Here is a 60,000-nt window from a genome sequence, read left to right as displayed (position 1 = left end):
GCCAACACCAGGCTATATATATATATATATATATATATATATATATATATATATATATATATATATATATATATATATATATATATATATATATATATATATATATATATATATATTTTTTTTTTTTTTTTTATTAAACATACACACAAATGGCTTCATTGTTGGAGGAGGTCGAGAAGCATGTTAAAAGGAGAATTGTTGATTTGAAAAGAAAAGTTGGAATCAATAATCCAAAAGTAATTTTAAACAATGCAGAGATGAGTGATTATATATTTAAAACAGCTTCAAACACAATATGTTATTGTTCCATTGACAAAGCAAATAACATTTCATTTATATGCAAAACATTCGACATTCAAACACTTTGGAAAGAATTGGGTTTTCAAATTGGACTCTTGAAGACCCACAAAATAAGTAACGATAATAAAATAGACTTGATACAACACTATTTATATATCACTCCAAAGAGAGAAACCTTCGTTCCAGATCAGCACCATAAATTACCATTCATTTACTGGATCCAAAAAATGCACAAAAACCCTTATAAGACGAGGTTCATCATCACAAGTAGAGAATGCAGTTTGAAACCATTATCAGGTAGTATTACAGGGGCGATGAAACCGATTTATAAATGCTTGAAAAACTACCATGAAAAGGTGAGGTTTTATTTTGGTATTAAAAAATTCTGAATTATTCACAATTCCAAACCTTTGATCGACACTATTCACAACATTAATAATAAGGGTAAGGCTAAATGTCTATTAACTTGTGATTTTTCCACATTATACACAAACATTCCACATGACAAGCTGGAATCGCATTGGACAGAGTGGTAGATAGAGCATTTACAGGAGGTAATAAAGTTTACATTCAAGTCTATCAAAAACGAGCAAACTGCTCTATAAAGGAAAATTAATATTCATGTAGTTTAAAATATATATATATATATATATATATATATATATATATATATATATATATATATATATATATATATATATATACATACATACATACATACATACATACATACATACATACACACACTTAAAGAAAGTATTCGATTTCTCCGAAACAACAATTTCTTTACATTTGGCAACAAGATACTCCAACAGACAATGGGGATACCCATGGGTTCAGATCCGACTTCTTTCTTTGCAAATTTGTTACTGTACATGTACGAGTCTGATTGGGTCCAGAACATGTGCAGAAATAAACTAACAACTAACAACTGCATGACAGGATCCCCAAAGCATGATGCTGCCACCACCATGCTCACGGTTGGGATGGTGTTAGATGAGTGATGAGCTGTGCTCAGTTTCCACTAGACATAGTGCTTTGCATTCAGGCCAGAATTCAATTTTTTGTCTCATCAGACCACAGAATCATGCTCTCAATCTTTCACATGCCTTTTTGCAAACTCTAGGTGTGCTATCATTATTATGCCTTTTTCTCAGGAGTGGCTTATACAAGGAAATCTAACAGGTGGAGGCCATTCAGCCCATCATGCCTGCACAACACCATACCAATTTATCTCCACAAGATCCAAGGAAGAAATGCAAAAAAAAAATGTAATTAAAAAAAAAAGTATTGGTATTTTTTATTTTATTTATTTATTTACTTTTCTTCCCCTCAGGGGAGGGGCATGGGCTTGGTATAAAAAACAAAAAACATCAAACAACAACCCTTGACAAAACCCCCACCAACAGCACTCCATACACATGCACACAATCACCCATCAATGCTCAAACTCCTTAAAAGTCCTGTCAACATCCCTATACCCCTCTATCTCCATAACTTCCAGGTACCTATCTAATTCTAATTTAAACTTATCAACTGTTTCTGCTGTCACTACCTTTCCAGGGAGGCCATTCCATGCATTAACTACTCTCTGAGTAAAAGACCCCTGCCTTGCTACCGTCTTAACTCTCCTCTTCTTTACTCTCAGGCTATGGTCCCTGGTCCTATCGCTGTCTACTCTGTTGAATAATTCATGTGCACTTATTCTATCTATACCTTTCATTATCTTAAACATCTCTATCATATCTCCTCGTAACCGCCTCCTTTCTAATGTATAAAGTCTCCTTCAGCCGCTCCTCGTAACTGAGTCTAGATAGGCTCGGAATAAATCTAGTAGCCCTGCGCTGAACCCTCTCTATGGCATCTATGTCTTTAAAGCCTAGATTTGTGAAGTCGCTCACCTGCATTTATTTTTATTTTCATTTACAGATGTTTTCTGACAGGTCTAATTTTTTCCAGTGTATCGGCTTTGATGACCAATGGCACGTGACATATTAGCTTTTGACATCACCCGGAAGGTACTGAACTTTAATATCAGCCAGTCAGTGAGTGAGTCAGTGGTTAGAATGCACCACAACTTCCGCAAGCATGTTCCACAACCACACAGTGAGTCCACTTCAATAAATGCCGAGCCTCCGAATACCACAATTTCAAGATTTATTCGTATGCTTTCATTTATTATTCACTGAAACTTTGTTTTTACAGAATAAATGGAGGGTCAACACATGTATATGTGTGTGTGAGAGAGATATAGAGAGAGATATAGAGAGATAGATATAGAGAGATAGATATAGAGAGATAGATATAGAGAGATAGATATAGAGAGATAGATATAGAGAGAGAGAGAGAGAGAGAGAGAGAGAGAGAGAGAGAGAGAGAGAGAGAGAGAGAGAGAGAGAGAGAGAGAGAGAGAGAGAGAGAGAGAGAGAGAGAGAGAGAGAGAGAGAGAGAGAGAGAGAGAGAGAGAGAGAGAGAGAGAGAGAGAGAGAGAGAGAGAGAGAGAGAGAGAGAGAGAGAGAGAGAGAGAGAGAGAGAGAGAGAGAGAGAGAGAGAGAGAGAGAGAGAGAGAGAGAGAGAGAGAGAGAGAGAGAGAGAGAGAGAGAGAGAGAGAGAGAGAGAGAGAGAGAGAGAGAGAGAGAGAGAGAGAGAGAGAGAGATCAAATTTATGTGAGCAGTCTGACTATGCTATGGGATGCATTACAAAACTATTTAAAAGAAAAAAAATAAAGAGAACAAGTGTGGAGACGGCGATGGTTCACGAGCGGTATTTGATGATGTAGATTGTTTCAGAAGTCAAGGATGATATGAGACAATGTTTGACCAAGTTATAAAAATGATCAACATGATGTGGTACGAGTGACAGGTTATTCGATGCAAAATGTCGAAAACCCGGTTTCGTTCAACAACTTTCAAAATTTGACCTTTGCATAACAGTTAAAGGTCACAAAATGTTGTGGACATTAAAATAAGGAAACAGGATACGTGCTATAGCTTGTTGGAGTTAGTTTGTCGAAGAAGGTCAAAAACCCGGTTTGATTCCCACAACTTTGAAAATTTGACCTTTGTGAACTTTAAAGGTCAAAGGTCAAGGATTATGACATTTGGTGCAAAACTTCCTCTGGAACATTCCAGGAACAATATAACGTCATATAGGCTATATGGCATGTCACACTACTCGGATTATCCATACTTTGATAAAATCAGCGTAAAAACAAACTTGAAGAGGGTGCCACGGGCAAGGTGTTCGATATAGAGCAAAATGGTTTGAAGACTTTAGGTGGGGAATGACCTCAAGATTATGCATAAAAAATATTATCATAACTCTCAAAGTTTGGGCGGTCGTATGATTTTTATGTCAAAATTCGCAATTTTCTAAGTTCGTGACCTTGTGACCTTGGGACGAAAATGAGAAAAAAAACGAGCTCCGTGGGGCTATGCGGGTGCCATTGGGCTAACCAAATACCGAAACCCCTGTCAGATTCGACAAACCCCCGAGGAGAAAATGCAAATTGAAAGCGGCTACCCCCTAAAAACACGTTTTTTGGGCGTGGCTCCGCCCATAATGGGCGCACCACGCCCATTCTCAGGAAAACAACTAGATCATGATATAAACCTCCCACCAAAATTTTATCAGGATCGGATCAAAACCCACGGAGCTATGCTCAGGACAGACAGACAGACAGACAGACAGACAGACACACCAATAACGAATATAGTGGTCACTCATTTTTTCGTCAAAATTTTTTTCGTGAACCAAAAAGACTCAAACACAATCAATAAACAAATTGTTGAATCAATGCCAAATGCTGTACATTTGAGGCAATTCTCAAGGCAAAAGGGGTTCATGCTGATTATTGAAAATTGTATATGTAAACAGATATTTGACTTTTGCTATTATATTAAGTGTTACTATATCCTAAAGAGTTCTTCGAAATCACTAGAAAGTGCTTTTGGTTTCCTTTACAACAATTTATTTCGTTATCACATCCAATATAATAAATCTACTACTGGACTCAGACTTTTGTACCTCACTGTGTGTGTATGTTTATAATATAATAATCTACATGTATATATCAAACAGTACAAACTTTCAGAAAGCAACACAAGAAACTGCTTTGACAATTCTGCTTTCATGTTAAAAATCAGATTCTTAGAAATTTCAATGCAGCAAAGTTTGAACTATACTTATATAAATCAGAAAATGCTGTCTAATACCGTAAAAAAAAAAAAAAACAAGGATGTAGATTCAGTGTGTATACATCCATTGAATTTTCAAGTTCAAAAATTGCTGTGGACTTCCAGAGAAAGCAAACTTGTAAACACATTCTGGTCCACTCAGCAAAGGTGTTTGAATACCACCATGTCAATGTCTAGTATGATGGTACACCCAGCCTCCTGAAAACCTCCGCAAGTATATCTTGCAACATCTGTAACAATAGTAAATAAAATAAATCAATAAAATGTTCTTTAAACAAACAAAACAAAATGTAATCTCAATATAGCATCAACCCTTTGTAAATCTCAGATTAAAACACCAAAACCTTTTGAAGCCTTTCACTTTTTTGGGGTCGTATCATGCCAATCTAAACCTCTAAACCAGAGTTGGTGTCAAAGCCACCCAATGCTCGCCTGTTTATACATTTATCGTTTTTAAAAGACGAGTCTAATAATTAATATTTTTTATAATTCTCTAACAAATTTTTTTTTTGGGCGGGGGGGGGGGGTTGGAAATCACTTAAAACATGTAGAAATGCAAAAAAAAAATTTTTCTCTAACAATTTTTTTGGGTGGGGGGACCAAGTCCAAAATCGAATGGCATGATCCTTGGACCATACCTAACCCCCCCACCAAGTTTCGTTGAAATCCTAATCACTTAAAACATGTAGAAATGCAAAAAAAAGAAATCGAAATTTTGTTGAAAAAAGTTGCAAAAACATTTTTTTTTCCTCTAACAATTTTTTTTTGGGGGGGGGGGTTGGAAATCACTTAAAACATGTAGAGATGCAAAAAAAGATTTCTCTAACAATTTTTTTTTGGAGGGGGGGGAGTCCAAAACCAAGTCCAAAATCTAATGGCATGATCCTTGGACCATACCGAACCCCCCCACCAAGTTTCGTCGAAATCCGTCGAGGAGTTTTTTCCGTAATACAAAAAAATTTAACATTTCCACACGCTCACGCCGTTGCTCTCTGTTCTTCGAACAGGCAAGCTAAAAATAATAATAAATATCAGTGTGTGTGCGTGTGTGTATCTCCTCCATAACTCCAAAACCATGAAACTTAGCGGCCTGAAACTTTGTAGGCATACAAAGGGTACTTCAAAGGAGTGCATGAATGAAAACTGGGTATACGGGTAAATTTAAACACTGCTTTTGTAGATAATTAGTGGGGTGCTCATCATGAAAAAAACTTTGAGTGGTATTCTTTGATGTTTGTTCGTTTGCAAGTCATTATGATACAGTTGGCAGCAGTCTTCCGGGGGGGGGGGGGGGGGGGTAACGGTAGAGCATCAGGTTCACGGGTTTCGGGAGCGGTAGAGCATCACGGGCTTTACAAAGAAGTCGCATTCGGCGTTTGCACAGAGTAAAAGGGATACCCAGTCCTTTGCGGCCTTGAAGCCAGCTGCTTTGCTCTCGCACTGTGAGATGAATGTTCTGGTTGGCATCCTTTTCCAAAAGAAGCCATCTCATCAGCGTTAAAGACCTACTCCGGAAAGTTCCCCCTTCTCCTCGATGAGGCTCGCGAGTTCTGCAGGGAATGCCTTGGCCGCGTCGTGGTCCGCAGCGGCACGCTGCCCTAAGAGTTTGACATTGCGCAAATTATATCATGCCTTGAAGCGGTGGACCCACCCCCTGCTCACTGGGGATGGGCTGGAGGTGCTGCTTGTACCCACCATGTTCATGCAGGTCCACCCCTCGTGCAGACCAGAGAGATGGTCATACAGGAGCTTTGCCTTCTTCCGTACCAGTGGTCTGTTTCGAAGCATACCCTTCTGAGTGTTATCCTCGATCCTTGGGAGCCATTTTCGAAGAACGAACAGAGTGAGAGGCAACACACAAGTCAGAGCAACGGGACAAGAATGATGGCGATTCAGGATGCGGTGAGTAGTCTGCACATTGTTTGTGGGGGACTTTTACGGGTGATGCTGTAGTCGTCGGCAGCTGATAATAGATGTGGTGAGCTATGTCATTGTGTAATTAGCCAGCTGCTAATTACATAAATAGATATGCTGAACGTTTCCATTCTTAAACTCACAGGACATGATGTCTTTCCTATCTGCAGGCAGATTATGCTGAGCGTTTTTAAAATGTAACAGTTCAGATGATGCTGTTTGTAGCGAGCTGGTGATTTACACTAAGATGCGCTGAACGTTTCCATTGTGTAATGTCTATATGTGGCGACCTGGTAATTACTGGAAACATCAATAGATGCTGTTAGTGTTTTCATTCTGTAACTCATGTGGGATGAAGTGTTACACTGGTGAGATGTCCTGCAAAACTATGATTTGCTGCGAAGCTGCAATACAGTACATACAATACCGTATGTTTAAAGTGCACGTGGTAAGATGTCCCGCGAAACTATGTTTATCCTGCGAAGCTACAATACACGTACAGGAAGCAGGTCATGTTCACGGCTCGTGGAAGATATTTTTTTGTGTACGTACAGTATTGTACTGTTCGTACATCCAGCTGCTTTGTGCGTGGCTCATGAAAGATATGTTTTAGAACTGTGTTATGTTCACAGCTCGTGAAAGAAGAAAAAAAAAAACAGTGAAAACCACGAATATGCATGGCAATTTCCCACAAATGTAGGAGCATGTAAAAATTATCAACCACGAATAAGCAGAACCCGTGTATGTTGGAACCGAGAATGTTGCGGTCCAGGTGTATAGCATGATATCCATCCACAATGTTTGGAGTTTCGGACAAAACTTGGTGCATGAGTTGGGTAGGTGACAAGAACAAGCTGATTAGATTTTGGTTGAGAAGGAAGAACGACCAATGAGAAGGAAAAACAAGCTGACTCCATCATTTTACCATTTGTTTCAAGGAAAAATGTAGAATGTATGTGTCCAAGTATTTGTAAGACATCACAATGCTTAAAGCATGACATTTGCATTGTGCACACTTTCATACACAAAGAAAAGCATATAGTTTTGTGATAACCAATCAGCCAATAGAAGAATTCCATACCAGTGTAAGAAAGGCAATCAAGTTCACAAGATGGCTTATTTATTTTTTCCCCTTTTTCTTTGTTTTTTGCAAGGAAACATGGAAAGAGTCCATGTGGCAGAACACAAGGGAGAGTGAAATGCCGAGTGGCAAGAGTCAGTTTGAAAGCAACTGCAGATATTCAAATTATGACACCGACTGCAAGAAGAAAAATAAAAATGCACAGCACGAGTTGGAAACAACGGACTCATATATGTGCAGAGATTTTTGAATGAAAAACAATACAAGGCAGGGGAAAAAGTTTTTGATTAAACGCTCATTATACATTCCTCAAACAGGGGTCTGTCCTTATATATGCTTGCGATAGGACAAATACAAGTATTCCGTGAATACTACTTAATGCAATTAGAAATTTTCTTTGGTTTAATAGGTGTTGCCTTCGACTTGCACATCCACTAAAAATTCTGCTTTGCACCAAATTCAAGTAAACAACCAAATTATTAATTGGCACCAATGGCGGTTCACAAGGTGTTACATTACCAACTCGTTGCATCTTGTATTTAAGCAAAAGGCTACGATGGAGAAACTCGTTCAATAAGTGTATCAAGAGGAGTACAAGCGAAATCTCACCTGTGGTTTACAGTGTTCTTCCAGCCAGCTGAAAACACAAGCAGAAAGCTCCTGGAAGCTCGATACAGAGACCGAAGTGACGAAAGACTGGAAAAGCACATCCATCATGCTTTGGAAAATGCTGAACTGCAGTTCGTCTGACACCTGGTCTTGATCCTCCTGAGGAGCATTCTGGTGGGCCCGAACTATTTGTTCATAATTACTGAAAATGTAAGAATGCAAAGGCAACATACAAAAATGTGTACACACACACACACACACACACACACACACACACACACACACACACACACACACACACACACACACACACACACACACACACACACACACACACACACACACACACACACACACACACACACACACACACACACACACACACACACACACACACACACACAGTTAAATGACCAAAGTAGAGTGCAGTTAAGACATCACAAAGGTGCAAGAAACATAAGATTTTTTAAGAGAAAAGGGTAAGAAGTTCAATATTTAACTCCACAGCATTCTCAGATTGGGATCGTCACTGATAAACATACCAAACTCCAAGCTGCAGTGTAGAGTCACGTAAAGTTAAATATCTGCATCAAAATCCTGACGTATAATTTGAGATGGAATGAAAAGGAATTGGCACACCCCCCCGACCCCCCCACCCCCAAGATATGCTTAAATGGTGTATGACGAGTGATACATGGTGAAGTACTCCAAACTAGAACGGGCACTCGTAGAGAGCATATACCTTCGCCGCCGCTACTGTTTTGTTCTTGGCATGAGTGTGGGGAACAGAACAAGGAGCATTTTGGTGCTGATTTTATACGAATCGGATAAGAATTGACTGCGTTATGATAAAAATACGCACATCTGCAAGGTCGTGACCCCCAACCGCGAGTAAGGGCAATTACATCATTGTGTCAAGTTGCATATCACAAGATTGGGCATTAAATTCGGAACATTTTGGCATTAGTTTCATGCAAATTGGATAAAAATTGACCACGATATGGTAAAAAGACGATTTTGACCTTTGACCCGATTGCTCCCAAAATCTAATCAAATGGTCCTTGGCTAATAACCAATCATCCCACCAAATTTCATGCAATTCCGTTTAATACTTTTTAAGTTATGCGAATAACAAACAAATAAATAATCATTGGCATCTCCCACAAACATATATTTTGGTACTGATTATAATGCCAGGATTTGGGACATTTTCTTTTAAAAACAAGGGTAATGACGTAAGTGTCATGTCGCCCATCACAAGATTGGGCAATGAATTCTGAACATTTTGGCATCGGTTGCATGCCAATTAGATCAAAATTGACCACGCTATGGTAAAAATACGAATTTAACCTTTCCGTGACCTTGACCTTTGACCCGATCGCTCCCAAAATCTAATCAAATGTTCCTTGGATAATAACCCATCATCCCACCAAATTTCAAGCGATTTGGTTTAATACTTTCTGAGTTATGCGAATAACAAACAAACACACACACACACACATATTCACAAATAAATAAATAAATAAATAAATACACAGCGACCAATACATAACCTTTCGCAGAATGCGAAGGTAATGAATGAACAAAGAACAAAGCACTTACTCTTTCATTATCTGCAGAGCCATCACATCCTTACGCAGGATAGAAAGTTCCTCTTCTTGCCTTTTCTTTTCTTTGTGCAAAAACTGAATGTAGTCAATCGCTGAAAGAAAAGTCATGTTAATCTTCATTTTCATCGATTTAAATTAAAGCAAATAAGACGACTCAATAGAAAAAGATTTTGAAAAGATTTACACCAGTGTCTTTAAAACTGAATGATGTTTCCTTCTTAGAATGTAAAAGCTGCTGCAAAGTTCCAAACATTCTCATGTTTCAAGGTGAAGGTAGTCTATTTCAGGGTGTTTGTAAGTGGGAAGGGAAGGAACAGGAAGAAACATTCTTGCTACCAATCATGAGCAGCTGGAATCAAAATACAGTATAAAGTCATTGGAATCTCCCATGATGAAGATTGCCTTCAATATCATTGGAATCTCCTGTGATGAAGATTGCCTTCAATATCATTGGAATCTCCTGTGATGAAGATTGCCTTCAATAACATGGGAATCTCCTGTGATGAAGATTGCCTTCAATAACATGGGAATCTCATGTGATGAAGATTGCCTTCAATATCATGGGAATCTGCTGTGATGAAGATTGCCTTCAATATCATGGGAATCTGCTGTGATGAAGATTGCCTTCAATATCATGGGAATCTGCTGTGATGAAGATTGCCTTCAATATCATGGGAATCTGCTGTGATGAAGATTGCCTTCAATATCATGGGAATCTGCTGTGATGAAGATTGCCTTCAATATCATTGGAATCTCCTGTGATGAATATTGCCTTCAAGATCATTGGAATCTCCTGTGATGAAACAGAATCTATGGGCCTATCACTTCATCATCACAGACAGGTTTGGTGGTCAATGTCTTCTTCTGCCTCCTTTCTGGTCTTGTACAATCTGCTCTTTCAAAGCTTTGTGGCCCCCAGGTATCTCAGGGCACATGCGGTCCACCAGCTTCTCGTGAAACTCCCAAAATCCAAGATCACTGCTGAACTCCACCCATTTGTTCCTCTTTTCCCACCTGTGAAACTAACTTACACATTCTCTTCAATCTCATTCTTCCCTCCAAGTCTTCACGACAGCTGTTCACCACCATCTCAGATCATCCACAATCCAAAACCATGATCTTTTCTACACCTGTTAAACCACCCCTCCCCTAAAAATTTTCTTCTTTATCCACCTTATTCACCCACTGCATGCTCCCCTTCCCCTCATCCTTGTTTGTCCATCTCAATTTATTATATTTTTTCCTTGGCCTATCTGTTTGCATTTCCCCCTTCTCATTCTGCTGTTCCTTTTGTTCTGTTACATCCTGTTATGTTCTGTGTTCTAGCTCTTCCACGAGCCTCAGCTCTGTATACAAACCCGCGAAGGGACGGACGCATGGACAGTCAGCCGGATGGACAATCTGAAAACAAAATGCCTCCGGCCTTCAGCAGCAGAGAAGTAAGAAAGAAAAAGTACGATGAAAAGTGAACCTGAAAATGTCTTACTTTTCTGAAGAATTGTAGCTTTGCTCATTTTCTGAGTGCCAACAGCTGTCTCCTGCTGTTGCAGGCATGTTGGTACAATGACTTGCAAGTCATCATAGCCTTTCTGAAAAATAAAACAACTTGCTAATAGTGTATGCAGGAAGAATAATGTCTACCTTTGGCATGCTTAACAGTTGAGAATGAAGAAATAAATGAAAATTCAGCTCATGTTCTTAAGTTTCCATGGTTGTACGCACAAGCACACATGCCCACACATACAAAATAAAGCCAATTCAGTTCAAATTGACATCAAAACGACCAATGAGAAGGAAGAATGAGCAAAAACATGCCGTGATGCAATAAAAAGACCAAAAGGGATGCAAAAGCAAGCTTGGCATTGAGGAAAGAGGAAGAAAAGATAAAAAGAAGCACGAATAACGCCACAAATACAAAAACTGGAAATTCAAAACACTTCAGCCCCAAAAGGGAATGGGATGATGTCATAAACAGATGGGGTTGCTGTTTTCATGGCATCAATTGGTGGAAAGGGAGTGGGGGTTGAGTGGGGGGCAGGGGGTATTAATTGAATATAAAGCCTAAACCACTACTCGTACTTCTTTAATGACTCCAATAACTTCCCTCTTCTTTGTGGAGTCGGTCATCGGCCGAAGAGGAAGTATAGCCCAAATCAATCCTGATCTGGCTGATCACGCCCAACATTCGACTGGAACTGATTTTTGGGGGGGGCCAGGAATTAGGAATTTGTTCAGGGTCAAGCGATAACTCGCCAACTCTTCGCAAAAGACAAGATGGGATATTTATTGTCCACCAGTTACTGTAGACAGGGCACCAGACTTAACATCCATCTCAACGACGGCACACTGTGATTCAATTGCTTTGCCTACAAAGCCCCACTCAGAGCTTATAATTGGGTCGGGAATGAAAAGCCTCAACCATGCAATCCTATCGATCCAGATCTGGTTCCCCTCATTAAAATATTTGTGTACAATTATTTTTGATTTGGTGCAAGAGTCAATTTCACCTCATTGGACTATTGTGAGAGTGAGATTTCATGAGAATGTGACGTCACAGCACCAGCACAAAAAACACGATGCGGGAGTGTCAGGCGTACGGCTGGATCAATGAGAGAGGAGAGTGCAGCAAAACCTTTTCCAGATCCCAAATGCAGTTACCTGAATTTACTTCACAATATATTGTTGCGGGCCGGGGGTCGGGTGGGAAGACCACGAGGTGGGGGAAGCTATGCCGATTCCCACCAGACTCCCTGGAATTGTAGGCAGTCGCACACGGATAATTCCGCTATGCGGCGGGTCGCTTAACCAACCGTGGACGCCAATAACTCAACCGCGTGACCTTGGGTCCTCTGGTCTATGGGTTAATCGGGTTACCCAATTAATCACGTGATTTAATTACCGGGGAACCACGCCGTCAGTATGCCTTGTCCGAACCGGATCACTCTACCGGATCGGATCACTTTTCCGGAACAGATGCAGCCGAGCGACATTGCCAAGGACGTACCGGCTAAAATGAACGAATCGTTGGGGATAAAATCCCGGCTAGATTAGGATTTGGACCATGCTGAATCAATGGACGAAAAGACAAAAACCAGCAGGGAACATTCCTAATGATAATGATTTATTAACAGTGGGCGAAGAAAGATATGTGGCACAGTAAAGATTTATTGGGGTATGTAACGCAGGGATAGAGGTGTGGTGCGACAATAATACAAGCAACTTACGAAAGCAGACACAGAGCAGACTTGACACGAAATTAATAACAGTAACAACAATAATGATCGACTACAGACTTGCTTAACAGACAGGCGCCAGCATACTCAAACACACACAGAAAAAGAAACCCCAATGAGAAGGGACTTTTGCAACCAGGGAGGGAGGGGAGTTGAGGTGATGCTCTCGGTACCTGGGAGCCCGATGGCACGACGGGCCACCAATACGTTTCGGGGGGGGTGCTCCATGGTGCGGTACCAGACACAGTAGTTGCATTGTCTCTGGCCCCAGCTGCACGTGTGTAGACTGTGCTCGTGAAGAAGGAGCTTGAGTGGAGAAGAGCGGAGTCCAGAGTGCAAGGGTGTAGTTGTGGGCGGGACCAGGGAGGCGGGTGGGGTCGAGGTGTGGGCGGAGACGAGAAGCAGGAGGCAGGAACAGGAACACACCACATGAGAAAACACACACACACACACACACACACACACACACACACACACACACACACACACACACACACACACACACACACACACACACACACACACACACACACACACGACGGAGGAACTTCTCCGTCTTTTATAGGGCCCAAAGCTCAAGGGGAGGGGCCATGCCGAATTCAACATCATCGCCCGAATCAGGTGCTTCGATTGGCCCCGACCCCTCACGTGGCCCACCAGCTTGGGCCGGAAACCGCCTCACTTCGTTTCTGGCAAGGCCACCCCAGACAGTGAACACACCTCGCTCCGACCCCATGACATGACACGAATCACCCACACTGAAATTGGCACGCGAATCACAAGCAAATCTTCATCGGGTCTGGACCACTTGTCCTTGGGTGAACCGACGATGGACCCGCGGTCTTCCGGAGAATCTCCCGGACCAACCACGTATCCTCCAACGGAGCCGCTTGCGGATCCCGGGAGTGTTCGCTCTGAGATCTCGGGTCATCGTGGACCACACGTCGTGTCAGGTGAAGGACGGTACGCTGTGGTAAACGAGACGAGGGAGGCAAGCAGGGCAGAGGGTACCGTGGATCGTCGCGCTGTGGTAAACGAGACGAGGGGGCAAGCAGGGCAGTTCCCCTCATTAAGCAGGGCACCGCACGCCGTGGATTGTCGTGCAACACGCTGTGGTAGACGAGATGAGGGGCAAGCAAGTGTTTCGTGCAGCTTGGGCATCGTACTGTGAAAAACACCATTTGTGCAGCCTCTCAAGAGGTATTTGTTCGCATGCCTTTCCAATGCAATCGGCTATTCTCCCCAGCTTATTGGAAGCTCAAATTCACAGTCCAGCACCTAGCACATGTCACTCCCCACACATGCCGGGTTTCGGGGTCGCCCGGGAACGAGACTCCGGATACAGCGGATCCTTCAAAAGCGTACGTGACTCGCCACATATGTCGGGTTTCGGGCTCGCCCGGGAACGAGACTCCGGATACAGCGGATCCTTCACGGCGGCACGGCAGTTTTCCCACCTTACTGCAAAATCACACGTGACCGATTTATCCCAGGAAAGAAAATGAAAATGATTTAGCAACCCTAACTATTAAAAAAAACGCAACGCACTCCCTGTTGTCCCACTAAACAAAAGGAAGGGGACTACCTACACGTATAATAATAGCATAACCGTCTTGGGACACCTATCTGTTGCATGCATGCGGTTCCGAGAACCGCAACAATATTAACTAGTCATACGTTGACAATTTTTTCTTTCGGAAGTTTGCGAAGACCACTTCGAGCCTTGGCATTTTCAAAAGGAGCAACAAACACAGGCCAATCTTTTGGGATACGACGTGAAAAAGAAATTATTGGAAGAAGATGCATATCCAACCGTTTTTCGACATAAAGCTACGAATAAAGACTGGAACAATACCTGTTCTGAAAAGTGTCAGGTGTCGACTTGCCAGACCACTTCCACATCAATAAATTAATGAAAGAGCAACTAAAACATCCAGGTTCACCATATTTTCGACCCCAGGAACTAGAGTTGCACAAGAACAATCGTTTTCGTTCAATTTAACACATGGTAAATCCCATTGCTGGCGACATGTGCATTCCCATGCAACAGGCATTTCTTCACAACGTCCGCATTTGCACCAATATAAGCCTTCCCTGCCCACGTTCTTTCCACAATGTCACTATCACTGTCACTTTGTTCTTCCGAAGTAGATGCAGTTTGAAAATTGCTACCTCCAAAGGTAGATGAAGGTTGTTTTCACTCGTGTTTGTCTGTTCCCTGTGAGCAGAATATCTCAAAAAAGTTAAGGACAGATTTGGCTGAAATTTGGTGGGCATGTTTGGTGTGTGACTAGGACAAATTGATTAGATTTTGGTGAAGATCCGGATCTAGATCCTTTAATTTTTTTAACGGATTCTTCACCATTGAGAAATGGGGCCAAAAATGATATATAGCACAACATCTCAAAAAGTTGTCAACGGATTCGTACAAAACTTGGTGGGCAGGTTGGGTGTGTGACAGTACTGAATCGATTCAATTTTGGTGAACATCTGGATCCAGATCTGAAAATTTATTTTTTTTAATTAAAAAGTAATTCTTCACCATTGAGAGATTGGACCAAAGTATGCAACATGATATTTCAAAAAGTTTTGGACGGGTTATGACAAATAGACTTTGGTGGATGAGTTGAGGAGGTGACAAGAACAAGCGGATTACATTTTGATGAACGTCGGGATGCAGATCCAGCCTATCATTGGGATACATAACGTAAAGTGTTCAGCCTGATGGAGGTATGCACTTTCCCAAGTGTCGTTCTAGTTTAGCTATGCTTCACTGTATTCCGGTTTGAAAGAATATGGTTATATTCCGAATCCATTGTTATGGCGAGACGTGTTCCAATGTGGCTGCTCAGGAAGTCGACTGGTGCTGTGACGTCGCTTCCACAAGAATTTTCACAAGCACTTCCACCGATGTGTGGCATTATGCAGTATCTCTCAGAAACACAACTTTTTGTCAAAATTTGTTTCATTTGGCCAATTGCCAAAAATCTTTTCTGCACGTCGGGATAAAATATATTTCAATTTCCAATCGAGTCAGTATTTAAATGCCGAGTTTGATTGTGCTTTAAGCATTCATGGTATCTAGTGTATCATAAACGATGTGAAATATTTTGTCGGTTTTACTACAATTTTTCAACTTACTATTTTCATGGATTGATGTATGATGGTGTATTAACAAAATTTTGTGCACAAAATGAGCAGTTTGCATTGAGGTAGGAAGGTCGACAAATCAAGCAATTTTGAGGCGAAATAAGTATAAAGCAAAAATGAAAACTGCCAATTGATGAAAATCTAACAATGGAGGCAGTACGATCCACCAGCATGAGTTTAGACAATTTTCTGCTCACTTTCACTTCCAGAATGTACAATTGATTGGATACATTTCTGGATCAATTTACAGTATAATTACAGAGCCATCAGACAGAAAAACAGAAAATGAGAATGGTGAGGGGAGGGTCGAGTAGGAGGTTCAAAAAATACATGTTTATCAAACAGGGTATTGTGCCACACCTTGATGGAGTCACGTCTCTTCTGCTCAGCCTGTGTGTGTGCCTGCCGCCGTCGATCCTTGCAAGACATTTCTTGCCGATAATCACTGTCTTCATCGTCTTTAGCACGTTCACAGAGATGCAAAAGGTAGATATGCAAGTCATTCAAACAAGAAAATAACTACATTTTCACATGTGATGCCTTGTCAAACACACAATCATTCCCACTTTAAAGTTTATCATTGCACAAGAGATATTATGTGCACAACATAATCTTTAGGATAAAAGCCATAGAAGCACTCAAATGGTTGCTTTAAAAGTATTGGCTGCTCTGAGAGCACCTTTATTCTGGACATTTCCATCTGTCTGTCTGTCCACGAAACTTTGGTCAAGCCTTGGGGCTAAGCCACTCAACCGATTCCAATGAAATTTGGTAGGTAGGACTAATATTTCTGGGAATCTTGTGCTTTCGAATATGGGACCCCGGGCCCTAGCAACGGCCCTTTAAAGTGGTCAAATAATCGAAAAAAAAAATCAAAAATAAATAAATCGAAAATCGAAGCTTAGAGTTCTGTGCGCAATCTATCTAGCTCCCTTCATGCCAATTTGCAGCCCCAACAAAAAATATTTGTAGGAGATAGGTTTTGGGCGAGTACGTCGAACATTTCAGAAACGGTTAATTGTGAATATCTCCAAGAGAAAGAGTCTGATTTTGATGAAACTTGGGTGAAATGTGTACAATGTGGCTGGCATGTACACAAAAATGAATGGTTGCTATGCACAACTCCGTTGCTTAGCAACAGCTAAAATACTTTATCGTACATCGTACACTTATTGTGGGCTGTACAAAAAAAAAATCAATACCTCCGAGGTACCTGTTTTTTTGTACCCAAGGAGAATGTGCCCAAGGAGAATGTCTCACAGCATCATATAAAAAAATAAAATCTTTAGCGAATAGATAAATGGAATTACCAGGGCTGCCATTTGTTAGAGTCTCTTTGGAAACATGCCTGAAATTTCACAAGGCGGGTTTCTGGGCGCAAACTAAGAGGGCTGTGATAATCATATTTATTGTGCTAAATTGATTGATAGCATGTACATTGTACATGAATATCGGCTAGTCGCGTCGGCCAGCTTTCCATCAAGAGCGAGCAGCCATGTCTCCGACCGGCTTGTTCTTTTTCTTATTCTGTATGTAGTGCAAGGGTCATCACTTGCTGGGAGTGCAGCTGTGCTCCAGATACACCTGCACAGTGCCCCCTGTAGGTTAAAGCAGGAAGTTGTAATTTGTTTAGAGTGCCAGCGATAGCTCACATACTCTGTGCAAAGGACACTGTGGGATCTCTAACATCAACCAGCAACTGCTGGGCAGTTGCAACGCCCAGTTTAACGTCCATCCGATGGACGGCACACACATTGATGAATGGCCCAGCCTGCTTCTTTCATTTGCAACACCGATTCATCGACTGAGGGCGTGCCTGTGCCATTGATGCAGAGCTCTCTGTAGATTAGAGCAGGAATTTGTAATTTCTTCAGGGTGCCAGCAATAGCTCGCCTTCTTTTCACGAAAGATACCATAGGATATTTGGCACCCACCAACTAATGCCGGCCACACACATCGATGAATCACCCTACCCGTGAAACACTGGCATGACAGTTTATAGCTGCTTCGGGTTTCAAACCCAGGCTAGAAAGCTTAGAGGCAGGTATGCATATTGTGACGTCCACGGGACTTGAACAGTCCCGCCAACGTAGAATGAGCCGAAACGATGGAGGCGGTTTATTTATTTATAACCCAAACATGGCGGTTCTAATCGCTCTACCGCAAACGGGACGAGGAAGGTGGCAAGAGTCACTTTTCACCGAGTTGATGATGTTTATTTGTTTTTATTATTAACCAGAAATAACAAGACTCGGCAAGAAGGGGGATCCAGGGCGATTCGACGGGATGGTGTGGGGAAAACACAGACAATTCCAATGAATATACAGATCTCAAACCCTCTAAGGCGCCAAGTACACACACACACACACACACACACACACACACACACACACACACACACACACACACACACACACACACACACACACACACACACACACACACACACACACACACACACACACACACACACACACACACACACACACACACACACAACGTAGCTACTTCTGGTGGTCAGGCTGGACCGTGGTGTGGACGCAACTGTCCCTGGATCAGCGTCGGACGAGCTGGCCTTGCTCTCGTCAGGGGGGGGGGCAGGAGAAACCGTGGTGCTGTCGACCTCCTGGTCCTGGCCCAAGTCCGCTCACAGCCGCCAGGGAACCAGGTCTGGCGCCAAATTGCGAGCAGGAGAGGGAGGCAGGTCCGCCCGCCGTTCGACCCCGTACTCCGAGTCAGCAGAACCCCAGAGCCAATCAAGGTGAGGCACGAGGCTCAGCAAGGCTCCAAGACAGGATGAAGAACACGATCGAATCAGCACAACAACAAGTATGAGTCCCGCGCAACAGCCTCCACACCAAAAAAACACGATCTTTTTGTCCCGATCTTCTTCCTCTTCCTTTTCGACCCCGAACAGAACCTTTTTATCCTCCTGTCCTCGTCACTTCCAATCGAGCCGTTTTACTGGCCCACCGCCGTCGCCTTCCGCCAATCGTGATCACGGGGCGGAGCCATCCGCAGCCCTGTCCTGTGACGTCACAGCCAGCCTCCAGGGACTACGAAAAGGGGTTTACGCAGACACACTTACCCTATCCCGTGTCCCTATCTAATTACGTGACAATTATCATTTCCCCCTTGAAGAAATGAACATTTACTAGACAACTTATCACCACTGGATTGCTACTTATTACATCGAGATCCTGGTAAACTCAAACAGCATGGCATACCTAATTAAACATCCCTTTGAATGCATAGCCCCCCTCAAACGTAGCACTGCCCCCTCCTCTGGTACCGCAGCTCCTGCAAGGTACATCACAGGCGCTACCGTACCAGCCTTAACACTTACTGACTCACACCTAATTAACCTAACGAAATAAAGTAGGGGGGGCAATGGGCAGCGAGTCGCAGCTAACTTACCTATCCTGCTTAATGTACTACCCCCTTATGGCCTTATCCTCGCCTAAACAATCATTCGTTTTTATTTTATTTTATTTTATTTTTATCACATGATAGCACTGAGCGAAGTTGCACTCCATCTTCTGGATCATCGCTCTTGCCCAGCACTCTTCCAGTGATCTGGGGAGGGGAAACAAAAGGTTCCACAAAAACACAACACTAATACTTTACATTCCGACTCTAAGCCTTAACGAAACTATTCACAGGATATTTACACTTGACCGCCTCCCCCAGTGGATGCTAATAGACCCAGCGTTACCTGGGGAGCCAATTTTCAAATTTTGCTTGCCCCAAAATTATGCGGACATCATGCCCTTGCTGCACCTGTCAAGTTGTGCGGGATCGAGTGGGACTCACACATCTTCACAACACTCACACCATGGTCATCATCACATTTCTAGGTCATGGTCCTCATTTTAATCATGCAGGCTGAATCCTGTCGTGGCCGTGGGGTGGGTTACCACAAGATGATGGGGGCATCTCAGGTGCAACCATGCCCACAGGTAAGCTTTAGTCCAACCCGGACGTTTCTCCGCCCCGCTCCCTTTGATTCCCTCCTCCCTGGTAGCCATCAGCTCTAATCCCGTACAACACTCTGGAAGGGGTCTCACTGGCTCCTCTGGCCTTCCTGGGTCGCCAAGGTCCTACCCGCCTTGGTCGCCCAACCAGACCCTCTCCCAGTTGCCTCCAGACACTGTCACCATTAGCCACCAGGTGATGAATCTCCTTGAAGGGGGTCACAATTCACGCTCACCGTGAGCTTCAGCAATCCCTGTGGACAAGCACATCATCCCCACCCACAAAACCCACATGATTCCCCCACCCCATCGGCCTTACATGTGACACCTGCATTTCTAACACTTCGCCGACCATGACCTTCCCTGTTACCACACCATGCAGAGATGCCAACTTTTGGAAATCAGAATTAGGGAGGATTTGCAACCGACACCAAATAATGTGCGCTAAGCGCACATCTCGAGCGCGGAGCGCTCGACCCTTGCGGCGGGGTCCAGGGCCCGCCTTAGGGCCCTGGAAGCTCTGGGGTTCTAGACGCTCTCTAGTGCCCTCTGAGCCCTATTTTGGAGCATTTAACATGTTAAGAATTCCCACTTTTTGAACAAAAAAAGGGGAAAATTGTGCACTTTTTAATGTTACATGTATGTTAATATTAGTAAGTTAGGGGACAATCAAAGATTAACAAAAAGCACAAAAGAAGCAATATTTTTCTTACCTTACTGGCTGGTACTACTGCTGCTTGCTTTTTCCATGGCAGCTTTGCTGAGTGACAGCTGTGTGGCTCTTTTAGCCCTTCTGATTATGTCTTTGCTGTATTCTCTCTGGTAGCAAGGGGTGCTATGAGCTAGTTTTTCAATTAAGAGAGCTTCCAGGGTTTTGACACTCAAATTGGGACGAAATTCAGTATGATTCTTCCGTACAAGACTGAGTGCCCGCTCACATGATGCGTTCGAATGAGGAATGACCAAGATTCCCTTCATCACTTTGCTCAAATTAGGATACTTCTTGGCACCAGTGCAGGGATCTGTGAGCTGTGAAATCCGATGCCACTGCTCATCCACTCTCACTGTCTCAGTAGCAATTGTAGCTATGGAGGCGTCTGCCTGGTAGTGAGCGAATTCACTCTCAAGACTGTCTATGTCACTATCACCGCCACTGAACAGACAGGGGAATTTCTTGATGAAAAACTCCACACAGTCAAACCCCACTTCTTGGTGTAGCTTAACATCCAGCACCTGAGCATGCTTGGCTAATTCATCATCTAGCGGCCAGGTTTTGAAGATGTAATTGCAGGCTTTCACATAATATGAGCGAACTGCACTGAAGAAACCTTGGATGTCTGACTCACTCAGAGTGAAGGTGGATTTCTTGAGACTCCTTTGTTCCCTTATATACAGTTTGGCATCGTTCCCAATCATGAGGTCCTCATCATTCTTCTGATGATTTCTGTCAGAGAAGGGTACATTTACCAGAGCAACCGATGACACCGATGGTTTCAAAAACCGTACGAAGATATCTTTCAGAAGACCATTCAATTCTCCGTGCAGGAGATGAATACAGGGTTCGTCTCTTTGGAGCAGAAGATTCCCCTTCTCAAAAAGCTTGTTAGCATATCGAAGGAAGAAACAATAGAGTTTTGTTTGTGGAGACAAGAACATCCTGTTGACACGTTTTTCTCTAGATTCCTGCACAGTGTTTGAGGAAGATGCGCTTTTAGTTGTAGAACTCGTAGTACACTTTGCCGCAGGGCGATCACACTTGCGTTTACTGCCAGCAGAAGAGGTCAGACTCGTAGTACCAGATCCAATTTTACGTTTGAGGAGAGAGCTTGAGGTAGGTGCAGCCAAGGAAGAAGACCTCTGATTCGAAGGTTTTGCTGAGCTTCTATCAAGTGATTTGGCAAAAGCAGAACTTAACTTGGGTCCTTCTTTGCCTGTAGATGGGACTATCACAGTCTTTCTAGACTCTGAAGGGATCTGCTTTGTAGATGAACGTGATGAAGGGCCGGTGATGCTACCTGCTCTCAGCATTGGTTTTGGTGCTGTCCCTGCTGTCTTCTTCGCAGCAGATACTGCAGTGGTAGTGGTGAATGCTGCTCCACTAGTGCTTGATCCTGCAGTGCCAGTACTGGCAGTAGATACAGTGCCGTCCTTCTTGCTCGTTGTTAGAGTCTTGGCTACAGTTGGTTGCATTTTTCTTCGTACTTCTTCTTTGAAGAAGAGGCGAAGTGGCTCCCACTGTTCAATCAGCCTGTCTAGGCACTGACCAAGGGACAGCCACCTTGTTGAGACATGCTTCAGAATCTTGTGTGTCGGGGCATCACAGAGTTCTTGCAGTGCTTTCACTCCTTTGACGCGTTTACTACTTTTGTCCAAGTAGTAGTAAATATCGATGAGAAAGTCATCTAATTCAATGGGTAAGGCCTGAGCCACCTTCTTGGCCGTATTGTGCATCATATGGCAAGGGCATCCCATGATGTAGCACTCTGGATTTTGTTTGTGGATATAAGCAGCGACTCCTTTGTGCTTGCCCACCATGACAGAGGCATTATCAGCACAAAAGGAAACACAATTTCCCCACGGAATTTTCCTGTCACTGAACTCATGATCAAGCAGTTTGAAAATGTTTTCTCCAGTGGAATCTTGTTTGCACGCAGGCAAACTTAGCAAACCTTGCTTCACAATCCCAGCACTGTTGTCATAGTACGAAATCAGGACAGGATATAGCTGGGCCTCACCACTGTCATTGCTACCGTCTGTAGCTAGGCTAAATGGAGCTAGTCTAGCAATATCGGCAATAGATGAAGCAGTAACATTTGACAACTCACCAATTATTGCTGAAGTTTTTGTTCTTGCACATCCATACTTTGAAGCAACTTTTGAATCTGGAAACATCTTTTGAAATAGAGGTCCAGCATGATCTGAGACTGATATGGGCAAGTTATGTTCCACAATAAATCCACTAAAGAGAAGTTCCGCTCGGGTAACATCCTCTTCCTCGCTTGTCCCTCGTTTGGTGAAATAATTCAGAAGTGTACCGGTACTCGTGCTCGAAGATCTCTCCTTTGCAATGTCTGTGTGCCGTTTGCTTCCAACGTGATTCCGAATATCATCGCGACCTCCGTGCTCAACTGAAATATCAACGCTGCATACTGTACAATACGCATGATGAATTCCTCTTTCAGACTTTCGAATACACGGGTATTGGAGACTGTATTCGGTCTTGTACTTCTGAGACCATTTCTTGGTCTTCGTAAGCTTCTTTTCTGCCATTTCGTAATCAACATCGAGGGCTTGAAGCATCGGTAACTTCGAAGTCGATGTTCCACAGCTGCAGCGCAACTCGTAGAACTCTAGCGGCTGTTAAACACCGCACGGTGGTCGCGACCGCCGGGCTGGTACGGGGCCCAGCTGCATGCAGTGAGCGTATCGCATGCATATACACTGTGCATACATACCGCATGCACTGTATTGCACACATACCGCATGCACTAAATCTCAGTGCATGATCGCATAAGCGAGATCCAGACCCAATGTTTCGCTGCTCCTCATTCGAATTTGCAATTTTTTACGTACAATTTGGTAGCAGCGAACGTTATGGAGTTACCACATGCTATACGTAGCAGACGATGCTTTTCATTCAATTCTCATACTAGTACATTCTGATTAGTGAACAGTGCAAAAATATCAAAATTTCGGGAGGATAAGGATAGTGATCGTAAGGGCGGGAGTTTGGGTGAATTTTCGGAAGCCTCCCGATGAAATCGGGAGGGTTGGCATCTGTGCACCATGTCCAATAAAAAAATCAATGTGTGCACCATACATTTCACTTCTTAACTTAAAACAACTCACACAGCACTTCTCACCCGATCCACGCACCAGCCATTGGACAGCCACTTGTGCCCGCTTTGTTACCAATTACCCACTGTCCCGATTGTCACTCTAAAACCCAGCAGAACTTACAAACCCATGCCAATTTTCCCACAATTCATATTTTTCCACCAAAGGAGGGCACTTCGCCACAATCTCAGCAGCCGAGCATGGCTGTATATTTATAACCCAAACATGGCGGTTCTAATCGCTCTACCGCAAACGGGACGAGGAAGGTGGCACGAGTCGCTTTTCACTGAGTTGATAACGTTTATTGCTCTAACCAGAAATAACAAGACTCGGCAAGAAGAGGGATCCGGGGCGATTCGACGGGATGGTGTAGGATCGGGCGTGGGGAAAACACAGACAATTCCAATGAATATACAGATCTCAAACCCTCTAAGGCGCCAAGTACACACACACACACACACACACACACACACACACACACACACACACACACACACACACACACACACACACACACACACACACACACACACACACACACACACACACACACACACACACACACACACACACACACACACACACACACACACACACACACAGTAGCTACTTCTGGTGGTCAGGCTGGACCGTGGTGTAGACGCAACTGTCCCTGGATCAGCGTCGGACGAGCTGGCCTTGCTCTCGTCAGGGGGGGGGGCAGGAGAAACCGTGGTGCTGTCGACCTCCTGGTCCTGGCCCAAGTCCGCTCACAGCCGCCAGGGAACCAGTTCTGGCGCCAAATTACGAGCAGGAGAGGGAGGCAGGTCCGCCCGCCGTTCGACCCCGTACTCCGAGTCAGCAGAACCCCAGAGCCAACCAAGGTGAGGCACGAGGCTCAGCAAGGCTCCAAGACACGATGAAGAACACGATCGAATCAGCACAACAAGTACGCTTCCCGCGCAACAGCCTCCACACCAAAAAACACGATCTTTTTGTCCTGATCTTCTTCCTCTTCCTTTTCGACCCCGAACAGAACCTTTTTATCCTCCTGTCCTCGTCACTTCCAATCGAGCCGTTTTACTGGCCCACCGCCGTCGCCTTCCGCCAATCGTGATCACGGGGCGGAGCCATCCGCAGCCCTTTCCTGTGACGTCACGGCCAGCCTCCAGGGACTACGAAAAGGGGTTTACGCAGACACACTTACCCTATTCCGTGTCCCTATCTAATTACGTGACAATTATCATTTCCCCCTTGAAGAAATGAACATTTACTAGACAACTTATCACCACTGGATTGCTACTTATTACATCGAGATCCTGGGTAACTCGAACAGCATGGCATACCTAATTAAACATCCTAATTACCCTTTGAATGCATACCCCCCCCCCCTCAAACGTAACAATATCTATAGGCCATCCTGCCAGCCCTTCAGCTCACCTGCACTTCTCCAAATTAACTCTTTGTCAGGCAATCCGTCTAATCTGTTCAAATATCCTTTGTGTACTTGTATCCTCTGTTCTCTTAGTATAGTCACATGTCTGTACTTGTTAAGGGGCCAGTTTGTTCTTTGCCCAATTGTCTCCTCATTGATTGCCATTTTCCTTCCGCACAATATAAAATTATTATTTCATCCCAACTTCCACATGAATAAGCCATGGCTTTTTCTTTCATGTAATGATTAATTTTGTGTAACTGAATGGAGTAGAGGTTATATATTTAACGATCGAGCGTTTGTGCAATGATTAAAACCATGAAGAGTGAAGGTTACCCGTATTGGGCACAGATGATGGACTGTTTGAGCCTGTGTTTGAGGCAATGCTGTTTGCCCTTGAGGGTGCACCATGCTTCCCTTGTACTTCAACACCAACTGTCCAAATGAAACAAACAAACAAAAAAATTAAGCACTTTGAAGCCAATTTAGAAAAAAAGCAAGAAAAACATCTATACTGAATTACAAAGCATAGATAACACTTCAACCCAAATCCTACCAACATATTTTATGATTGAATCTTACAAACTACAACTCTTTTCAGATCTTTTCAGACTCCAACTCTAAACCATTCAATTTCACCAAATCTGTAAAAGTTTCACATCAACGACTAAACATGGTGTTTTATTGATAAAGACAACAAAGATAAAAGATAAATATAAAATGTAAAATTAACCTCCCAACTGGGGACTTTTATTACCCGAACCCAGAAGCACTAAATTTCATTCAATCTGCTAAAGCTTCACATCAATGAGGAAAACATATTTTGATTGGATGATGTTTTCGTAATAAAATAAACAAACATAGGCATAAAATAAGTTTTAAAAAAATTAGAGGACTTGCTCGATACAAATATCATGTGAAGTAATCATACATACAAACTATAAGAGCACTCGGTGGAGCGCATACCTCCACCATGTAATGCCTGATCCAGCAGAACATACCGGGCCCAATAATTTTTTGAAATATCATGTTGTACTGTATGGCAGGGTATGCCAAAAGGTAGATCATGAGCGACTGGTAGTTCACTGGCTGTCAATGAGTAGCTCACATTAAAACGTGGAAAAAAAGCCGCATTCACATGGTCAAAAAAAAGAATTGACGCATGGTGTTCATAAAGACAGTAACACAATAATAAAGTTAATTTAGCTGCAACACTTACCAAAACAATGAGTCCAAGTTTCCATATGGGCAGTGGGACTATTTGAGCAGAACTGACTGGGCTAAACAACATCAACAACGAGAGAGAGAGAGAGAGAGAGAGAGAGAGAGAGAGAGAGAGAGAGAGAGAGAGAGAGAGAGAGAGAGAGAGAGAGAGAGAGAGAGAGAGAGAGAGAGAGAGAGAGAGAGAGAGAGAGAGAGAGAGAGAGAGAGAGAGAGAGAGAGAGAGAGAGAGAGAGAGAGAGAGAGAGAGAGAGAGAGAGAGAGAGAGAGAGAGAGAGAGAGAGAGAGAGAGAGAGAGAGAGAGAGAGAGAGAGAGAGAGAGAGAGAGATACAGAGAGAGAGAGAGAGAGAGAGAGAGAGAGAGAGAGAGAGAGAGAGAGATGTGTGGTTGCGGAGTGAGTGAACTGGCAGTGTTCATTCCAATGCTGTTTGAAGACTTCGTTATTGAAGAGGAATTCTTGATATTGTTGCCAATGAAATCCACAACCAGTGCAGTTGATATCTACAACAAGGTCAATAATTATTTTGCAGAAAGGAATGTGCCTTTGGAGAAGTTCGTCGCAATAACTAAACTGATGGTGTGCCAGTAATGATTGGGCATCATGTCGGTTGCATCGCATCGTGTAAAGCAGACGATGATTTCCCTCGTTTCTTGAGCTACCACTGTACATTTATTAACAGGGAATTTGTGCCAAAGTAATGGGGTTTGATCATGTTATGTCTCCCGTTGTTAGAAGTATTAATGCCATTCATGCAAGGGCTACTTCTGGTAAAACGACCAAAATCACGAATCACTGCTCACCTTCACTCTTTCATTCCTCTTTTTTCCTGCCTTTGGAATAAACTCCCTCACTCTGTTGAATCCCATTCTTCCCTCCAGGCCTTCAAAACAGCTGTTCACCACCACCTATCTTCCCCATCCAAAACCTCGATCTTTTCTACCCCCGTTAATCCACCCCAAACCCACCTTCTTCAAATTCCCTGCTTTCCTTCCTGAAAGTCCTTGTAATGTCCACCTTGTTTACCCCGTGTTCTCCGTCCCATCCCGAAACGTTCCACCGATCTCCTAATGTCTCTGTTCCCCACTTTTTTGTCCTTCCCTCTCCCGCCCATCTTATCTCATGCCCCCCTTGCTGTGCAATTTGTGTTCGCTCTCATACGAGCCTCGACAATGAATACAAAAAAATAAAAATTTTAAAAAGGGGCAAAACAGCACCGAAGTTTCAAGTCCTTTCTGAATGAATTATCATCTGAGTATGGCGACCTATTGCTGCACTCTGAAATCCGGTGGCTTAACAGAGGAAAAATACTGCGTCTATTTCTTTCACTCTTACCATAAATTAAAGTTTTCATGGAGTCAAAAACGGAGATAGCACCAAATTATCAAACATTGCGTGGCTGCTTGATTTGGCATTTCTAACAAATACGACAGAAAAATTGAACACCCTGAACTGTGGATTGCAAGGGAAACAACACAATTGCTGACATAATTAGTCCAATGAAAGCTTTCAAGTCAAAAGTTAACCTTCAGATACAACAAGTCTAGAAAAGGAAAATGCAACATTTTCCTTCTATGCTCCAAATGCTTGCAGGAAATGAGGTTGCTGTCGGAATCGTGGACATTGACAAGTACAGCGATTTCCTGACCAGGCTTGGCCAAGAGTTCAACGACAGATTTAATGATTTTGAGGAGACTGAGTCCTATGTGATGATGTTCACTTCGAGCCCCTTGATGGAAGTTGATGTGAGTGACATTTCTGAACAAATTAGTGTGCTGTTGACCTTGATTGTGTCCCTTTTGAAATGGAGATTATCAACCTTCAAAATGACACTCAGTTGAAATCAAGGCAATCTGCCACAAATTTCTGGAGTCTCGTGGATACTGAAAAGTACAGTAACATCCGCAAAGTAGCAATGAAAGTAGCTTCCCTATTTGGCATGACCTATCTTTGCGATCTGCCTTTTCTGACATGAACTGAATCAAATCGAAATTTCGAACCCGTCTGACAGACGAGCATCTGAAGGACTCCATCACAGTTGACCTGTCAGGATACACAACAGATTTCGCAGTGTGTCCTGGTGGACAACATGCAGTCAAGTTTCATACTCAAGTAAATAATAATAATAATAATTGGAGCCATACTCTGTACAGAGAGTGTCGGTGCTGCCGAAGCAGTTTCATGGGCTATTGGGCACAATCCTGGACGGGTCGCCACTCTGACGCAGGATACTCGAATGGCTCAATTATCCCAGCAAGCTGGTACTCAATTTGCCGACCTCAGAAGGATAACAGGCTGAGTCAACCCCCTGGTGTATTAATTCAGCGGCCAACGGGGCTTGAACTCAAGACCCTAGGATCCCAAGCCGCCACCCTAACCGCTAAGCCAACACCAGGCTTACTCAAGTAAAGGTAAAGATCAATTTTCCTTCACTTTAAATATGTATTTGTGTAAATGAACTGTAATAACTAAATTTGTACCCTTATAAAGTTATGTTTTAGGAGCTCTTGAAATATTTAATCAATGAAAAGTAGCTCGTATTGAAAAGAAGGTTGGTGACCCCTGGTGTATATAGTTTTTGGCCCCATCTCTCAATGGTAAAGAATCACTTGAAATAAAAGAAATAATAATTCTCGTATCTGGACCCGGATTTGGATGTTCACCAATATCTCATCAGTTCGTCCTAGTCATACACCTGACCTGTCCACCAAGTTTCGTCCGAACCCGGCCCCAACTTTTTGAGGTATCCTGCGTGCAAACAGACAAACAAGCAAACAAAAAGGGGTGAAAACAACCTCCATCCACCTACGGTGACAGAGGTAAAAAAAATAAAAAATAAACCAATGTCACCCACAGGGTGACCTGTATCTTGCCAAAAGGTCACCACGTGTGACTTCTTTAAGGTCACACTGAGGTGAACAGAGCTGCTATCCACCAGGAGCGACTCCTTGAGGAATATCTGCCTACGAGAGATTCCGATGAGAATCGTTCTACAGAGCAACCATGAAAAATATGCGATTGCCTCATAACGTCACCACATGATGTCATAACGTCTCAAGCTTGACATATCTAGAAAGCACTCATCGAGGTGTTCAATTTAAGGTACTACACGATATGGTTCCTAAAACTTGAAAATTTGACCTTGGGGGTCAAATATGTTTGACCTTAGGTGCTAACCATGAAGGTCAAGACCAATCGCCACCAAAAATTAATCAGCTGAGCGCCAGACCACGAACTATATTCCCATGAAGTTTGAAGACAATCCGATCAAAATTACTCAAAAAATAAGGGTTTCATCGACTCCCCTGATTTGCGAGTGACCTTGACCTTTGACCTTGACCTTCAAAATTTTATGCGCTGAAAGGGACCTCTATAGGCCTCTGATATGCGAAGTTACAAAAATTTCCAATGATAACTGTGTGCTCTGCAGAGTGATTTATACGTGATTACAGACAAAAAAAAAAAACATATGAAGGTCAAGGCCAATCGCCACCAAAAATTAATCAGCTGAGCGCCAGACCATGAACTATATTCCCATGAAGTTTGGAGACGATCCGATCAAAATTACTCAAAAAATAAGGGTTTCGTCGACTCCCCTGATTTGCAACAAAGTGACCTTGACCTTTGACCTTGACATTCAAAATTTTATGCGCTGAAAGCGACCTCTATAGGCCTCTGATATGCGAAGTTACAAAAATTCCAATGATAACTGTGCTCTGCAGAATTTTTTTCTACGTGATTACAGACAAAAAAAAAAAAAAAAAAAAACAAGCTGACGAACATATCTTGCAAAAACTTCGTTTTGGCAAGATAATGAACCAAAACAGCAAAGTGGAATCTTACAACATCATATATAGATTTATTATCGGTACATATAGGTAAACAAGCTAATAAAACATTAAATACATTGTCAAACCAATAGATGAATAATATCAAAATGTAGGCCCGGGGTCCAAAAAGACCCCTGTTGGTCAGATTATGGTTAAACAAGTAAATGTTAAGACAAAGTTATTAATGTCATCAACAACACTCAAAAAAATCATGGCTTGGTCAAAGACTACGAAACTGAGGAAGTGTATCCATATCCATTAGTGTATCGGCTTTCTATAACTGCCATGTGGGCAGTTTGGAGGGAACAAAGGCTTCCAGACAAATGACCAAAACGAGAGGAGGGGGAAGAGGGTGTGGTGAAGAAGAAGAAGAAGAAGAAGAAGATGAATGGTACTGACAGGTATCGATTCCACTGTCACTGAAACTCGGGTCAGAGTTGTTGTTGCTTGGTCTGTGTAGCGCTGCCTGTCCAAAAAGAAAATCACACTCAAGTTACAAACGTCGATAACACATGAACAAGCATAAAATACACGCGCCATTCTTTAAAAATATATATTTAAAAAAAACCATACCCGCCACTGATCGTCCACCGACCCCAAATACCCCTCCGCCATGTTTGTTGAACCTGGCGTACCACAACATGCAATCCGATGGCTGCTTCCTTCAGGTGTATTTATCATTGTTTGACAGCATCTTTTTTTTCTTTTCTTCAGACATACATTGAGACTTTACTTCTAAACTTTATAAACTATGACGATAACCGAATGACGACTTTAATAATAGGTATTAATATGTGAATTAAATGTTAAAAAATATATATATATATTGCATCTTTGCAGTTCAACGTCCGGAATCCTCACCGATACACCGCCCCAAATGCTATTCAGCCAATTAACAGCAAGAAAATATAAAAATTGAATATTAAGGATTCATTTAAATTAAATGAGGAAAGAGTACTAGCAGGAGACAATACGGTAAGATGAAAGCGCGTTTATAAATATCTTAATTGCCGGTCCTCGTGAGGCACACTGCGATGCGTCATTTTTCAACGCAAGGGGTGGAGCTCGCATTTGCCATGAATTTACATGACAACCGTAAGTCTAAACATTTAGGATTTTTTTTTAACGATTGGTTACATATGCCGGAAGTAGAATACATGCCAATCTCTTCGACTCGGCACTCGTATGTCACGTGCACAGGCAAACGTGACGCGAGGGTTGGTCGCTTCCGTCTGTCACGTGCACTTCCGGTACAAATTGGATTTTTTTTTTAAAATGACAACCTCGTCAATTTGTTTATTTTAACGTGTTTTTTTTCCTTCTTCTTGAGGTTTACAAACATTTGTTAATGTAAACCGCTTTTATAATTCCATCTCTGGTTACTTTAAATAAATTTATATTCATTGCTGTGTTCCGTTAGCAGGCGGCTTGCTATCGCTTGCCAAGCCAGTCGTTCCGTATCAACTGCTTTGCAAGTCGCTTGGCAAGCGGTAAGCAAGGCGTTTGCTATCAGAAAACCCCCAGTTCTACGTCTCTTCTTAAACGTACTTTCAGAAATGGTTCCAGTATGTACTTTGTATGCAGCAAGTGAGTGTTTGCATCGTTTCTGGGAGTGAGCCTGCTGTCGGCTCAGTGATTAGGGTGGCTGGCTTGGGATGTTAGGGCCCTCAATTCAAGCCCTGAAGCGTGGGATCTTTAACATCCACCAACTGATGCTGCTGGACTTTCGGACGTCCGGTTTAACGTACACCGAGGGACGGCACACACACATTGATGAATCACCCTGCCTGTGAAACACCAGGATGACAGTTTATAGCTGAGTCTGGATTCAAACCCTGGCGAGATGGCTTAGAGGCGAGTGTGCCTACCTCCAGGCTGTACTGGAGTCCTTATTGAGTTATAGACTACTAGTACGTGCCCGTACGTGCGTGGCCGTACGTGCAAAGAAAAAAAAACAACAGTTGTGACGTCATAGCACTGTGTCCTGTCATTGGTTTGGTAAATAAATGGCCATAACTTTGGAACCACTTGTCCGATTAATATCAAACCTTTAAAAGGAACATCCACAGGGCCCCAGCAATATACCTGGCAAGTTTCAATTAGATCGGACCAGTGGTTGTCGAGAAACAGCGGTCACAGACAGACAGACAAGCCGGTAAGCGGACATGGGTAGGCGATGAAGTCGAATTTAGTCGTTTTTCAGCCGTTACTAGCCAACAAAAGTGTCCATAGCAACGGTTCTTTCTCACACATAACGAGGACATACCATGAACCTACCATACCAGTTTCATGTATATCTGACTCATAGTCTCCAAGATATAACGAACTTCGTTTTTTTATTATTTTTGACCAGGGTTCATTCAAAGTCTATCTTCTCCGACAGTTTTTATAGGATCCGGCTGGAAATTTTTGACAATATGGCTGAATGTACTGCCCACAGTCGCTCGTGGCCCGATTTTTACAGCGCGTGCGCTGTATACAATTGCACCAAGTTTGAAATGTCCCCGCCAGCATCTACCACGTCTCCCACGTCTCCGGTGTCCCCCTGTCCCCCCCCCGCCCCACGTGCCTCAAGAGAGCCAATGACGGCCGTCCGGTAGATGCAGTGCGTAACCTAGACGGAAATGGCGACAATCGACGGAAATACCTGAGTATTTCAATGGAAATTTGTGAAACTAATGTGTTATATATGTGAAAACCATTTAATTTATTGCTTGATGGAAAAAAAACGAAGAAACGCGCCCCTCTCATGTATGAACGAACGAAAGACGTCATTTCCGCCCACCATGGCATTTCGCGCTGAAAGACGTCATTTCCTCCCACCATCGCATAGCTGAAAGCTAAGTTCTTCTTATTTTACATCATTCTTTTGCGGCTCCCTGCCACGCTGTATCGAACGATTTCATTCCTTCTGTTATATATATAAAGGTGCTTATCACAATAATAACAAGATTTTTACATTTCAAATATTAAGTACGCTTTTTAATTGTTTTTCAACTGAAAAAGCATAAATTGCATATTTTAACATTAGTGTACTCATTTGCTTCACCACACGCGCTGTATTGAAGGATTTCACTTGTTGATTTTCGAAAGAATAAATTTTTTATGATTTTTCAAAAATTTCAAAGTCCCGTTGCTAGGCAACGGTGGTGTCCAGAGCAATGGTTCTCATTTGCACACAACTAGGTCATGGTATGAACCAACCAAGTTTCATCGAAATCGCCATTGTATTCACTGAAATCGCCATTGTATTCACTGAAATCGCCATTTTAAGTCCTGATAATAAGGGTAGAACAAATCTCAAAAAAAAACATTTTTTTAATTTTTTTTTTCGACTAGATCGACTACCCAACACAGACAAACATATCGACGGAAATACTGATAATAAGGGTAGATTAGATCGACTACCCAACATATCGAAGGAAATACTGATAATAAGGCTAGACTAGATCGACTACCCAACAGACAGACAAACATATCGACGGAAATACTGATAATAAGGGTAGATTAGATCGACTACCCAACATATCGATGGAAATACTGATAATAAGGGGAGATTAGATCGACTACCCAACATATCGACGGAAATACTGATAATAAGGGTAGAAAAAAATCTCAAAAAAGATTTTTTTCGATTAGATAGACTACCCAACAGACATATCGACGGAAATACTGAAAATAAGGGCAGAAAAAAATCTCAATTTTTTTTTTTCGACAAGATCGACTACCCAACAGAGAGACAAACATATTCATGGAAATACTGATAATAAGAGTAGACTAGATCGACTACCCAACATATCGACGGAAATACTGATAATAAGGCTAGACTAGATCGACTACCTAACAGACAGACAGACACACAGAGATTGCTGGAATTATAGATAGATGAGGAGCTTGCTATTTGAAGCCATTTTGTTTCCATCGAGAGTGACGCACCGAAACTGTGCCTATTGTGCCTGAAGCGTGTAATGTGTCTATTTCATAATCAACCTGTTTTACTCTGTGTCCAAAAGGAAAAGCATCTCAGAAACCATGACAAGATGAGGTGAAATGCACGAGTAGAGGTTCACACTGATGATGAGTACCTAATTTGATGTGTACAGAGTGAGTGAGGAGAAGAAATACACAGGTCGGGATGGAATCGAGACATTTGAAAGAAGTGTAATTGAAGGAAATAAAAGTGAAAGAGCGAATCGGAAGCACACCATCCACACCAGATGCACGCACACACCATCAAGAGAGGAGATAACAATTATGAACGAAAAACAGACAAATAACTTGAGAAGATTGATTGATTGTGTGCTCTGCCTGAAGGTAGGTCCTTGGCTGCTTGACAAGGGTGACGCTGGATGGTTTGCCATTGCCTTACCAGCATTTTGTCAGAGCAGGAATTTGAAATTTGTTCATGGTGCCAGCAATAGCTTGACTACTCTTCACTAAGAAAACTGTGGGATCATTAACATCACCCAACTGATGATGGCAGATGGGGCACCCGGCTTAGCGTCCATCCAAGGGACAACACACACATTGTTGAATCATCCTGCCTGTGAAACATAGCTGGGTCGGGATTCGAACCCAGGCTAGACAGCTTCGATACAAATGTGTGTACCTCTCAGCCATCCTGCCATCCCCTTGAGAATACGTATATGGATCGGGAAAGTTTATCTTAGCAATTGAACAGAGCAGGAAAGAAAAATAATTTAGAAACAAAGAAGGAATAAAAGAGGGCTGCATGAGGCAGAAGTGAAGGGGTTATGTTTTTTTCAACTGTTCATTTATTTTAACATAAATACTGTCACTGAAACATGCATGTGCATGTAATCCTTCACATGTGCTGAAACATGCATGTGCATACAATCCTTCACTTGTGCTGAAACATGCATGTGTATGTAATCTTCACACGTGCTGAAACATGCATGTGAGTAGGGTAAGAATACTGATTCTGGCTCCATTCTGGCTCATGTAAATGAATGGGGGATTTTCAGCGATTCATATTTTTTTTCCCTAAAAATAAACCCCCCTTTTTATCCCAAGGTATATTTATTTGTCTCCCCTTTTAACTTGGAGGTTGAACCTCATTGAATTGAACACCTGGGGGTTGAACAGCTCACTCATTGAACCTATAAAGATTTGTTCATTCTCAAATTCCTTCAATAGTTTAATTTTCTTTGCACAATAATCCCCATCTAAAATATTGACAAACAAAACATTTGAATCTTTATATTTTTTAAGATACCCCATTTGTGCCATTACGAAATGATAAACTTCTCTTAATGCTCTTGTTTGACCACCTCCTGAGCCACAGGTTATTTTTTTGTTAAGCCCCGCCCACTTTTCTTTAAGCCCCGCCCACTTTTGTTAAGCCCCGCCCACTTTTGCTAAGCTCCGCCCACTTTTCATAAGGTATTTTTTCTAAGCCACGCCCACTTTTCCTAAGCCCCGCCCACTTTTCCTAAGCCCCACCCACTTTTGCTAAGCTCCGCCCACTTTTCATAAGGTATTTTTTCTAAGCCACGCCCACTTTTCCTAAGCTCCGCCTACTTTTGCTAAGCCCCGCCCACTCTTACATCATTTCCAGTTCATCTCTGACTCACAAAGAAATCACTAGAAAATTACAGGATGTTATGGTTTTGAAAAATTTCCCAATGAAGGCTTGCCTAGGCTTGCCCAGGGAATTTCCAAAGGAAACCACACCCACCAGTCTTTCTCTATAAAAGCTTCAAACCCAGGCTCCATTTTAAACATTTGTTTTTGCTGGCAATGGTGTTCTGTGTGCTTGTCTCGAACTGTCTGTCTTCTATGGAACTAAACCTTCAAGTTGATGAACTGGATTCAAACCTCTTATCTATTGAGGTAAGATTTTTTATTTTCCTATTTTCAAACTTTGATTGAAGCATACTCATTTAATAATTAAATAACTTAATTAATACATTATTATTTTCTCTCACAGGAAATTGTGTCTGAAATACGAAATGAAAATACTGCTTTTGCTACAACTTGGAGGGAAATTGTTGGCTTGGTTGAAGACCTTGAGTGGGATGACTTTGGTGTTCCTTGGAACTCTCTGTCTTCTATGGAACTAAACCTTCAAGTTGATGAACTGGATTCAAACCTCTTATCTATTGAGGTAAGATTTTTTATTTTCCTATTTTCAAACTTTGATTGAAGCATACTCATTTAATAATTAAATAACTTAATTAATACATTATTATTTTCTCTCACAGGAAATTGTGTCTGAAATACGAAATGAAAATACTGCTTTTGCTACAACTTGGGGCGAAATTGTTGGCTTGGTTGAAGACCTTATGAGCGACCAACACCCACAGAACGAGTTCGTCCTTGATGACCCAACCAAAGAGTTATACCTTGGAGACCAGCAAAATCCTGAAAAAGAGTTTTACAGCAATAGTACTCATTGTGAGTTATCAAGACAATACCCACTGAACAAGTTATACCTTGATGAGCCAGAATACAAGTTTTACCTTGGAGACTCACAAATTTTGAAAAAATCAGTAAATGAGTTCTGCCTTGATGGTTTAAATAACTACCTTGGAGACTCAGGAAAAGGGTTCTGCCAAGATGGTTCTAAATATGGGGCCTACCTTGGAGACTCACAAATTTTGAAAAAATCAGTAAATGAGTTCTGCCTTGATGGTTTAAATAACTACCTTGGAGACTCAGGAAAAGGGTTCTGCCAAGATGGTTCTAAATATGGGTCCTACCTTGGAGACTCACAAATTTTGAAAAAATCAGTAAATGAGTTATCCTTAAGAGACTTTGTAAGTTGGTTTTACTTTGAATACTTGAAATGTGGGTTCTGGATTGATAACTCACAATGTGATACATATCTTGGAAACTCAACGGGAATGTGGTTATACCTTGAAGACTTGGAAAGTTGGGTTTATGTTGGACACTTGAAACTTTTTTGGGGGCTTTTATTTATTTATTTATTTATTTATTATTATTATTATTTTATTTATTTATATTTTGGAGACTTTTGGAGTTGCTATCACTCTTTGGGATCTAAACCTATCGATGTAGTTCTTTGTCGGATGGTGCTTGATGGGAGCAAGATCAAGAAAGTTCTGGGAAGAAAGTGCAGGCTTACTCCCCCTTTTTACGTCATCAAACCTGAAAGCCTTAAAAGAGAGAATTGGAAGAAGAGAAAAAAAACGTAAAATATATATATATATAGGTGGAAATCTCATTTTGAAAAAGACTGTGTTGGGTGAGGATTGAGTTGGGGTTGAGATTTTGAATGTGAGGGTTGGGGTTGAGATTTTGAATGTGAGGGTTGGGACACACACACACATACACATCAACAAACAAAAGTTAAGCCTTGACTATTCAGTTGAGGATTCTGTGTTTGGGGTTCACAGATCTAAGAACGTCCCCCTTGACACACATTATATACTGTTATACACCTCGGACTTGGCCCTCGAGTGTCCACAACGGTGTATAGTAGGAGGGAGTGAAGCGCCAACCTATTGCTCCCATTGCACACACACACACACACACAAACAAAAGTTAAGCCTTGACTATTCAGTTGAGGATTCTGTGTTTGGGGTTCACAGATCTAAGAACGTCCCCCTTGACACACATTATATACTGTAATACACCTCGGACTTGTCCCTCTAGTGTCCACAAAGGTGTATTATCTGCTTAGTTTTGTCTTTTGTAATTCCTGTGAATAAAATGAACCTAAAATCTCTTCCCCTTCCAAATCATATATTTTATAAGTCCAAGGAACTGTATCTATTACATCAACAATTTTAAAAAGTTCTTTCGTCCATCGTTCAGTAAAACCCTTTTCAAAATGAGATTTCCACCTATATATTCTTATGATATCACCAACTTTGAACTTAGGTTTTCTGACATTAATCTCTTTTTCATATTTTAATTTTGTAAATGTTTCTGATGGCTTCATATTCGTTGACGTGTGAATCGTGTCATTATACTTATCCACAATATCCTGAATAAAAGATAACCATTGTTGTGAACCGAGTTGTGTGAATTTTTTATATAGTCTCTCTTTTAAGGTACGATTAAAACGTTCAACAACAACTGCCTTCCCTTCATTAAAGGTACTGTATAATGTAATACTGTTATTTTTTAGAAAATTCATAAATGTCTTGTTATAAAACTCTCTACCCTCATCAGTCCACAATTTCTTAGGTTTTCTCTTACTTTTATTAAATATCTGTTGAAAAGCTAACATAAGAGTATTACCTGTTTTGTTTTTTAAAGGGACAACCCACGCATATCTACTCCTCAAATCAATAACGGTTAAAGCATACTTGTACCCCTTATCATTATTGAGTTCAATCAAATCAGCAGACCAGATATCAACTTCCTTGGAATAAACTTTCCTTCTCTGAAACTTTGTGAATATTGGTTTATGTAATTCATCAGCTAATTGCTCTTCAGTCTTAATGGCATCATTAGAGCCTATAAGTTTTTTGAATTTCCAAGTCCAAGTTTCAATTTAGCACTAATCATCTTCTTCACGATGAACCTATCAACTTTTTCTCTCAAGGTTGGATTTTGTATCAGAGACAAATTATATAACATTTCTCTATCGGCTTCATGCTTTTCTTCCAACGTTGTGGTATTCCCATAATCAATATCGTGTCTCATGCACACTTCATCAACTCTATTGATTGGTTTACTCCAGGATTTAGGATTGTCTGCCTCATCTAATCTTTTATCCAAGTTTGTGCCTGGACCACAGAAAGAATACCCTGGAAGATGTAATTGCCGTGGTATTCCAGTAGTTGTAAATTTGCTTTGTGATAAAAACTTTGGTATGTCTCCTCCGAGTTTGTGTTTGGAGATAAATTGATTTTTTTTGAACCACACACCGAACATATACCTTTTTGTATAACCCTGTTATTTTTACTTTTAATATATTAAATATTTTTAGTATTAGTTTTCTTTTTACATTTGAGACAATAACTCATTTATTTATGAGAAAAATTTCTGCAGAGTGCAAAAACCTTTTTAGTTTCCAACATGCACATTTGAATCTTAATTTTTAAAACATAAAGAATCCTTAGAAATGCCTTCACTCTCTCCTCCATTTATTTAAGAAAAAACTTGAATTAAAATGAATAGCTTGACGATGCTAATAGTTTTGTTGAAAGTATTGCAAATAGACTTGTTAATTCTTTGTATTCCTCCCTGGTGAGATAAGTTATTTTCTTTAATACCTCTATTCTTTTTTGAATCTCACTGGTTTCCATATTTTGATATTTATTCATTCTCTCTCTTTCCTCCCTCTCTCTCTTCTCTCTTTCCTCCCTCTCTCTATTCTCTCTTTCCTCCTTCTCTCTCTCCTCCTTCTCCTTTTCCTCCTCTTCCCTCTCTTCTTCAACTCCTTCCTCATCCCTTACTATCCTTGAATCGTTTACACCCCATAGAATATTATACATATATTCATCAGGATTTCTTGTTATTCCTGTATCCAAAATAATTTTTTTTACAACAGGAAACCAATAAAATTTCTTTTGAATTTCTAAAAGAGCCTTACCTTTTCTTAACCTTATAATTTTTTCATTATTTAACATTCTAATTAAATCTAAAGTTGTCGGTTTATCAACATCAGCATAATGCCAATCTTTTATTGAAAATACCTCATTCTTATGTTGTAGAACATATTTATTAAAATACCGAATACCCTTTTCTTGAAGGTATGCTTGAACACAGAAATGATAATTTTCTTGAAGCCTTCTTGCTGTCATTTATGTATTAGAAATATATGTTAGAATAATATTATGGCACGAAACACCTCCCCATCTTCCCATAGTTAAATCATTTTGTATTTCCTTACTTATTATATATAATCCTGTTTTTTCTGTTTTCATGAGATAAACAAGGGCAAAACCATTATTATATTTACCCTTATTAAATTCTTTTATTTGTTGTTTACTAATCGTGGCTCCACAAAACTCATTCTCGATACCAAGTGGATAATATTCTTCCTTACGAGACTGATTTAATTGTTCCAGGTCTTCGAGGTTAATTTTAAATGACCAATTATACCCTAAATCATTCATATCATACCCCCATTGTTCTATTCTCATACAAACGATACGCCCTTCTTTATAAAAATTTATTTTAATTCGAACTGTGAATTCTGTATGACCTGGAGATAATATCAACACTTCTGTATCTTTAGAATACACAGCCGTTTTATTTAAGTATATATATTGTGATAAATCGCTTAATCTCACCAAGTCATTCGCGTCAGTCGGGCTTGGATAATTTTTTAATTTATAAGCATTTTTCATGTTAATATTTTTGTTTATATTATATTTATGTCGTTCAGCCTGTGCCTTTGTGTAATAATTTGATAAATCAATATCCAGTTCTTGAGATACACCAAAGATAGAACCATCTTTACCAACATAAGTCATTTATATTAGATTAAAAATAATATCATAAAATTTTTTATTTTTGTTGAGTTGAAATAACACATATAGACATAATTGACCACAACACTTGGAATTTAATTCTTGGACTTGAAATGTTTGATAAACACCATTCTGTAAGAATTTTATGACTTCAACAGGTGGTGGAAGACCAAAACTATCAAAATAATATTTGTCTTGACTATTAAAAATACAAACCCAATGAGAACCGTTCCCATCATTATCTTCTAAGTTCATAATAATATTCTTTGTATGTTTCGACACATTTGTTAATTCATCTCTCATACAAATAACCACATTATGAATTTTTAATTTCTTACAATATTTGGCAAGTTGTAAATTTGATGTTGTATTCTTTCCAAATTCTTTCAACCACTCATCAATGCTCATTTATTTATTAGAAAGATATAATCCATTACCTCTTTTCGTTAATTTTACACCTGCTTGTGCTATAGAAGAAAGCATATCTCCAACTAACAATCTCGCTTTATCAGGCAGACCTTCAAGTTTTTCAGCAAAATCTACAATTACATCACTTCCACTAATTTGTTTCTCCAACTCTTTGTTATGTCTTTCCAATTCTTTTTGAGCCTGGAGTTGAGCCTTCCTTTCGTTGGCAGTTTTGACCGCTGTTGAAATACCACCCGTCAATGCTCCAACCGCACTTAAACCAGCAAATAAAGGAATTAGAAATGGGAGAAATCCTCCACTCGTCTCTCTTATTGAATATTTTTTCAACATTGGTTTTGTCATTTTAATTTTAAGTGAGCCAGTGTCATTCAAGATTTTAACCTGTTCTCTTGTGAGCAAAACATCAATTCTTACTGCTCCTTTTCTCTGAATTGTATTAACGTTAATCGTACAAGGCTTTTGATTTTGAACACAAGATGATAGTTTATGAAGATTGATTTGATTAACATATACCCCAGTTGGTACTTTGCCACTCATTTATTTAACAAAAAATTATGTGAGACTAATCATCACACCATTATCTGTATTAATCTGCAATTCTGTTTCTTCCAAAAGCAAACAATATGTATCAACTTCTTCACTCTCTCCTCTTTCAATGTATAGGGAAGTATCCACTCGATTAGACTTTATAGTTTCTTTTTGAGCGCTCAGGTCAAACGTATAGATTGTATACAAACTTTTAAATGCTGTCATATCCAAAATAGGTTCTTTATTTCCATTACTTTCACACACCTTTTGGTAAGACTTGTATGCTTCAGCAAAATCATTTTTTCCCAATTAATTTCCAATCTATCTCGTGGATAAAATGTTCCATCTAGAGAAACGCGAAGTTGTTTCACCTTAGCATTATCACTCAATGCATTATTCTTATCAGTCGCAGTATCACCATCTGGCTTTTTAAAAATCATCCACAGATATCGTGGCTTTCCTTCCAGAACACCCAAATTCCACGTGTAAGTAGTTTGATTGAGTTTAACGTGTTGACATCTTCTTTTGAGGTATGATACACTGAGTGGCTTCTTTGAGTTAAGTCTTCGATTCAACATCTCTTCTGTTTTAAGATTAGGAGTATATTCACTGATATACCAACTCATCTCCTCAATTACAAATTTATTCTGATCACCAAAAGCATTACCAACACCAAAAAGCAATCTATTTTCATTATCATTCCTTTGTAGTTGAAATCTAATTTTAAGACCATACAGAACTTTATCATAATCACAAAATCCAAATATACCTTTAAGAGGAACTGCCACAGTAAAACTATTTTCTGCTTTTGTATCATCATTATACATTCCTTTCCTTTGAATATATCCAGGGTCTGTGTTTGTTCCCGTTGACATATCAGGAATAAAACCTTTGACAGACCCCTTTCCCATTCTATCACTGAATGTATAGAGTGTAAATTTCATCATTTCAGATACAGCAGAGACATAATCAACCGCTTCAACTTCTTGTGTTCCAATATACAATCGCACACTATCAAACATTTTCCAGAAGAAATCATTTACAAGTGTAGCGTTTGTGTTATTCCCAGCCTTAGTGAATTTAAATTTACACAACAAGAAACTTTCGGAGAGATTCAAATAGGTTTGTTGATTATTTATTTCAAAACTTTTTGTACCATTTGTATTCCAGTCTGTTCCAGTTATTGCATTTACCTTGAAGTAATCTTCTTTTTTAGTGGAGTTTGAGATAATAATAGTATCATCCAAATCATAGATACTATCAATTGCTTCCATACTTGTATTTATTTAGGAAAAAAGATGTTAAAACTTTTGAAACCCTGATCCAAGTATTTGAATTATTTTCTGTCGTTCTTGGGGGGACAACTGAGTTTTATCTTTCTTAATTTCTTTTATTGCTTGTAATTTATGAGATTCTTTCTGAGCATCTTTTATACTCTTTACAGCACCTGCTACATTTCCCACAGCAGAAGCAGTTGAACCAATTAGGTCTTTATGTTTAAGAATAGTTGAACCAATACCCATGAGAGTATCAATTATCCCATCTCCTCTAAATTGATGTCCAACACCCCTTTGTCTCTTAGGTTTATAGTATCCTCTACCAAGATACATACCTTCACCCTTGTAGTACGGGGAAAGGAACATCCCATCCCCTGTAATTATTTTATATTTTCCCAACTCGTGCTTCCTCACAATAACCATCGTATTTATTTATTGAAAAACTTCACGTAGGTGAATTCTGATGGATATAACTTCTCCATTAAAAGAGATCACACGATTATCTTGGTCGGTTATCCTAAAATTTACTCTGTGTATGGTTTTTCCTGACACAGGTAGATAAACCAAATTTTTAGGCTCCATATTGAATTTATAACCAATTGGGGTTGAGTATGCGCTGAATGAAAATATTGTATTTGTTTTTAATCCATCATTATAAGCACCATCAATCAAATCACAGTGAATTAACACCGAATTTATTCCTGAGGATATTTGAATGACATTATCACTGTAAAACGTCCCATTAGTTTCAATCTTTTTTGAGGAGAAACCTAATAACTCTCTAAATGAATTATCAATTGTGAAATCAACCTTGTAGTTATTTTTAACTTTAATCGTTGATTTTGAAGTATGTTTTTGAATGTTTATAATAATATTTTTTGGTTCATCACCCTGTTCTTTCATAAGACGAGCAATTTCGGAAGATATTTGAGAAATCTCGTATGCTCCGGGTGAGACTGTTATCGTTTTGTATCCACTTCCCGGATTATAACTAAACTTGTCATTTTTCTCGGTTATATTAAATAAGGTATTATAAGTCTCCATGGACAATAAAGATGCCTCATATTCTTTTGTTGTGTCAAGTTGTAGTGGGTATGGGAATGAAGATGTGTGGTCGCTTGTTGTGAAATTAAAACTCAGGATTGTGCTTCTCATCTTATTTAATATGAGATAAAATGTCTTTATATTGAGATTTATTAATTATTTTCATGTTCATCAACTGGTCTAAAATGGCTGATGCTTCATTAAAACAATTGTTATTTCCAGCCTTCTTACTGCCGAACAACAATAACAGTCTATTAACTAATTGCGATGGGTCATTTGGAAGAAAACTAATACCTGAACCAAGGATACTTAAAGCCTGAATAATGTGTTTCTCCTTCTCATTCTTCCTACTTTTACCAGAAAGAATAACCTTATAATTTAGAGTGTTCAGCAAATCAATATATACTCTATCATCATTATTTTCCATATCCAATGGTTTATCAATATACTTTGATTCATCCCTCACAGTTGAACCTTGTCTTCCATCTTTTGTGAGAAGAAACATTAATCTCGGAGTTAGTTTAACAGGGGGTTGAGCAGAACTTAAGAACCTTAATTCATCATTAAATATCAATACCTTTTCTTGAACAAGATGAAATATTGCTGGTTGTTCTGTTGGAATGAGTCCTGCTTTGGTTTTTGAATCCGCTGAATATTCATTGTTTTGAACAGCATTCACAATATAATCAGGGGGTTGATTAATCTCTTTCAGTTGTTGAAATAAACCTTCATCATGTTCTAATTCTCCAATATGCTCTAATTCTTCCTCCGTCATTTGACTGAAATCTTTTAACATTTGAAGCTTTCTAGGAGTATATTCTACTGTGGGAACTGTGGAAACATCTTTCATTTTTTCTTGGGAAGTTTTTAAAAGTGGTTTAAAAAATTTCTCTTGTTTTTTTCAAATGCTTCTTCGCCCGTTAGTTTCTGTCTGCGTTTCTTCTTTATGTCTTCCTGTTGTTTTACAACTTTTGAAACCAACTCTTGATGTTCCTTAAATCTTCTTGCTCTTTCTTTTGTATCCATTTATTTATTGTAAGATATCATTTAATGAATTGTAAAGATCAACAGGGAAATTTTCCTTTTCTTCATCATTCAAGTAGATGTGTTCAAATAAATCCTTTTCTTTAAATATTTCATCAAATTCTTTATTAACATTAATGCGAGTTGTAATTTCTTCTTCACTAATCCTTGCATCTCTGCTTTTCATACGTTTGTGTTGAGTTTCTTCATCAACATCAAAACCGAATGATAAAATCTTCACTCTGCTCAGATATTTAATAATTTGTCTTGTTCCTTCTGGATTAGTTTCTAATATCCCAACACCACCAGATTTTAGTTTCTTTAACTCACTCTTACAATGTGAATATTTTGTTGTACCAAGAGAAACCTCCTCAAATATTTGTCCTTCATTCCTCAATCGCATATGTTCCTCCACTGAAATATAGTGATAATCTTCACCTTTTACTTCTCCAGGTCTTATTGCTCTAGTTGTTGTTGATACAATGCGTATCACGGGGTGTTTTTTAAGTAAATTTACAATATTCTCATTTGTACTACACAAGAACCTTGATTTATGAAAGTTTTTTCCAGAAGCAGATTTACCCACAAGATTTATAATAATAGTTGTCATTTATATATGTAATTGTTTATAAAACAAAAAATATATCCCTTAATATCTCATCTTGTTTCACAACAATATATTTATATTTTTCAGTCGTGTGCTTCATATAATCCTCAAATTTCTTTTTACTACATAATGTAGAACAATTATCTCTCCAAAAATTATTGATATCTATTGAATTTAACTTGAATAAAATAAAAGTATTAGCATTGTTTCTGATGGAACGACGAGGAAGTTGAAAGTACGATTGACTAAGATAAATACAATTACAAGAAGAATGTCTCCCTCTTGTGTAGTAGCTGTCCATTACCGTTTGGTTTCTCTCATTAACACAATCATCAAAGATAACGAGGTTCTTTTTTGATTTATCCAAATCTTGGGGAGACGGTATATCATCCGTATTATCACTAAGAATACAAGTTATAAGATTTGATTTCTTTTTACATCTCTGTGTATCACAAAATAGTTGAATTATATCTTCAATGTTATAATCATTTAGGTTTTTTGACGTTTAAATAAACCGATTATATCTTCTTTTTGAAGACCAGCATTAAAACCTTGTGAGAGTAGTTGATACTCTGGTTGAAAACTCGACTTTGTGAAAATTATTAAATTGCCATAATCTAAAAAGTTGGGAGTGAGGAGCATTTTTAAAAGTAAGCAGGTTTTTCCACATCCACTTGAACCAACTATGAGACATCTTAATGAATTTGGGAGATTTTTATGTTTGTTAAATTTTATCTTATTTTCCCAAATAGGTAAAAAATCATTCATTTATATATTTGAAAAACAGGTTATTTAATTTATTATTGGCTTTTTTAGAAACTCTATATTTTATCCTAAGTTCAGGTTTAATTTCAAGATAATCCATTATTTTATTTATACAATATCTTGTGTTGATATTTCCCTGAAAATTACATCCATGAATAATATACAACAACAATCCTTTGAACATTTCTCTTATACGTTCAGTTTCTTCCCTTGTAAGGAAAGGTGTGTTATCATCCTCATACTTTACATTCATTTCTCTAATCAATCTTGTAAAGTAATTCATTTTTGGTGTAAATCTAAAAGAATTATTTTCCTTTTTATATTTTTTATTATCATTAATTAGAAGATAATCACAGAATATACATTGTTTATAGGCTTTTGACTCTGTGTTTAATCCCCGTCTTTCACACGCAGGACAATTCTCAAATTTGTCATATGGAGAATCAGGAAAGTCTAGCATATTTATAAAGTAAAACTTTACTTAAACTGAAATTCATCTATACTTTCAGTTGTATATTACCATCGATATCGATATACTTTTTTTCATTATCAGATTCAACGACAACATTTTTTAAATTAAAGGTAATTTTAAAATTATCGTTAACTACTATTGAACGAAATGTCATTTCACCTGATATATTAACATCCTTTATTTCATCAGGATTTACATCTTTAGGGTTGTTGAAAAAAATACAAATTTCTCCTTGCATATTACAGATGGTCTTATCTTTTCTTTCTAAAGCTTCATCCATAAGGTTTTTGTTCTTTGATACTTTTTCTTGTTTCATTGCTTTTTCTAGTTTTGAATATATTACTAGAAGGAGAGGAGAAACTTTTGTTAGAGATACTTTAATTGATGTTCTACCAGGTATACTAAAAGCCCTTCCACTGAAGGAAATTGAAGAACTCATATTATTTACCATAATAGTTTTTATCCAATAGTTGTTATATTTATCTTTGTTCAATTTTACATCCTTGACATATTTCTCAGTATCTTTAACAGATGAAGAGATTGATTGAAACTTGTCTTTTGTGTCTTGAAACATTGTATTTATTAAGTGAAAAAGTTGGAGGATAAAATGTTTTTAAGCACAGATTCACCTATAAATTAAACGAAATTTTCATCAAGAAAATTTTAGTTTAAGCAAAGTTTTATTCTATAAATATGGTGAATACAACGTACTGCGATGTTTGTAATCACGAATATAAACATTATAGAAAACACCTCCGAATCAACAAACACACATTTAATCTATTTCATCAAATATCTCCTCTTGAGTTGGAAAGAAAACATTGTGATATCTGTTCAAAGGATGTTTTGAAGAGTAGTTATAATCAACATCTTCAATCACAAAAACACAAGAAAAATGAGTTTAAAGTAAAGGGAGACTATTATATTAAAAACACTGATGAGGCATTTAAAGGGCATATAAAAATAAGGATTTTTCAATTTGGAGAACCCGGTCCATCATCAATAGCTGAATCAATTGAAATAGTGAAACCCGATGTTGAAAAATTTATTAAAAAGACATTAAAAGAAATGAAAACTTTAAAGTTTTATATGGGAGTGAAAATGAATATGAAAAGACAAGATGAAGAACAAACTCCTTATATGAGAACAGATCTTCATTTTATAACATCATTTCAAGATTTTTTGAATAGTGGGGTTTATGAAGAACTATCAAGACAAGAGGAGGATGTTGATAATACAGTGGTAGGAAGTGGATTCAATATTAAAAAAATCATCTTTTTAGATATACACATTCTAAAATCAAACCCTCTTAAAGCTTCTTCTTATATTGAATTACCAAAAGAAATAAAACTAAAGAAGGCAGTTGTTAATATTAAGAACAATGATAATAAATGTTTTCTCTGGTCTGTTCTTGCTCACTTACATCCACCAAAATGTAATTCAGAAAGAGTAAAACAATATATGAAATATGAGAATACCTTGGACATTAAAGATTTTAAATTCCCAATGCCACTAACAGATATTCCTAAATTTGAGAAAAAGAATAATCTTTCTATTAATGTATATGGATTAACGGATACAAACAAAGTTCAAATATTAAAAATTTCAAACAACTATAAAAATGAAGAAACACACATTGACCTTTTATATTTTAGTGTTGGAAAGAATTCACATTACACATACATCAATAATTTATCAAGATTAATCTCTTCTCAGGTATTCAGAACAGCAAACAAAATATATCCTTGTAAGCGATGTCTTAATTCATTTCATACAAAAGAACGATTAGAACAACATTCAAAATATTGTAGTAATCATAAATCAGCTGTAATTACAATGCCTAAACCTGGTGAAAAGATTTATTTTGAAGATTATAATAAATCTATCATGCACCCATTTGTGATATACGCTGATTTTGAATGTATCCTTAAAAAGATAAATACTGCTTCTCCTAATCCAAAAGAACCATATACAAATAAATATCAAAAACATATTCCTTGTGGTTTCTGTTATTATATCAAATCATCTGTTGGAGAAAAGTATAACAAACTTGAACATTATCGTGGAAAAAATGCTTCACAAGAGTTTGTAAAACGATTAGAAAAGGATTGTATAAGACTCACTAAATTAATGAAAGAAACAAATGAACCGATGAAATTAACCAAAGAAGAAAAATTAGAATTTAGAATGAACAATATCTGCCATATTTGTGAGGGGAAAATTAAGGAGTCTAAAGTTAGAGACCATTGTCATCTTACTGGTAAATATAGAGGTCCCGCTCATTCCTGTTGTAATCTTAATTATAAATTACCTTCTTTTATTCCAGTCTTTCTTCACAACAGTGCCAACTATGATACACATCTATTTATAAATGAACTTTCAAAAACACCAGGGAATATTTCTGCTATAACAAACACAAGTCAAAAGTATATTTCATTTTCAAAAATGATATTCACAAAACCTTTAACTCGTATTAGGTTTTTAGATTCTTACAAGTTTATGGGAACACCACTAGCCTACCTCGCATCAAATCTAAGCTCCACGGACTCTTTTCCAAATCTTAATTCATTCTTTCCAAAAGAGGAAATTCTCACTCAAGAGGAAATTCAGATTAAAGAGAGAATTCAAAGTAAAGAGGAAACTCTAATTAATGAAGAAATTCTAACTGAAGATGAAATTCTAATTATAAAGAAAATTCGAACTAAAGAGGAAATTCAGATTAAAGATGAAATTCTGATTAAAGAAGGAATTCTTACGAGAGAGGAAATTCAAACAAGGAATGAAATTCAAAGTAAAGAGAAAATTCTTACAAGTAAGGGAATTTATCCTTATGATTATATGGATTCATTTATGAGATTTAAAGAAACACAACTTCCTTCAAAAGAAAGTTTCTATAATAACCTTTATGAAGAAGAGATAAGTGATAAGGAATATAAACACGCACAAGAAATATGGAAAATATTTAAGATAAAGAACCTTGGAGAATATCACGATTTATATCTAAAAACAGATGTTTTATTGTTAGCTGATGTGTTTGAAGCTTTTAGATCACTCTGTCATAATAAAAATTGTTATGGATTAGATCCTGCCCACTATTTCACAGCTCCTGGTTTAGCTTGGAGTGCAATGTTGAAAATGACAAAACAAGATATAGATTTAATCAGTGATGTGGATATGCTTTTGATGATTGAGAAGTCCAAGAGAGGTGGAATATCACAAGTATGTTCAAAAAGATATGCTAAAGCAAATAATAAATATCTTCCAAATTATGATAGTGAAAAAGATAGTAATTATTTGATGTATTTTGATGCTAATAATTTGTATGGATGGGCAATGTCTCAATCTCTGCCTTATGGTAAATTAGAGTGGGTGGAAGAAAAGGATTATGAAAAGGCTTTGATGAATATTGTTATTTCTTCTCAAGAGGAATTGAATGACGAAGAAGAAGGTTATTATTTTGAAGTTGATTTGAGGTACCCGAGTGATCTTCATAATAAGCATAAAGATCTTCCTTTTGCATGTGAGAAAGAAACTCCAAAGAAAGAATGGTTAAGTGATTATCATAAAAGTTTTAATATTAAAGGTAAATCAACAGAAAAGTTATTAACAACATTCTATGATAAAGAGGGATATGTTTTACATCAGAGAAGCTTAAAACAGTTTTTGAGAGAAGGATTGAGAGTAGCTAAAATTCATAGAGTTTTAAAATTTAAACAAAGTCCTTGGGTGAAAAAGTATATTCAATTCAATACAGATATGAGAGCAAATACAAAAGTAAAATTTGAAGGGGACTTTTATAAATTAATGAATAATGCTGTATTTGGAAAGACTATGGAAAATGTTAGAAACAGGCAAAACATTAGATTCGCAACATCTTGGAAAGAAGCTTCGAGATTGATAAATAAACCAAGTTTTGAGAGAGAAGAGGTTTTTTCAGAGAACTTTTCTGCAATTCATATGAAAAAGGAAAGTATTGTAATGGATAAACCAATTTATATTGGAACAGCAGTTCTTGATTTATCAAAGATATTGATGTATGATTATTTGTATAATGACTTAAAGAAAGAGTATGGTGAAAATGTTTCATTGTTGTATATGGATACTGATAGTTTTATCCTAGATATAAAAACTGATGATGTTTATGAAGATATGAAGAAAAATATTGGAGTATATGATACAAGTAATTTCAGCAAGAAGAGTGAGTTATTTTCCAAAAAGAATGAAAAGGTTATTGGTAAGTTTAAGGATGAGTTGGGTGGAAAAGTAATGAGTGAGTTTATTGGATTGAGAGCAAAGGCATATGCTTATAAGTATGGTGAACAGATTGATAAGAGGTTAAAGGGAATAAAGAAATATGTAATAAAGAAATCAATAACTTTTAGAAATTATTATAATTGTTTGATGAATAAGAAAGAAGAATATAGGAAAATGAATACAATAAGAAGTTATAAACATAACATATATAGTGAAGAAGTAAATAAAAAGGCATTAGGAGCCTTTGATGATAAGAGATTTATTTTAGATAATGGAATAGATTGTGTTCCATATGGATATTGTATGATAGAGTGTATAAAATAGATTATGTTTTAACGATGGGAAGATGGGTTAGGGTTTTTTAAGGGCTACCGCCGCGTTTTTTCACAATATATAAATGGTTATACCAAGTATTAATCAAACTAAAGAGTGGAGAAAATCTCAGTCTTGGTATATAAATGGAAAACATAATGAATGTGAAAAATATCAAATAAGTCTTATTGAAAAAATAACTAAAACAAAGGTAAATAAAACAAATAAGCGAATTAATTTAAAAACTAGTAAGTTAGAGGATGTAAAGAAAAAAATGAATATCCTTGAATGGACTGAAAACTTTGATGGTTATCAATTGAACAATGAAAAAACTATTTACTATAATCTCAAAATGATATGTGGCTCAGGTGGTGGTCAGATGAGAGCATTAAGAGAAGTTTATCATTTCGTAATGGCACAAATGGGGTATCTTAAAAAATATAAAGATTCAAATGTTTTGTTTGTCAATATTTTAGATGGGGATTATTGTGCAAAGAAAATTAAACTATTGAAGGAATTTGAGAATGAACAAATCTTTATAGGTTCAATGAGTGAGCTGTTCAACCCCCAGGTGTTCAATTCAATGAGGTTCAACCTCCAAGTTAAAAGGGGAGACAAATAAATATACCTTGGGATAAAAAGGGGGGTTTATTTTTAGGGAAAAAAAATATAAATCGCTGAAAATCCCCCATTCATTTACATGGGGAAAAGTGAGCCAGAATCAGTATTCTTACCCTACTCATGTGCATGTAATCCTTCACTTGTGCTGAAACATGCATGTGTATGTAATCTTCACACGTGCTGAAACATGCATGTGTATGTAATCTTCACATGTGCTGAAACATGCATGTGCATACAATCCTTCACTTGTGCTGAAACATGCATGTGCATGTAATCCTTCACATGTGCTGAAACATGCATGTGCATGTAATCCTTCACATGTGCTGAAACATGCATGTGCATGTAATCCTTCACATGTGCTGAAACATGCATACCAACATCGCTTATGTAAAGTCAGTGGTTGTTGAGCATGGTTGCAAACGAATCATGGACTGCGTCTCATTCATACGAATACCGACATCTCTCATAGAAATTGATCGAGAGATGTCTGATTTAAATGTTCTGAATCAGTGACAGTCTGCTCTGTTAATATTCTCTCAATTTTGTGAGCACGCACACACACACACACACACACACACACACACACACACACACACAAAGCTGTGCATTCAAGTGCGGCCTTTTTGCACTTGCAACGCTTCAGACAGCTCTTCTTGCACTTGCACGATCCTAGCTCACAGCAGGTGTGGGCTGCTTTGGGTAGCTTCGTCCAGTGTGGCTCGTACACCCCCTCGTCATTCTTGACCCAGCCCCAGCTGGATGGAGGAGGCAGCTCTGGCGTTGGTAGCAGTGTTTGACCCCACACATGGCCTCCTTGGTAGGCCGCCCTCTTCACATGCTCCTCCAGAGCTGCCTTGGTTGGTGGGATCAGCTGCACGTTGTTCTGCTTCGCGAAGAGTTTCTTCCGGGCCTTGTCAATGTCATTGTACGTGCTGGTTCTGTCATAGAGCAATATGACGAACCTCTCGATGGTGTGCATGACATCATCTGGTATGCCACTTGGTGCAGAGGATAGCTTCAGCAGTGCGTCTGTAAGTTCTGGCAGAACGGTCCAGATTGTCCAAGCATTCTTCTTACCATGTCCAGCAAAGCTAGATACAGTGTCACACCCAGACAGAGCGTGAAACATTGGGAGTGCCTGTGCCTTCTCTGGTCCGAGGCCAGCTGCTATTTCGTGGGCTGCCAGGTTCCAAAAACTCTTCCCAGTGCCAAATGCTAGCCACAGTTAATCTTCTGGTTGTAGTCCCTGGGCCACTGACACAGCCAACACCACAACATCGGTGTCAACTGCCTTGATCAGTATCTTGTGGTGACCATGGTTGGCTGCATGGAATGCATGCAACAACATTCGACTGTCAGCTTCTTCGTGGCTGGAATGGGGCGAGCAAGGCCAGATCTAGCAGCGGTGACTTGCTCAGGACTGCCTCTCCATCAGTGATAACCAGCTGCTCATCATCCTGGTCAAACCACCTGAAGATAGCTTCTGATAGGAACTTGAACAGCTCGGTCTTGTTGGTGTCCACTCGGAGGAAGTTCTGCCAGTTTCCAGATATAACTGCTGCTCCGACCACGCGTCTACGCACTCCTTTTCCACGCTTTGATCTTGCACTGCCTTTCAGTGAATCAGCAACGTAGCGGTCCCAGACCAGGCCCAGGCGTGACACAGTCTGAAGCTTTGTTGACAGGTACGGTATGAAGACATCCTGGGCATAGTCATCAAAGTTCTTGGCTACCACAGAATTCAGCATCTGGATAATGACTGCCCCATCAAGAACTAGGCTGGTGGTATCAGGAGCCTCTGATTGGGCATTGGAGAACTCTTCAAAGCATTTGAGGAGATCACTCTTCGTACCTAGATGGAGACTTTCTCCATCGGAGAGAGCTGGAGGACACGCTTAATTCTCATGACGAAAGAACTCTTCAAGGTTTCCATCCCTCGTCTGGCAACCGATGTATAGCCGTGAGAAAAGTGCCACGTCGTTCCTGAGAGAGGCCAGCTGCTGTTTCCCTTTGCTCACACTTCTTGGGGTGGAAGTGCTAAACACCTTCAGCTTGTTCCGACGAATTGCATAACCCGGTAATCCGTGACTGAGATAATCCTATGACCAAACTGCACCCCGCAAACCAAACTCAACTTGATGAACTACGGTTGACAATGGGATAGCATCGAGAACCCTATGGGCACAGAACAAAATAACAATGAATCGAGTCAACAAGTGTAAGCTGGCAACTCAACCCTGCGCGATTCCAGGGTCAATATGCACGCACACCACTTCTACTACCATGTGCCAAGCCAATAGTGCTATGAATGTTTATCATTGGTTTTCATTCAGAATCTGTGTCTTAATAAGACTAATTAGTCCACTTTAACTTTTTTTCTCAACCAAATCAAATTGTTACTTTCGTTGACCATTATTGGACCTTTATTAGTTAATAAACTTTCACTATCAACCTGCATTCCTCTCCAATAAAGCAGATATGTGTCATAACAGTAACCACTGGTGGCCATTTTGAAAAATGGCTGCCACAGCCATCAGCGGCTGAATTTGAGATGGCCCAATATCCAAATCTGTTCATAATACGATAGGCTACTGGTGTGCCAAATTTGGTGCTTTCCTCACAAAATGCACAATTTTTATGCTATATTGAGCTAAGTTGCCTCACTATCTAGTCTTCTAGCTCTCTAAAACCAGCCACAGACTGAACCTCCATATTTCCAAGTCATTCCTTGAAAAATCACTACTCTCACAGCCTTCTAGGCCTAATTGGTCCTTAGCTCAACGGAATACCACTCTCCCGTATGAGCTGGCACGCCAGCATCACATCTCTTTCTCCTGGAAACTGTGCAATAGAAATCTCTCAACATTTTTGGCCTCTACGACACTGAGGCCAAAGCACAAGGCCTGTTGCTTTCATATTGTACAGAGGTTGTTGTCCTCTGTTTTATATTTTTGTTGCTGCCATCTCTGCTCCATTATGGCTCCCTCAGCCCTCCGGCCCTTCCCATTAGCTCCACGATGCACAGTTTCTTCCGGTAACCCCTTCGTAATTAAAATTTCAAAATCCAGGATTACTACCCGCCTGAACTCTTCTTTGCTCCTGTTTGTGGAACTATGTTCCTGAGGCTGTTCAATACATGCACTGTTCACTCCAGGGCCTCAAGCAGGCGGTGCACTATCACTTCATGTTAGCCCCCACCCCTACCCACAATGTTTTCTACACCAATTAACCCTAGCTAACCTAACTCAACCCTTTCACTTGCAGGTTGCACTGTGTTTCCTCCCCTCCTCTTTTCCTGTTCATTCATTCCCCTGATTGTGTGCAACTGTTGCCCCACTGTGAGTATGTTACTTTTTTACTTTCTGTCACATCATTTTTCTATGAGCCCCGATCTTATATAGAAAATAAAAAAATAAAAAGGCGAAGCGGAGCAAAGTTGGAGCAAAGCAAATGTATTTTGTGCCATGGCTAATAATCCCCTTTGTCTGCAGCAGAGGTCAGTAAAGCGCTTACATTGTGGCATGTGTCCAGGCGAAAGTCGTAAGTCGTCTCCCCACACTCGTAGGAGGGGGGAATTTTTCATGCCCATGACCTGACCCTGAGGACTACCAACTCCTGAACAAAATTTGGTGGGGATTGGCCCAGCCCTGTTTTTTTTTTCTATGATTTTCAGATGCACACACACATGTACAGAGAATTGCCTTATTTTAACAGTAGGATACCCAGGGTTACAGGAAGGTGATCAAGCTGAACAAGTTCAAGATGTAATATGCATATATTTGTATAACAGGCTTAATGAAGAAGTTAATGGCCTGAAACACACCTGTGTTCCATAATTGTAGCTATCTATCTGCTGTTCTTACCTACACGCTGATATTCAGTGTACAATGTGCATGGCGAAATCAATATGAGGGTTAATGAAGAAGTTCATTTAGCCTACCTGAAACACACCTGTGTATTCCATGATTGTGTTCTATTTGCTGTGCTTAACTGCATGCTATATTCGGTGAACAATGTGCATTGCACAATCAATGGTGAGGGTTCATGAAGAAGTTCATGACCTGAATTACTCCTGTGTGTTCCAATATCTTATAGCTACCTATTTGTTGTGTTCACCTGTATTCAGTGAACAATGTGCATGGCACAATCAAGTTTTTCACAGCCAAGTCTGTATTATAACTCACTTAATAACTGTCTTTATTTCATAGTTCTTCTATACTACTTATCTCTACTAATAAATGTCAGCGTGTGTGTGTGTGTGTGTGTGTGTGTGTGTGTGTGTGTGTGTGTGTGTGTGTGTGTGTGTGTGTGTGTGTGTGTGTGTGTGTGTGTGTGTGTGTCCATAACTCCAAAACTATGAAACCGAGCAGCCTGAAACTTTGCATGCATACGAAGGGAACTCCAAGGAAGTGCAAGAGTGAAAATTGGGTGTTGGGGTTAATTAAAACACCCCTTTTGAAGATAATTAACGGCCTTATTTAAATATATCCTTTATCAGGTGTATCCTCGGCCACCGCGCTCTCGATGGGATCTTAAGGTGCATCCTTGGTTACCTTACCGGGGTCTGAAGTCGCCATGTTTTTTGGCCTGCTCAACCTCGCCTTGACTAGGAACAGGCCGCAACGATTTCTTAACGACAAAGTTTTTTTTTTCACTTTCCTCACTCATATTATCGTATGCCTGTTCATCATAGCCATGAATCGCTGGATACATTGCAATGCTTATAAACACCTGGAGGTGTCAGTGTTCATGGCTTTATTTCATTTCCGCACATGCGATCACCATGAGTATCTCTTAAATTAAGTCAAATTAGAAAATTTAAGCTCCAGAATTTAACTTAGCAGCACTTCCAACTGCTAAAAAAAAAGTGTTCATTTGTCCAATTCGGATATTGCTTGGGCGTTTCCGAGTGCATGGGGTTTTTTTGACTGGTAATCGCTTGCCAAGTCAGGCGTTCTGTTGCAGTGGTTGCTTGAGTGCTTAGGCCACTTGGCGAGCGCTCACCAGGCTGCTTGGATGTTTGTTTCAAAGCCACCATAAGTAAGACCAGTCGCTTCGCTGATGGAAATACCAATTTTGCGTCATGCTCAAAAAAAAGAAATGGAATAAAAATTAACGTTTACCCTTTAAAAATCATGTGAACAAATTCTTGAAATATCAGATGCTTTTTCGTATCCTTATTGTGCCATGGCTAATACCTGTGTCCTCCTCAAATCATTATTCCTCCCCCTTCCCTTGGTGAGGCGTCACACTGCGTAACAAGTAGAGTGACCTGCTTTGTATTGCTTTAAAATGTGGTGCATAATCAGCGTTTTCTGAATCTCATCGATATGAGAAATGGGATGGAATGAGACTCGCATCATTATTCGTGAAGAAGAAAATGAAGGAGGAAGAGATTTTCTGCCTGGTGTTGTGAAGAACACGGTTGTTAATAAGAAAATGCCGTTTGGACGCCTTTTATCACCCCAGTAATGACCTGGTATGCTGCCTCACCTCATGCTTCCTTCCCTTCCATTCATGCTGTCTTCTCGTCCCCTCACACTGCCTTCCCATTCCCTCCTCTCACACTGCCTCCCATTTCCCTCACGTTCCCTCCCCTTTCCCTCACGTTTCCTCCCCTTTCCCTCACGCTGCCCCCCTTTCCCTCATGCTGTCCCCCCTTTATCTCATGCTGTCTCGCTTTCCCTCATGTTCCCTCCCCTTTCCCTCCCCTTTCCCTCACGTTTCCTCCCCTTTCCCTCACGTTCCCTCCCCCTTTCCCTCACGTTTCCTCCCCTTTCCCTCACGTTCACTCCCCTTTCCCTCACGCTGCCTCCCTTTCCCTCACGCTGCCTCCCTTTCCCTCACGCTGCCCCCCTTTCCCTCACGCTGTCTCCCTTTCCCTCACGCTGTCTGCCTTTCCCTCACGCTGTCTGCCTTTCCCTCACGCTGTCTCCCTTTCCCTCACGCTCTCCCTTTCCCTCACGCTGTCTCCCTTTCCCTCACGCTGTCTCCCTTTCCCTCACGCTATTTTCCTTTCCCTCACGCTATCTCCCTTTCCCTCACGCTGTCTCCCTTTCCTTCACGCTATCTCCCTTTCCCTCACGCTATCTCCCTTTCCCTCACGCTATTTTCCTTTCCCTCACGCTATCTCCCTTTCCCTCACGCTGTCTCCCTTTCCCTCACGCTGTCTGCCTTTCCCTCACGCTGTCTCCCTTTCCCTCACGCTGTCTCCCTTTCCCTCACGCTATCTCCCTTTCCCTCACGCTATCTCCCTTTCCCTCACGCTGTCTCCCTTTCCCTCACGCTGTCTGCCTTTCCCTCACGCTGTCTCCCTTTCCCTCACGCTGTCTCCCTTTCCCTCACGCTATCTCCCTTTCCCTCACGCTATCTCCCTTTCCCTCACGCTGTCTCCCTTTCCATCACGCTATTTTCCTTTCCCTCACGCTATCTCCCTTTCCCTCACGCTGTCTCCCTTTCCCTCACGCTGCCTCCCTTTTCCTCACGCTGTCTCCCTTTCCCTCACGCTGCCTCCCTTTCCCTCACGCCGCCTCCCTTTCCCTCACGCCGTCTCCCTTTCCCTCACGCTATCTCCCTTTCCCTCACGCTGCCTCCCTTTCCCTCACGCTGTCTCCCTTTCCCTCACGCTATCTCCCTTTCCCTCACGCTATCTCCCTTTCCCTCACGCTGTCTGCCTTTCCCTCACGCTGCCTCCCTTTCCCTCACGCTGCCTCCCTTTCCCTCACGCTTCCTTCCATTTCCCTCACGCTGCCCCCTTTTCCTCACGCTGCCCCCCTTTCCCTCACGCTGCTTCCCTTTCCCTCACGCTTCCTCCCTTTCCATCACGCTGCCTCCCTTTCCATCACGTTTCCTCCCTTTCCCTCACGCTGCATCCCTTTCCCTCATGCTGCCTCCCCTCTCCCTCATGCTGCCTCCCCTTTCCCTCACGCTGCCTCCCTTTCCCTCACGCTGCCTCCCCTTTCCCTCACGCTGCCTCCCTTTCCCTCACGATGTCTCCCTTTCCCTCACCCTGTCTCCCTTTCCCTCACGCTGCCTCCCTTTCCCTCACGCTGCCTCCCTTTCCCTCACGCTTCCTTCCATTTCCCTCACGCGGCCCCCTTTCCCTCACGCTGCCCCCCTTTCCCTCCCGCTGCTTCCCTTTCCCTCACGCTTCCTCCCTTTCCATCACACTGGCTCCCTTTCCATCACGTTTCCTCCCTTTCCCTCACGCTGCATCCCTTTCCCTCACGCTGCCCCCCTTTCCCTCACGCTGCCCCCCTTTCCCTCACGCTGCCTTCCTTTCCCTCACGCTGCCTCCCTTTCCCTCACGCTGCCTCCCCTTTCCCTCACGCTTCCTCCCTTTCCATCACGCTGCCTCCCTTTCCATCACGCATCCTCCCTTTCCCTCACGCTGCATCCCTTTCCCTAACGATGCCTCCTCTCTCCCTCATGCTGCCTCCACTTTCCCTCACGCTGCCTTCCTTTCCCTCACGCTTCCTCCCTTTCCCTCACGCTTCCTTCCATTTCCCTCACGCTGCCCCCCTTTCCCTCACGCTGCTTCCCTTTCCCTCACGCTGCTTCCCTTTCCCTCACGCTTCCTCCCTTTCCATCACGCTGCCTCCCTTTCCATCACACTTCCTCCCTTTCCATCACGCTTCCTCCCTTTCCCTCACGCTGTCTCCCTTTCCCTCACACTATCTCCCTTTCCCTCACGCTATCTCCCTTTCCCTCACGCTATCTCCCTTTCCCTCACGCTATCTCCCTTTCCCTCATGCTGCCTCCCTTTCCCTCACGCTGCCTCCCTTTCCCTCACGCTGCCTCCCTTTCCCTCACGCTTCCTTCCATTTCCCTCACGCTGCCCCCCTTTCCCTCACGCGGCCCCCCTTTCCCTCACGCTGCCCCCCTTTC

The 60,000-nt window shown here is 40.4% G+C and overlaps 2 protein-coding genes across 3 annotated transcripts; one reads left to right on the top strand and one right to left on the bottom strand.

The window, feature by feature from the left end:
- Window positions 1-3,021: 3,021 nt before the first annotated feature.
- MLX (MAX dimerization protein MLX) lies at window positions 3,022-31,099 on the bottom strand. Of its 2 annotated transcripts, XM_085891609.1 has the most exons (8): window positions 30,943-31,099; window positions 30,769-30,835; window positions 25,656-25,754; window positions 16,455-16,552; window positions 11,198-11,300; window positions 9,704-9,803; window positions 8,102-8,303; window positions 3,022-4,727 (listed from the first exon to the last, which is right to left on the bottom strand). In XM_085891609.1, exons 1-8 carry the CDS (start codon window positions 31,048-31,050, stop codon window positions 4,671-4,673), a joined length of 834 nt encoding a protein of 277 aa, XP_085747735.1. In that variant the 5' UTR covers window positions 31,051-31,099; the 3' UTR covers window positions 3,022-4,670. The 2 variants fall into 2 exon arrangements, with proteins under 2 accessions (XP_085747735.1, XP_085747736.1); XM_085891610.1 differs by lacking the exons at window positions 30,769-30,835; window positions 30,943-31,099 and adding an exon at window positions 26,539-26,686.
- A 4,176-nt stretch (window positions 31,100-35,275) lies between these two features.
- LOC147021556 (uncharacterized) lies at window positions 35,276-38,359 on the top strand. Its single transcript, XM_085891608.1, has 3 exons — window positions 35,276-36,222; window positions 36,320-36,496; window positions 36,594-38,359. The coding sequence occupies exons 1-3, from the start codon at window positions 36,130-36,132 to the stop codon at window positions 37,545-37,547; spliced, it is 1,224 nt and encodes a 407-aa protein (XP_085747734.1). The 5' UTR covers window positions 35,276-36,129; the 3' UTR covers window positions 37,548-38,359.
- Window positions 38,360-60,000: the final 21,641 nt, after the last annotated feature.

Source organism: Eptatretus burgeri, chromosome 8, assembly GCF_056783735.1.
Source record: "Eptatretus burgeri isolate ZD-2024b chromosome 8, Ebu_testis_v1, whole genome shotgun sequence".
Classification (NCBI taxonomy): domain Eukaryota; kingdom Metazoa; phylum Chordata; class Myxini; order Myxiniformes; family Myxinidae; genus Eptatretus; species Eptatretus burgeri.
Note: the sequence above shows the minus strand (reverse complement) of the source record. Positions and strands in the feature narration are given on the sequence as shown.

Coding starts and splice junctions, on each gene's coding strand:
- LOC147021556 (XM_085891608.1), top strand. CDS start 36,130: ATGGTGTTCTGTGTGCTTGTCTCGAACTGTCTGTCTTCTATGGAACTA. Junction 36,223..36,319: donor CAAACCTCTTATCTATTGAG/GTAAGATTTTTT, acceptor TTTCTCTCACAG/GAAATTGTGTCTGAAATACG. Junction 36,497..36,593: donor CAAACCTCTTATCTATTGAG/GTAAGATTTTTT, acceptor TTTCTCTCACAG/GAAATTGTGTCTGAAATACG.
- MLX (XM_085891609.1), bottom strand. CDS start 31,050: ATGATAAATACACCTGAAGGAAGCAGCCATCGGATTGCATGTTGTGGT. Junction 16,553..25,655: donor ATCATCTGTGCCCAATACGG/GTAACCTTCACT, acceptor AACGTGCTAAAG/ACGATGAAGACAGTGATTAT. Junction 4,728..8,101: donor AAGAACACTGTAAACCACAG/GTGAGATTTCGC, acceptor CTATTGTTACAG/ATGTTGCAAGATATACTTGC.